General features: G+C 46.7%; 1 protein-coding gene across 1 annotated transcript; it reads right to left on the bottom strand.

Annotated features, from left to right (window-relative positions):
- Window positions 1-1,183: 1,183 nt before the first annotated feature.
- Window positions 1,184-58,006, bottom strand: TNKS1BP1 (tankyrase 1 binding protein 1). Its single transcript, XM_072130170.1, has 10 exons — window positions 57,916-58,006; window positions 48,626-48,697; window positions 46,571-46,988; window positions 44,805-45,567; window positions 32,612-33,030; window positions 27,940-30,721; window positions 17,189-17,330; window positions 12,335-12,474; window positions 6,257-6,366; window positions 1,184-6,074 (listed from the first exon to the last, which is right to left on the bottom strand). Exons 2-10 carry the CDS (start codon window positions 48,675-48,677, stop codon window positions 6,017-6,019), a joined length of 4,884 nt encoding a protein of 1,627 aa, XP_071986271.1. The 5' UTR covers window positions 48,678-48,697; window positions 57,916-58,006; the 3' UTR covers window positions 1,184-6,016.
- Window positions 58,007-72,089: the final 14,083 nt, after the last annotated feature.

Below are 72,089 nucleotides of genomic sequence, written 5' to 3' on the forward strand. Positions count from 1 at the left end.
TGTCAACTAACTTCTTTTTCCTTATGGACGAGCACGTTTCCTCCATGCTATCAATCTCACTACTTGTGCTCATCCCAAGCTCTAACTCATTTCTTTGACCTTTCTGTATCCACTGGTATTCTTCCATCTTCCTATAAACAGGCAACTGTCACACCCATCCTAAAGAAGAATCTCCACTCCACTGAGCTAGCTATCCCATTTTACGTCTTCCATCTAGAAGTATCTTCCTAACTTTGGTCCAACTTTCTTCTTGTCAAACTAAAATCTGGTTTACGACCCATTTTCTCCACTGAAACTGCCCTGAAGTCTGCAATGCCCTTTGTTCAGCCATCACTACTCTGTTCACACCTCTACCCTGGGACATCTGAGTCCCATGGCTTCCAATACCACTCTTATGTAGAAGATACACAGATCTATATTTCCGGTCCAGAAATCTCCTCTTCCAGGGTCTGTTAACCATATCCTCCTTCTTCTCTTCCAGTTTTATACAAACCATACATCATATGCACATCCAGATGTACAGCATATATACGTTACATACTTTACTATATGTATAGCATAATACATACAGGCGGTCCCCTACTTAAGGAAACCCGACTTACAGACGACCCATAGTTACAGACAGACCCCTCTGCCCCCTGTGACCTCTGGTGACCTCTCTGGATGTTACTATAGTCCCAGACTGCAATAATCAGCTGTAAGGTGTCTGCAATGAAGCTTTATGGATAATCATTGGTCCCATCACAGCAAAAAAATTTGAAACTCCTATTGTCACTGGGACAAAAGAAAAAAATTTGTCTAGAACTACAATTATAAAATATACAGTTTTGACTTAGATACAAATTCAACTTAGGAACAAACCTATGGACCCTATCTTGTATGTAACCCGGGGACTGCCTGTATATAGTGTGACAGGCCAACTGACGGGCCCCCTGAACCTGTGGGCCTCATTTCAGATATTTAGAGGCAGATTCACCTACAACACACTCCTTAAAATTTCAGTAACTTGTATTAGTAGTCACCAAGTTACAAGTGTATTTTTGTTTTTTTAGGTTATTCCCCCACCCCTCTATTCACCATTCCCCTCCCATATGTCACACCTTAAAGTGTATCCTTCAAACCCTTCCTTACCCTTCCCTTCTGTATCGGTTTGTAAGAAGAAGGTATATAATATGAGACAATGTAAAGTATTGTATTGTTTATTTGCCGTTTTCATTGTGTACAAATCATTTTATCAGAAACCAATAAAAAAAAACTATGGATTAAAAGTTGTTACTGGAGCTCAGGAAAGATGGCCGCCCCCATAACAATGTACAATAGAGGTCAACGCATCACCGGAGCAATGGTTAGACAAAAACTTTGCTTTAAAACATCTTTATTTTATCATCGTGTCACATATAGACAGAACCCCAAAAGCAATAAAATCCCCCAAATAGACTTTGTGCGCCGTACAATACAATTTATCATCCAAAGTAACAATTATAAAGAAATTACAGTATAAAAGCGTCGCCTCCTCCTCTGTTGCATTTCTCGTGACAGCAGTAAAGTGTGACCGCTCCGTTAATGTGTATTAGAAGGTGGATGGTCGCGATGGGCTTCACCCTTTTCCTGTGCACAGATCTGGCCTCATCCTCCACACTCGGACACACCTATAAGCCCCTGGGCGGTGGAGTCTCCAATTCGCCTGGACTGTAAGGGTGGTGGCACACGTGACGTTTTGAACCCTTTTTTGGGCCGTTTTAAAGCAGTCCGTTAAAAAACTGCATGCGTTTTGAAAACGCATGCATTTTTTGAAAATGCATCCGTTTTTTGGACCTTTTTTGTCTGTTTTACAATTATCTTGATGAAGATAATTGGGAAAAACTGTCAAAAACTGATGCGTTTTCAAAAAAAACACATGCATTTTTTAACGGACTGCTTAAAAAACGGCCCAAAAACGGGATCAAAACACCACGTGTGCCACCACCCTTGGGTAAGTAGATCCATAGCCATTTGGCTTATATGAAAACCAGCTGGGTACCACAGGGAAGGCTGTATATGGTGAGGGGAGAGTTTTGGGTTAAGCTACAGAGGTCTGGGGGTCTTAGATACCTCCGATCAGCAGTATGAAGGGTTTCCCCATAGATGAAGGGACCACATGGCCATACAAGGATAGCTCATCCATGTGTTTCTATGAGAGGTTTCACGTGATGATCATCGCTATGATGTCACCCTCTATAGGAGCTCCCCCTGTACACAATGGGGCACATTTACTTACCCGTTCCCTGCACGATCCCCGAGGTGCAATGTCCGACAAGGATGAAGTCAGCCGCGATTCAACAAGATCGTGCGCCCGATATCCTGCATGTGTCGCTTCCCCCCGCTCAGGTCCGCCGGAGTTCACCATCTTATTCCCGGTGCATGTAAGTGCATTGGATGCAACACAATTTGAATTTTAAATCCCCCCCTTAGCCCGAATCCGTCGGATTGTCCAAAGGCCACGCCCCCTGATTTGTGTCGCATGAAAGTCGGCGCCAAAATCGGATTGCGTGCACCAAAAAACACCGTTAAATGCAGCGCAAAATGGAAATAGTCGGGAAACCCAACCGCGGTCTCTTAGTAAATGTGCCCCAATGTATCCATAGGATGAACAGAAGTGTCCAGCGCAGATCTCCTGGCAGTGGAGACCCCCAGCCATGAAGGGGGCATACAATCCAATCTGCAGAAATCATCCTGAATTAATAAATATTACTATATATAAAATATATGCGTTCATAGAGTTATGTCACCACTGAAAATGATGTGTCTATGAAGAGGAGAATATATACGGTAACCCCAGGAACACCTATAGATCAGCACAAGGCTCCAGGATCTGGGGTGTAAGTGCACAGGTCATATGCTGGTTATGTAACTTACCTAAATCTTGCTTTGTGTCCAGGGCAGAACCTCAACTATTGAACTAGGCGATCTATTGAACGTTGCTGCCTGAGGCAAGAGGCTCGATTCGCCTCAGGGGTGGCGCAGCCCTGCTCATGGGGTTGCCCTCCCATTGCCACTGTATGGATGCACATATACTACTTAAGCTGGTATGGTTTGATCCAAAACCAAATTGGAGAAAGACAGTGGTTTACTGATCAGCAATAAACTAAGCAGCAGCAGTCAATGCCAAGCAGCAGCTCCAAAAGCAATTGCAATCACATCAACATGGGCACATTTAGGGGAAAAGGAGTCAAATATGAAAAACCATATAAACCTACGGATGGGAGGCACAAACAGTGTTTTCCCTCACTAAAAACAGCGCCTCTCCTTGGCATGTGCTGTATCTGGTATTGCAACCTAGCCCCTCTAACCTGAACCAGATTTGGGGGTCTGCATCCTGTGCTAGTGCTTGAGAGGAGAATTATGACACCCAGGGAGTTGTACCAGGTATTGTCCCCTATATACAGCACATACAGATCAGTGAGAGGACAACCAGTCGGACCCTGGAGAAATGACCATTAGATAAAGTCCCATTACAAATTTCATGAGAAGATCTCAGAAATCCACCCGTGCAGTTTCATCAGGCAGTCAGATAGTATGAGTTTAGGTAACGAAAGATCCAATTGATAATCCCACAATGATCTACAAGCCAGGGGTGTACAAGGTAACATTAGGGGGAGCTAACAGCATACTTTATAAATTGGTATATATTCAATAATATATCCTCCTAGTGGTGGTGTATAATCTGTATGTAGTGAGCTCCCCCTAGTGGTGATGTATAATCTGTATGTAGTGATCTCCCCCTAGTGGTGATGTATAACCTGTATGTAGTGAGCTCCCCCTAGTGGTGGTGTATAATCTGTATGTAGTGATCTCTCCCTAGTGGTGGTGTATAATCTGTATGTAGTGAGCTCCCCCTAGTGGTGGTGTATAATCTGTATGTAGTGAGCTCCCCCTAGTGGTGATGTATAATCTGTATGTAGTGATCTCCCCCTAGTGGTGATGTATAACCTGTATGTAGTGAGCTCCCCCTAGTGGTGGTGTATAATCTGTATGTAGTGATCTCTCCCTAGTGGTGGTGTATAATCTGTATGTAGTGATCTCCCCCTAGTGGTGGTGTATAATCTGTATGTAGTGATCTCCCCCTAGTGGTGGTGTATAATCTATATATAGTGATCTCCTCCTAGTGGGGATGTATAATCTGTATGTAGTGATCTCCCCCTAGTGGTGGTGTATAATCTGTATGTAGTGATCTCCCCCTAGTGGTGGTGTATAATCTGTATGTAGTGATTTCCCCCTAGTGGTGCCTGTATAGTCTGTATGTAGTGAGCTCCCCCTAGTGGTGACTGTATAATCTGATAGTAGTGAGCTCCCCCTAGTGGTGCCTGTATAATCTGTATGTAGTGTGCTCCCCCTGGTGGTGGCTGTATAATTTGTATGTAGTGAGCTCCCCCTAGTCGTGGTGTATAATCTGTATGTAGTGAGCTCCCCCTAGTGGTAGCTGTATAATCTGTATGTAGTGATCTCCCCCTAGTGGTGGTGTATAATCTGTATGTAGTGATCTCCCCCTAGTGGTGGTGTATAATCTGTATATAGTGATCTCCCCTAGTGGTGATGTATAATCTGTATGTAGTGATCTCCCCTAGTGGTGTTGTATAATCTGTATGTAGTGATCTCCCCTAGTGGTGTTGTATAATCTGTATGTAGTGATCTCCCCCTAGTGGTGGTGTATAATCTGTATGTAGTGATCTCCTCCTAGTGGTGGTGTATAATCTGTATGTAGTGAGCTCCCCCTAGTGGTGGTGTATAATCTGTATGTAGTGATCTCCCCCTAGTGGTGTTGTATAATCTGTATGTAGTGATCTCCCCCTAGTGGTGGTGTATAATCTGTATGTAGTGATCTCCCCCTAGTGGTAGTGTATAATCAGTATGTAGTGAGCTCCCCCTAGTGGTGGTGTATAATCTGTATGTAGTCAGCTCCCCCTAGTGGTGGTGTATAATCTGTATGTAGTGAGCTCCGCCTAGTGGTGGTGTATAATCTGTATGTAGTGAGCTCCTCCTAGTGGTGGTGTATAACCTGTATGTAGTGATCTCCCCCTAGTGGTGGTGTATAATCTGTATGTAGTGACCTCCCCCTAGTGGTGGTGTATAATCTGTATGTAGTGAGCTCCCCCTAGTGGTGGTGTATAATCTGTATGTAGTGAGCTCCCCCTAGTGGTGGTGTATAATCTGTATGTAGTGAGCTCCTCCTAGTGGTGGTGTATAATCTGTATGTAGTGAGCTCCCCCTAGTGGTGGTGTATAATGTGTATGTAGTGAGCTCCCCCTAGTGGTGGTGTATAATGTGTATGTAGTGATCTCCCCCTAGTGGTGGTGAATTATATGTATGTAGTGAACTCCCCCTAGTGGTGGTGTATAATCTGTATGTAGTGATCTCCCCCTAGTGGTGGTGTATAATCTGTATGTAGTGATCTCCCCCTAGTGGTGGTGAATTATATGTATGTAGTGAACTCCCCCTAGTGGTGGTGAATTATATGTATGTAGTGATCTCCCCCTAGTGGTGGTGTATAATCTGTATGTAGTGATCTCCCCCTAGTGGTGGTGAATTATATGTATGTAGTGAACTCCCCCTAGTGGTGGTGAATTATATGTATGTAGTGAACTCCCCCTAGTGGTGGTGAATTATATGTATGTAGTGAACTCCCCCTAGTGGTGGTGAATTATATGTATGTAGTGAACTCCCCCTAGTGGTGGTGAATTATATGTATGTAGTGAGCTCCCCCACCCTAGATCTCCCAATAGAGGTGACTAAATAATTAGTTCATTAAAAATGGATATGTGCTTTAAGCATAGAAAGTCTCAGAAACTACCAAAATATTCTAAATGATCCCAATAATGGTTACATAAGTATCTGCCCTCATCCAAATAGAGCCCATGGGAGCGCAGGTGGAATGTCCATGTGGCCGGTGTCCTGCAGGCACATCCTGACACGTAAACCCTCCATGTGATGAATGGATAGCACCCGCTGGGTGCTCAAGGACCTTGGCCTCTGTTCCCTTTCACTTTGGACTCTTTTTCTTCTTTTTCTTCAGCGCTTGCAGCCAGTTGAGGGAATGACTGAGATGGACGAGAAAAATATGGTAAAAGGATGAAAATGGAGAAGATTCAGATTATACAGACAGCAGAGGAGGTCAGAGCCAGTGAAGGGTTAATGAAAGTACGAGCAGCCACAATATCTGATATAACAAGCCAAGTATCCCGAGCACCCATTCCCCCTGATCCCACCCTTTCTGCGATACCTTGAAGAATCGGCTTTGTCTTTCCCGGGAGATGTTGGGTCTTGGCTTTCTTTGGATTCGGTTTTAGTAGTTTCATCTTCAGAGGTTTTATTTCGGGATTTCAATCGACCCTGTGATATAATCATATGAATTGTCATTATCGAGTCTTTTTTCTTTTTTTTTTTTGCCATTATAGACCCACAACTTTTCTACTTTTCTGTTGACATTCTTATAAAAGAGCTTGTATTTTGTCAGACAAAATGTATTTTTCAATGCACAACTACATATGTTCTTTCATAACTTTTCCCATGGAAGGAGCAGACTTTTTAAAGGGAACCTGTCACCAGGGACCTCATTTTCACTAAAGACAGGTAACAGAAACCTGGAGTGCACATCTGCGCCTCTCCGCCTTTTCTAAACATTTGTATTACAATATAATTGTGTGTTATAACTTACCTTGCAGCCTAACAGAATCCTCTGTGTAGTTCCAGGGGTTGGGCTTTGGTTTGGCTGCATTTTATTAAACAACATGTGACTTGTATGTGCTGCAGACTCCTCAGCTCTCAGCCCACACCTTTGTGCTCCTGTACAGCTCCTCCCTCCTGCTCCTTCACAGAGGTCACAGCCTGGTGAGCTGACATCAGTGGGGGAGGGAGGAGCTGTACAGGAGCACAAAGGTGGGGGCTGAGAGCTGAGGAGTCTGCAGCACATACAAGTCACATGTTGTTTTTTGAAAAGCATCCAAACCAAAGCCCAAACCCCTGGGACTACACAGAGGATTCTGTCAGGGTGCAAGGTAAGTTATAACACACAATTATATTGTAATGCAAATGCTTAGAGAGAGCAGAAAGGCAGATGTGCACTGCAGGTGTCATGGGCTTCTGTAACCTGTCTTTAGTGAAAATGAGGTCCCTGGTGACACGATCCCTTTAAAGGGATCACCCTCCCACAGTATAAAAGATGAAAAAGCATGAACTATACTTAATTCTAAAATAAAATGTCAAAAAACGGTAGTGGCAGCGGCGGGCTGCAAAAGTATCCAATGGGGCTTGACCCCTGGAGATGAGTGGGTGAGGGGTGTCACATCATGTTTAGTTGTATTTGTTTATGTTTGAGTTTATTTAGTCTTTTTGTGCTTTGTCTCCCTAATGCACCAACTCCCCCCCCACCCCCAAAAAAAACCATAAAACCAAACCAAAAGTTTGCTGTTTGAGGAGCCCAAAAAACTATTCCAATGCCCTTTCCTTCCCTTTTCCATGCCTTTACTACCCCTATGTCTTCTGACTTAATGTTTATGTTGTTGACTTGTTGTTTATGTTGGGTTTTCCCATAAGTTTGGCCCTATCCAGAGGATACTAACATGCTGATCGATGGGGGTCTCAGTGATGAGACCCCTACAGATCACAAGAACGGGGGATCTGTTGTACCCCAGTTGGAACCCTTGTTGCTCCCCAGGCTGCCCCATTCATCTCTATGCGGCTGATGGAGAATGTCGAGCGCCATACATGGGCAACCACCTGCCCTGCTCATCTCAGGGAGCGACAAGGGGTCAGTCTGGGGTACATCGGACCCGATCGGACCCTTGGTTTGGTGATCTGTGGGGGTCTCGTCACTGAGACTCCCACGATCAGCAAGTTAGGCCTTATCCAGTGGAGAGGGCCTGACTTTTTTTGTGGGAAAACCCCTTTAAAGTCTGTGAGGGCTTGTTTTTTGTGTAACAAATTGCACTTCGTAGTGATGACATTTCATGTTCCATACCGTGTACTGGGAAGCGGGAAAAAAATTCCAAAGGTAGTGAAATTGGTGAAACAACAGATTTGCGCCATTTTCTGGGCTCAGTTTTTACGACTTTTACTGTTTCCCCTAAATGAAATCTCCCCTTTATTTTTTGGGTCGTATGATCATAGTGATACCACATTTTTATTGTGTTTTTATACAAACATTTTAATCTTTTGCACAAAAAAAAAGTTTTTTGGCCACCTTCTGGTGCCAATAACTTTTCATACCTTGGTGAGGTGTCATTTTTTGCGGGATGAGCTGATGTTTTCTTTGCTACTAACATTTTGCAGATTGTAAAACCTTTTTAATCACTTTAATTTTTATTTGTTGCAAAATGGCGAAAAGGTGGCATTTCAAACATTTTGAGCGTGAGAGAATGGATGTAGCAGAGCTCTATTTGTGACTGTAGCAAGAGCTGTGTAAGTGAATGGATGTAGCAGAGTTGTGTGTCAGTTAATGGATGTAGCAGGACTGTGTGTGAGTGAATGGATGTAGCGGAGCTGTGTGTGAGTGGGTGCATGTAGCATAGATATATATGTGTGTGTAAGTAAATGGATGTAGGATGGCTGAGTGAGTGGATGTAGCTAGAGATTTGTGTGAGTGAATGGATGTAGCACAGCTGTGTGTGAATGAATTGATGTAGTAGAGCTGTGTGTGAGTAAATGGATGCAGGAGGGTTGAATGAGTGAATGTAGCTAGAGCCTTGTGTGAGTGAATGGATGTAGCAGAGCTGTGTGTGCATAAGTGGTTGTAGCAGAATGTGTGTTTGTGAGTAAATAGATGTAGCAGGGCTGAGTGAGTGAATGTAGAAGAGTTGTGTGTGAGTGAATGGATGTAGCAGGGCTGAGTGTGTGAATGTAGCAAGATCTGTGTGTGAGTGAATGAATAAATATAACAGACTGAGTGTCACCACACACGACGCCTCTCCAATAAGACTAGACATATTCCTATACAGGAGGCCCCCTTACTGATTATGGCGACGATCCTCCGGTTCCCCTTCCTAGAGGAAACTCATTTTGCAATCTTTCTGTCACTAAGGAGACGTGAACATACAACATGTTTTGAATTTCTTTATTGCACAATACAATGTGGCAAACTATTTTTAAATATTGATTAATGAAAGATTCCCTCTTTCCCTACTACACCCTGCCCCCTACTGTTTAATCACTATCATAGCGGGTGGTGCACACAGCGAGTGGCCATAGAATAGACTAACCTTATTCTGAAACTAGTTTATTATAAGGTGCAACTTATACTCTGAAAAATACAGTACCGTATTTTTTGGACTATATGTATATATAATCCTTTGATTTTCTCAGAAATCAAAGGTGCGCCTTATAGTCCAGCGCGCCTTATACATGAACCGTACTTACAGACAACCGCTGCCTTGAACTGTGCACAGGTCTGCCACCTGCTGGTCATTCATCCTAATAATCAGGTGCCCCTTATAATCCGGTGCACCTTATATATGAACCTAGACATTTTAGCAGGCATTTATTGATGGTGCGCCTTATATATGAACCGTACTTACAGACAACAGCTGCCTTGTACTGTGCACAGGTCTGCCACCTGCTGGTCATTCATCCTTATAATCAGGTGCACCTTATAATCCGGTGCACCTTATATATGATCCATGCTTACAGACAACAGCTGCCTTGTACTGTGCACAGGTCTGCCACCTGCTGGTCATTCATCCTTATAATCAGGTGTGCCTTATAGTCCAGTGCGCCTTATATATGAACCGTACTTACAGACAACAGCTGCCTTGTACTGTGCACAGGACTGCCACCTGCTGGTCATCCTTATGGTCCGGTGTGCCTTACATATGAACCTAGATGTTTTAGCAGGCATTTATTGATGGTGCGCCTTATAATTCAGTGCGCCTTATAGTTCGAAAAATACAGTATGTGTTTTTTCAGCTGATTTATTTTGTAGAAGATGAAATTAATAGACATGGTTTTTTTTTTTATTTGATGCCATACGCTATGTGGTACAAATGATATTTTACCTCTATTTATGTATCACAATAAAAGGTAAAATCTACCATCATAATCCACCGGCAGCACCCGTGATCGGTGGTTTTTAACCCATTTTGACTTGGACCGTCGCACCCTGTGACATCATCGGGGAGCGGCAATCTGTTACCATGACAGCTTTGTTTTAGCCCATCTATTACAATGTGCGATTTGCGCATTGTAATAGATGATATGTAAAATCCTAATATACTGACATACTGTGGTATATGGTAAAATCAATCAGACCCCCTAGGGTTAAAGTACCCTAGGGGGTCTTAAAATTGTGAAAATTAAAAAAAATTTAATAAAAAAAAATTAAATCACCCCCATTTCCCTAAATCTGATATAAATATAAATAAACAGTAAAAATCATAAACATCTTAGGTATTGTCATGTCCCAAAATGTTCGATCTATCAAAATATGATAACGATTATTCCAGATTTTTAACCCCATAATGGAAAATAGACCCCAAAGTTGAAAATGATACTTTTTCACCATTTTGCAACATTGATCAAAAGGCCGTACAGTCCCCAAAGTGGCAGCACTGAAAACATCATCTCATCTCGCAAAAAATGACACTACACAAAGCCCTGTACACGGAAGTATGAATAAGCTATTAGCGCCAGAAGACGGCAACATGAAGAATTTCTTCTTTGTGCAGGAGGTTTTAATTTATGTAAATGTATGAAAACATTATTAAACCGATATAGATTTAGTATCCGTGATCAAACCTATCCATAGAATAAAGTAGACCTGTCATTTGGGGCGCACAGTGAAAGTCGTAAAAACCAAGCCCACAAGAAAATGGCGCTAATGCATTTTTTCACCATTTTCACTGTATTTGGAATTTTTTTCCCGCTTCCCAGTACACGCCAAGGAATATTAACCTTTAAAAACCTATAACTTTTTAATTTTTGCACATAAAGAGCTGTGTGGCGGCTTTTTTTCTGCGTAACAAATCACACTTCATATTGATGGTATTGAATATTCTATGCCGTGTACTGGGAGGCAGGAAAAAAATTCCAAATGCAGTGATATTGGTGAAAAAACGCATTTGCGCCATTTTCTTGTGGGCTTGGCTTTTACGGCTTTTCCTGTGCGCCCCAAATGACAGGTCTACTTTATTCTTTGGGTCGGTATAATCACGGGGATAACAAATTTGTATAGGTTTTATAATGTTTTCATACATTTACAAAAATTAAAACCTCCTGTACAAAAATGTACAAATAACTTTTTCATACTTCGTTGCACAGAGCTGTGGGTGGTGTAATTTTTTGCAACTTTTGATTACGTTTTCAATGATATTATTTTTAGGGCTGTACGACCTTTTAATCACTTTTTATTAATTTTTATTAATTTATTTTTTCAAAATGGCTAAAAAGTGCAATTTTCGAATTTGGGCGCTATTTTCCATTACAAGGTTAAATGTCGTGAAATATTTGTTTTTATATTTTGATAGATCGGGCATTTTTGGATGCGGCGATACCTGATGTGTTTATGATTTTTACTGTTTATTTATATTTATATCAGTTCTAGGGAAAGGGGGGGTGATTTGAAGTTTTAGGTTTTTTATTATAATTTTTTTTTTTTACTTTTTTTAAATTTTTCTTTTCACTATTTTTCAGACTCCCAAAGGTACATTAACCCTAGGTTGTCTGATCGATCCTGCAGTATATGGGGATTTTCCTCCTCATTCATTACAATGGGATGATAGCACATTGTAATGAAAGGGTTAAAACTAGGCAGCCTCGGGTCTTCAATGGGGTCTCTCGGGTCTCTCCATACATCGAGACCCGACGTGCGACGTGAATACGGCGGGCGGGCGGGAAACCCGGCTAAATACCCTCACTATGAAGTGCAATTTTTTTACGCAAAAAACAAGCCCTCATAAAGCACTGTACATGGAAAAATAAAGTTATAGATTTTTGAAGGTGGGGAGTGAAAAATGGAAACGCAAAAACAAAAAAGATCATTAAGGGCATGTGTTACATCCATTTTTTATATCACAACCTTCTTAGAGTCATTACTTTGGGCTTGTTTTTTGTGGTGGGGGTGGGAGGGATTGATTGTCAGAATGCCAATTTTATTGACTTTATTTTAAGGAATTCATTTTTTATACTTTGTTTCTTTTTTATTGTTTTGTGATGCCATCTGGTCATTCTGGCCAATCATGTAGTGCTGTGCTATCCGCATTGATTATATATGAGGGATTCTTAACCGATTGCTTGCTGGTTTGGAGATGCAAGTAAACATCTAATGCAGCGAGTATAATGCTTGGAAGATCTCCTCCTCATGTAGCCTTACCTTTAGTTTAGATGGGGAGATTATGCCAGAAAATATTCCCCCTTTCTTAGTTGGGGTTTTTGCAGATGACGGAGAACTTTCGGGTGTACAGTCGCCTTTTCCCTCATCTTCTGAGTCTTTTTCTGGGAGATTTTTTGGCTCTGGAAATTTATGTGAAACAATTCAAAAATTTAGTCCCTGATGTGGAGGCAATACATAAAATAATACATACAAGACAAGTCCTTTGCCGGCCTTTCTGTGAAATCCCATATTTTCTGAGCTGTTCTGTGAAGTCTGTGTCTATTATGGATAGATTAACCCCTTAAGGACGCAGCCATTTTACAGCTTAAGGCTCAGTCTCATTTTTTAGATTCTGACCTGCGTCTCTTTATATGGTTATAACTTTTGAACTCTGTTACTTATCAAAGCGATTCTGAGATTGTTTTTTCCCCACATGTTGTACTTCATTTTAGTGGTAAATTTTGGCAGATAAGTTTTGCGTTTATTTACAAAAAAAAAGAAAAAAATGATGAATTTTTAGAAAAATTTGCCATTTTCGAAATTCAAAATCACCGCGTTTTCAGGCAGATCGATTTACCACCTAAATAACTTGCAGAATAACATTTCCCATTTGTCTACTTTACATTTTCATAATTTTTGAAATGTCTGGATAATTTATTTTGATGTCACGCGGCTTACAAATAGAATAGCGATTTTCCGTATTTTCAGAATTGACTATTTTGGGGATAAATACTGTTTGAAATCAAATTTTACATATTTAGCAACAAAAAACCCCTATATAACCAACCCATTTTCAAATCTGCACCCCACAAACTATCAGAAACAGCATTTACAAAGATTGTTAACCCCTTGAGATCTTCATAGTAATTGAATCAAAATGGCGGTGAAATTTAGAATGGTCAAATTGTGCCGGTTATACGTTCATTTAGCCCTAAAATTTACACATTTCCAAAAGATAAAAAGAGAAAACTCACCATAAAATTTGTTCTCCTGAGTGCAGCGACCCCCCACACGTGGCCGTTACTTGTGTTATGGGGGCACAGCGAGGCGCAGAAGGGAAGGAGGGCGCTGCAGCTGCCAGGATTTTAGTTTTCTCGTTGCCCCTTTTGAAGGCTATAAAATTTTCGCTTTTCCGTTATTTGGGCCATGTGATGGCATTTTTTTTGCGGGACGAGATGCTTTTTCCAGTGTTACCATTTTGGGGTTGGTATCACCTATTGTTGAAAATTTAGGAACTTTTTTTGAGGTCATGAGTAGAAAAGCATCAATTCTGTACTGGATTTTTTACTCTTTTTTTTTTTTCGTGTTCACCGTATAGCCTAATAATCATGTTATCTTTATTCTATGGGTCGATACGATTACGGGGATACCAGACATGAATATTTTTTCTTATGTTTTACTAAATTTGCCAAATAAAACCCTAATGTGGGGAAAAATCTATCATTTTTGCATCGCCGTCTTCCAAGTGGCAGAACATTGTTAGGTTTTTGGCTACAGAGCTGGTTGATGGCTTGTTTTTTGCGGGACATGTTGTTCTTTGCAACAGTATCATTCTGGAGTACATATGTTTTGTTGATCACTTTTTATTGCATTTTTGGTGGGATATAATAGGTAAAAATCATAATTTTTGGCGAGTTTTTGACGTTTTTTTTTTACGGCGTTCATCATATGGGTTCAATAGTTATTTAGTTTTATTCTATGGATTGTTATGGACGCGGTGATACTATATATGTGGGGTTTGTGTTATGATTTAGACTTTTTTGAGGGTTATATGTCTCTTTATATGTTTTGGGGCTTATGGGCATTTTTAGTGATTTATAAAGTAATTTTTTATTGAAAAACATTTTTTTTTACATTTTTTACATGATCCACCATGGGATATGAACAAGCAATCATCTGATTGCTTGTTCTTGATAATACTCTGCAATACTAATGTATTGCAGGGTATTAGCAGTGCCAGCCTATGCAGATGCATAGGCTGACACTTTGCCTTTAAGATGGCGTCTGTGACGTCAATCCCTCCAGGCTTCTCTGGGGTCCTGATCAGACCCCAGAGGAGCCAAAACAACGATGGCCCCCCCCCCCTCCCGAAAACGGTGCGCGGGGGGGGGGGGCGATCGTGGGGTAAAGACCCCCAGAAGGCATGTTAAATGCCATGGTCGCGTTGACCGCGGCATTTAACGGGTTAAACACCCGTGATCGGAGCCCACTCCGACTGCGGGTGTTAACCGGGGATGTCAACGGTAGATTACCGTTGAAATCCCGCGGCTAACGATGCCGGTTCGGCTGCTATGCAGCGCTGAACCGGCATCGTCTCTGCGCAGTAGCTGTACTGCGCTGAGCGCTATTCGCGGGACTCAGCGCAGTACAGCTACGGCGCAGAGCGCTAAGGGATTAAAGACCCTTGGTGCTGGATCTCCTTGCCAGAGATTAACTTTCTTGTAGGTCATTCAATACTACTGTGTTTTCAGATGGATGATTTACTTGTGACCTGACTCGTATCACTTCACTATTCTCTTATATTTTGAAACTCATTGGGGCAGATTTACTTACCCGGCCCATTCGCAATCCAGCGGCGCGTTCTCTGCGCTTGATTCGGGTCCGGCCGGGATTCATTAAGGTAGTTCCTCTGCCGTCCACCAGGTGGCGCTGCTGTGCTGAAGAGCATCGGAACGCGCTGGAGTTCACTGAGCCGGGATGAGTGAAGGTAAGTGCAAGCTCCGCGACAGATTTTTGTTTTAAATGCGGCGGTTTTTCCGAATCCGTCAGGTTCTCGTTCGGCCACGCCCCCCGTCACGTGCATGCCAACACCGATGCGCCACAATCCGATCGTGTGCGCCAAAATCCCGGGGTAATTCAGGGGAAATCGGCCCAAATCGGAAATATTCGGGTAACACGTCGGGAAAACGCAAATCGGGCCCTTAGTAAATGACCCCCATTAGATTTTTATGTCGTGACTCAATGGGGCTCATTTACTAAGGGGCGCACGCTGCACTTTTGTCGGACTCTTCACCTTTGGCGGGGCTAAAACGGCTTGCTCATATATCTAAGTAGTGGGTGCGCTGGGATTTTGGTGCATGTGACCCTTTTGTGGCGCAGGTGCGCTGGCTTCCATGCGACACAAACCGGGGGGGGGGCGGGCCATCGGACGATCTGACTGATTCGGACTGAGTGTGGGATTTAACTTTAAAATTATGTCGCAAACCCAAGCACTTACATGCACCACTAAAAAGATGGTGAACTTCGTTGGACCTGAGCGGGGAAGCGACACATGCAGGATATCGGGCGCACAATGCATTATCGGGTGCATTATACACGGACAATGCACTTTGTCCCCAATAACTTCAACTTGCAGCTAATTTGTTATACTTATCTCTACTTACCTGCTCCATCTATTAGGTGAAAGAGATGCTCTTCCCTAGCAGGACAGTGGGTTCCACCCCATTGGTGGGGCAGTTAATCTCATGCGGGAAGGGCTCTAGGCTGCAAGAACTTTGAAGGGGGATTGCCTAGTGTGACATTGTGGGCCAAGTGTATTTTTGACATCAGGGGCGTAACAGGGAGAGGCAGGGCCCATAGCAGACTTCTGAGTGGGGCCCCCCTTCCCACTTAAAAAATATACATATTTATTTATACACACATGCGAATTACAAACACACACATATACATATATATACATATATATATACTTATAGACATACAGGGGCAGATTTACTTACCCGGCCCATTCGCGATCCAGCGGCGCATTCTCTGCTCTGGATTCGGGTCCGGCCGGGATTCATGAAGGCAGTTCCTCCGCCGCCCACCAGGTGGCGATGCTGCGCTGAAAATCATCTCCACGCGCCGGAATGCACCACCTCGGACCAGGTGAAGGTAAGCGCTCCCCAAGCGACACTTTTTCGGTTTTCAAATGCGGCGGTTTTTCCGAATACGTCGGGTTTTCGTTCTGCCACATGTCGTGCATGCCGGCGCCGATGCGCCACAATCCGATCGCGTGCGACACAATCCCGGGGCAATTCAGGTACAATCGGCGCAAATCGGAAATATTCGGGTAACACGTCGGGAAAACGCGATTCGGGCCCTTAGTAAATGACCCCCACAGTTCTTCAATCATACACACATTTATACACTCATGCACACACATATACACACACATGCAGTGCATATACAAATATACATACATACACATAGTGTACAGTATACACATACAGTGTCAGAATCCTGGTGTACTTTTATTACTGATTGGCTCTTTCTGTCTCTTCTTGTGCTGCCCTTTTGCTCCTCACCACTAAACTTATATACACATCACATAAAGAGCATTAACATCACATATATGTTATATATGAAATGTACAATGTACAGAGTAATATGTATATAAACGTCCATTCTTCTAGCGTGTCTGGTCAGATAATGGGGCCCCCTAACACAGGGGGCCCCATAGCAGCTGCTATGTCTGCTACCGCTGTAGTTACGCCCCTGTTTGACAGTCTCATTACACTTTCCTAGAGTCATCACCCTCTTAGACGAAGACTAACAGAAAACTAAAAGTGTTGTATCCCAGGTGGACTGGCCATGCAGGAGACTAACTGATTACCCCAGTGGGCTTTGGCTCTGCCATAGTAATAGGCCCCAGCTGAAAACAACCCCACTGGAGGTGACTTTGGAGCCAGTTACTTGTCACCAAGAACAATATCTTATGAATCAGGTGAAAAGAAGACATGAGAGCATGGGACATATCATGCATGGATGGGGGACCCCTAGGGTGATACTGCCTAGAGGGTTGTGGAAATACCAACTGGCATGTGATTTTATTTCTTATTTGTTGAATTTCTTTGTGTTCTACAGTTTTCATACCTGTGGAGTCCCGGAACATCCAGTATTCAGGATCGGCCTCCTCTTGGGACGTGCAGGCTACTGTTGCAGGAGTTCTGTGAGATCTTTTTTTGCCCAGCGATGCCCTGCATCTCATTAGTGATGTATCTAGAACATTGGTGCCCTGGATGGGGAAGAGCAAACAATGTCATGAAAGGACCAAAACTACAGGTAATGAGGGGAGGACACAGGAGCCATTACTACAGGTAACGAGGGGAGGACACAGGAGCCATTACTACAGGTAATGAGAGGAGGACACAGGAGCCATTACTACAGGTAATGAGGGGAGGACACAGGAGCCATTACTACAGGTAATGAGAGGAGGACACAGGAGCCATTACTACAGGTAATGAGGGGAGGACACAGGAGCCATTACTACAGGTAACGAGAGGAGGACACAGGAGCCATTACTACAGGTAATGAGAGGAGGACACAGGAGCCATTACTACAGGTAATGAGAGGAGGACACAGGAGCCGTTACTACAGGTAATGAGAGGAGGACACAGGAGCCAATACTACAGGTAATGAGGGGAGGACACAGGAGCCATTACTACAGGTAATGAGGGGAGGACACAGGAGCCAATACTACAGGTAATGAGGGGAGGACACAGGAGCCATTACTACAGGTAATGAGAGGAGGACACAGGAGCCAATACTACAGGTAATGAGAGGAGGACAGAGGAGCCATTACTACAGGTAATGAGGGGAGGACACAGGAGCCATTACTACAGGTAATGAGAGGAGGACACAGGAGCCATTACTACCGGTAATGAGGGGAGGACAGAGGAGCCATTACTACAGGTAATGAGAGGAGGACAGAGGAGCCATTACTACAGGTAATGAGAGGAGGACACAGGAGCCATTACTACAGGTAATGAGGGGAGGACACAGGAGCCATTACTACAGGTAATGAGAGGAGGACAGAGGAGCCATTACTACAGGTAATGAGAGGAGGACACAGGAGCCATTACTACAGGTAATGAGAGGAGGACAGAGGAGCCATTACTACAGGTAAGGAGAGGAGGACACAGGAGCCATTACTACAGGTAATGAGGGGAGGACACAGGAGCCATTACTACAGGTAATGAGAGGAGGACACAGGAGCCATTACTACAGGTAATGAGAGGAGGACACAGAAGCCATTACTACGGGTAATGAGGGGAGGACACAGGAGCCATTACTACAGGTAATGAGAGGAGGACACAGGAGCCATTACTACAGGTAATGAGGGGAGGACACAGGAGCCATTACTACAGGTAATGAGGGGAGGACAGAGGAGCCATTACTACAGGTAATGAGGGGAGGACAGAGGAGCCATTACTACAGGTAATGAGGGGAGGACACAGGAGCCATTACTACAGGTAATGAGAGGAGGACAGAGGAGCCATTACTACAGGTAATGAGGGGAGGACACAGGAGCCATTACTACAGGTAATGAGAGGAGGACACAGAAGCCATTACTACAGGTAATGAGAGGAGGACAGAGGAGCCATTACTACAGGTAATGAGGGGAGGACACAGGAGCCATTACTACAGGTAATGAGAGGAGGACACAGAAGCCATTACTACAGGTAATGAGGGGAGGACACAGGAGCCATTACTACAGGTAATGAGAGGAGGACACAGGAGCCATTACTACAGGTAACGAGGGGAGGACACAGGAGCCATTACTACAGGTAACGAGGGGAGGACACAGGAGCCATTACTACAGGTAACGAGGGGAGGACACAGGAGCCATTACTACAGGTAACGAGGGGAGGACACAGGAGCCATTACTACAGGTAATGAGGGGAGGACACAGGAGCCATTACTACAGGTAACGAGGGGAGGACACAGGAGCCATTACTACAGGTAATGAGAGGAGGACACAGGAGCCATTACTACAGTTAATGAGGGGAGGACACAGGAGCCATTACTACAGGTAATGAGAGGAGGACACAGGAGCCATTACTACAGGTAATGAGAGGAGGACACAGGAGCCATTACTACAGGTAATGAGAGGAGGACACAGGAGCCATTACTACAGGTAATGAGAGGAGGACACAGGAGCCATTACTACAGGTAATGAGGGGAGGACACAGGAGCCATTACTACAGGTAATGAGAGGAGGACACAGGAGCCATTACTACAGGTAATGAGAGGAGGACAGAGGAGCCATTACTACAGGTAATGAGAGGAGGACACAGGAGCCATTACTACAGGTAATGAGAGGAGGACACAGGAGCCATTACTACAGGTAATGAGAGGACACAGAAGCCATTACTACAGGTAATGAGAGGAGGGCAGAGGAGCCATTACTACAGGTAATGAGGGGAGGACAGAGGAGCATTACTACAGGTAATGAGAGGAGGACACAGGAGCCATTACTACAGGTAATGAGGGGAGGACAGAGGAGCCATTACTACAGGTAATGAGGGGAGGACACAGGAGCCATTACTACAGGTAATGAGAGGAGGACAGAGGAGCCATTACTACAGGTAATGAGAGGAGGACAGAGGAGCCATTACTACAGGTAATGAGAGGAGGACAGAGGAGCCATTACTACAGGTAATGAGAGGAGGACACAGGAGCCATTACTACAGGTAATGAGAGGAGGACAGAGGAGCCATTACTACAGGTAATGAGGGGAGGACAGAGGAGCCATTACTACAGGTAATGAGGGGAGGACACAGGAGCCATTACTACAGGTAATGAGGGGAGGACAGAGGAGCCATTACTACAGGTAATGAGAGGAGGACACAGAAGCCATTACTACAGGTAATGAGGGGAGGACACAGGAGCCATTACTACAGGTAATGAGAGGAGGGCAGAGGAGCCATTACTACAGGTAACGAGGGGAGGACACAGGAGCCATTACTACAGGTAATGAGGGGAGGACACAGGAGCCATTACTACAGGTAATGAGGGGAGGACAGAGGAGCCATTACTACAGGTAATGAGGGGAGGACAGAGGAGCCATTACTACAGGTAATGAGGGGAGGACACAGGAGCCATTACTACAGGTAATGAGAGGAGGACACAGGAGCCATTACTACAGGTAATGAGAGGAGGACACAGGAGCCATTACTACAGGTAATGAGAGGAGGACAGAGGAGCCATTACTACAGGTAATGAGAGGAGGACAGAGGAGCCATTACTACAGGTAATGAGAGGAGGACACAGGAGCCACTACTACAGGTAATGAGAGGAGTGCACAGGAGCCATTACTACAGGTAATGAGAGGAGGACACAGGAGCCATTACTACAGGTAATGAGGGGAGGACACAGGAGCCATTACTACAGGTAATGAGGGGAGGACACAGGAGCCATTACTACAGGTAATGAGAGGAGGACACAGGAGCCATTACTACAGGTAATGAGAGGAGGACAGAGGAGCCATTACTACAGGTAATGAGAGGAGGACAGAGGAGCCATTACTACAGGTAATGAGGGGAGGACAGAGGAGCCATTACTACAGGTAATGAGGGGAGGACACAGGAGCCGTTACTACAGGTAATGAGGGGAGGACACAGGAGCCATTACTACAGGTAATGAGAGGAGGACAGAGGAGCCATTACTACAGGTAATGAGAGGAGGACACAGGAGCCATTACTACAGGTAATGAGAGGAGGACACAGGAGCCATTACTACAGGTAATGAGAGGAGGACAGAGGAGCCATTACTACAGGTAATGAGAGGAGGACACAGGAGTCATTACTACAGGTAATGAGGGGAGGACAGAGGAGCCATTACTACAGGTAATGAGGGGAGGACACAGGAGCCATTACTACAGGTAATGAGAGGAGGACAGAGGAGCCATTACTACAGGTAATGAGAGGAGGACACAGGAGCCATTACTACAGGTAATGAGAGGAGGACAGAGGAGCCATTACTACAGGTAATGAGAGGAGGACAGAGGAGCCATTACTACAGGTAATGAGAGGAGGACACAGGAGCCATTACTACAGGTAATGAGAGGAGGACACAGGAGCCATTACTACAGGTAATGAGAGGAGGACACAGGAGCCATTACTACAGGTAATGAGGGGAGGACACAGGAGCCATTACTACAGGTAATGAGGGGAGGACAGAGGAGCCATTACTACAGGTAATGAGAGGAGGACAGAGGAGCCATTACTACAGGTAATGAGGGGAGGACACAGGAGCCATTACTACAGGTAATGAGAGGAGGACAGAGGAGCCATTACTACAGGTAATGAGGGGAGGACAGAGGAGCCATTACTACAGGTAATGAGAGGAGGACACAGGAGTCATTACTACAGGTAATGAGAGGAGGACACAGGAGCCATTACTACAGGTAATGAGAGGAGGACACAGGAGCCATTACTACAGGTAATGAGAGGAGGACAGAGGAGCCATTACTACAGGTAATGAGAGGAGGACAGAGGAGCCATTACTACAGGTAATGAGAGGAGGACAGAGGAGCCATTACTACAGGTAATGAGAGGAGGACAGAGGAGCCATTACTACAGGTAATGGGAGGACACAGGAGCCATTACTACAGGTAATGAGAGGAGGACACAGGAGCCATTACTACAGGTAATGAGAGGAGGACACAGGAGCCGTTACTACAGGTAATGAGGGGAGGACACAGGAGCCATTACTACAGGTAATGAGGGGAGGACACAGGAGCCATTACTACAGGTAACGAGAGGAGGACACAGGAGCCATTACTACAGGTAATGAGAGGAGGACAGAGGAGCCATTACTACAGGTAATGAGGGGAGGACACAGGAGCCATTACTACAGGTAATAAGAGGAGGACAGAGGAGCCATTACTACAGGTAATGAGAGGAGGACAGAGGAGCCATTACTACAGGTAATAAGAGGAGGACAGAGGAGCCATTACTACAGGTAATGAGAGGAGGACAGAGGAGCCATTACTACAGGTAATGAGAGGAGGACAGAGGAGCCATTACTACAGGTAATGAGAGGAGGACAGAGGAGCCATTACTACAGGTAATGAGAGGAGGACAGAGGAGCCATTACTACAGGTAATGAGAGGAGGACACAGGAGCCATTACTACAGGTAATGAGAGGAGGACAGAGGAGCCATTACTACAGGTAATGAGGGGAGGACAGAGGAGCCATTACTACAGGTAATGAGGGGAGGACACAGGAGCCATTACTACAGGTAATGAGGGGAGGACAGAGGAGCCATTACTACAGGTAATGAGGGGAGGACAGAGGAGCCATTACTACAGGTAATGAGGGGAGGACAGAGGAGCCATTACTACAGGTAATGAGGGGAGGACACAGGAGCCATTACTACAGGTAATGAGAGGAGGACACAGGAGCCATTACTACAGGTAATGAGAGGAGGACAGAGGAGCCATTACTACAGGTAATGAGAGGAGGACAGAGGAGCCATTACTACAGGTAATGAGAGGAGGACAGAGGAGCCATTACTACAGGTAATGAGAGGAGGACACAGGAGCCACTACTACAGGTAATGAGAGGAGTGCACAGGAGCCATTACTACAGGTAATGAGAGGAGGACACAGGAGCCATTACTACAGGTAATGAGGGGAGGACACAGGAGCCATTACTACAGGTAATGAGGGGAGGACACAGGAGCCATTACTACAGGTAATGAGAGGAGGACACAGGAGCCATTACTACAGGTAATGAGAGGAGGACAGAGGAGCCATTACTACAGGTAATGAGAGGAGGACAGAGGAGCCATTACTACAGGTAATGAGGGGAGGACAGAGGAGCCATTACTACAGGTAATGAGGGGAGGACACAGGAGCCGTTACTACAGGTAATGAGGGGAGGACACAGGAGCCATTACTTCAGGTAATGAGAGGAGGACAGAGGAGCCATTACTACAGGTAATGAGAGGAGGACACAGGAGCCATTACTACAGGTAATGAGAGGAGGACACAGGAGCCATTACTACAGGTAATGAGAGGAGGACAGAGGAGCCATTACTACAGGTAATGAGAGGAGGACACAGGAGTCATTACTACAGGTAATGAGGGGAGGACAGAGGAGCCATTACTACAGGTAATGAGGGGAGGACACAGGAGCCATTACTACAGGTAATGAGAGGAGGACAGAGGAGCCATTACTACAGGTAATGAGAGGAGGACACAGGAGCCATTACTACAGGTAATGAGAGGAGGACAGAGGAGCCATTACTACAGGTAATGAGAGGAGGACAGAGGAGCCATTACTACAGGTAATGAGAGGAGGACACAGGAGCCATTACTACAGGTAATGAGAGGAGGACACAGGAGCCATTACTACAGGTAATGAGAGGAGGACACAGGAGCCATTACTACAGGTAATGAGGGGAGGACACAGGAGCCATTACTACAGGTAATGAGGGGAGGACAGAGGAGCCATTACTACAGGTAATGAGAGGAGGACAGAGGAGCCATTACTACAGGTAATGAGGGGAGGACACAGGAGCCATTACTACAGGTAATGAGAGGAGGACAGAGGAGCCATTACTACAGGTAATGAGGGGAGGACAGAGGAGCCATTACTACAGGTAATGAGAGGAGGACACAGGAGTCATTACTACAGGTAATGAGAGGAGGACACAGGAGCCATTACTACAGGTAATGAGAGGAGGACACAGGAGCCATTACTACAGGTAATGAGAGGAGGACAGAGGAGCCATTACTACAGGTAATGAGAGGAGGACAGAGGAGCCATTACTACAGGTAATGAGAGGAGGACAGAGGAGCCATTACTACAGGTAATGAGAGGAGGACAGAGGAGCCATTACTATAGGTAATGAGGGGAGGACACAGGAGCCATTACTACAGGTAACGAGAGGAGGACACAGGAGCCATTACTACAGGTAATGAGAGGAGGACAGAGGAGCCATTACTACAGGTAATGAGGGGAGGACACAGGAGCCATTACTACAGGTAATAAGAGGAGGACAGAGGAGCCATTACTACAGGTAATGAGAGGAGGACAGAGGAGCCATTACTACAGGTAATAAGAGGAGGACAGAGGAGCCATTACTACAGGTAATGAGAGGAGGACACAGGAGCCATTACTACAGGTAATGAGAGGAGGACACAGGAGCCATTACTACAGGTAATAAGAGGAGGACAGAGGAGCCATTACTACAGGTAATGAGGGGAGGACACAGGAGCCGTTACTACAGGTAATGAGAGGAGGACAGAGGAGCCGTTACTACAGGTAATGAGAGGAGGACAGAGGAGCCATTACTACAGGTAATGAGAGGAGGACAGAGGAGCCATTACTACAGGTAATGAGAGGAGGACACAGGAGCCATTACTACAGGTAATGAGAGGAGGACACAGGAGCCATTACTACAGGTAATTAGAGGAGGACACAGGAGCCATTACTACAGGTAATGAGGGGAGGACACAGGAACCATTACTACAGGTAATGAGAGGAGGACACAGGAGCCATTACTACAGGTAATGAGAGGAGGGCAGAGGAGCCATTACTACAGGTAATGAGAGGAGGACACAGGAGCCATTACTACAGGTAATGAGAGGAGGACACAGGAGCCATTACTACAGGTAATGAGGGGAGGACACAGGAGCCATTACTACAGGTAATGAGAGGAGGACAGAGGAGCCATTACTACAGGTAACGAGAGGAGGACACAGGAGCCATTACTACAGGTAATGAGAGGAGGACACAGGAGCCATTACTACAGGTAATGAGAGGAGGACACAGGAGCCATTACTACAGGTAATGAGGGGAGGACACAGGAGACAATACTACAGGTAATGAGGGGAGGACAGAGGAGCCATTACTACAGGTAATGAGAGGAGGACAGAGGAGCCATTACTACAGGTAATGAGGGGAGGACACAGGAGCCATTACTACAGGTAATCATTTACTAAGGGCCCAATTCGCGTTTTTCCAACAAGTTATCCGAATGTTTCCGATTTGTGCCGATTTTCCCTGAATTGCCTCGGGATTGTGGCGAACGCGATCGGATTGTGGCGCATTGGCATCGGCATGCACGCGACGGAAATCGGGGGCGTGGCCGTAAAAAAACCGACGGATTCGGAAAAACCAACGCATTAAAAAAAAAAAAAAAGTGCCACTTGACACACGCTTACCTGCACCCAGCGGAGGACGGTGAACTTCATTACAACCTGACAAACTTCAGCGCAGCAGCGACACCTAGTGGACATCGGGGGAACTGCGTTAGTGAATCCCGGCCGGACCCGAATCCTCCGCAGAGAACGCGCCGCTGGATCGCGAATGGACCGGGTAAGTAAATCTGCCCCTGTATGTTATATCTGTGGCTAGTAGAGTAAGTCTCTGCATCCTGCTTGCTGTCAGAAAGTTTCTGTGAGTGTCTGTGTATGAGCTTCTCTTGGAGGGGGAGAGGCAGACAGAATCTGTCCTGCCCGACCATAACAATCTGAAGATTTACAGTCGGATCCCATGGCAACCAAAATAGTGTACACCAGGACTGACAGAAACTGTTTGGAATTATATCTGTGAAATGCTGTATTTTTGTTAATAACAGTGAATTAGAGAATGTGTTATTTTGTTATCCTGAGAACATTCTTGTCTTCCTGGGAATACCCCTTTAAACCCCTTGATTCTTGAATCTGACTGCAGAAAATCTTATAAAATCTTCATGGAAATTTACAGTATAAAATCCACACCATGGCAGCACAAGTCTGGTTAGTTTTTTTCTGTGGAAAATAGGTATATAACCAGTACCTTAGTGATCCTTTCCTAACATGTACATGGTTTCCCACCCCAGTCGATAGGTGACAACCTGCTGCATTGGTCTACACACTTTGGTTGAAAGGGGATCTTGGAAAACATTCCAGGTTGTCTATCCCGGGGATGCATCAGGTGCCTTAGCTGCTGTTATTGTTGGCCGGCACCTTCCTGGATTAGGGTGCTGTTTACACAGGAGATCAGTGCAATGTCCAGTCAAGTCAGTGCTCGCTGTTACTAACCATCATGAGCCAGAACGTGACATGGACGACACCTGCAATTTTTTTTTGTTCCTCATGAATGGAAAAGCTTCCATGAATACTGAGGCTTATATACAATAACACACAGTATTGATAAAGGGGAATTCCCGGTTAAATCCCTACAGGGTGTGTGCTAATAATTAGCCAAAAGCGGTATTGTCCTGTAGCTGTACCTATATTATGATCTACACCCCATTACTGACTCTACAATGGTCGGGTATATGCCAAAAAATACAGCACGGAGCCCGTGACTATATCGGAGGACATAGGTAACTTTACTCAGTTTGTACAATATCAGATTACAATATTTCCTGATTGTCAGTATTTGCCCTGTATTCATGCACATGGCTGTATTATGGCTCTAAACAACTGCTATTGGGCAGATTTACCCGTTCCTGTCGCGATCCCGCGGTGCGTTGTCCGACGAGGATTCGGGTCTGCCGCGATTCACTAAGGTCGTGCGTCCAATGTGTTGCTTCCGTGCAGAGATCCGCCGGAGTTCACCTTCTTTTTCCTGGTGCATGAAAGTGCTGATTAGTGCTTGTGACACAATTTAGCTTTTAAATTCCGCGGTTTGTCCGAATCCGTTGGGTTGTCCGACGGCACATCCCCCAATTTGTGTCGCATGCAAGCTGGCGCAGATGCGCCACAAACTGATTGCGTGTGCCAAAAACCCAGGTCAATTCAGCACAAAACGGAAATATTCGGGAAACCCGACAGAATCACGGTCCGTGGACCCTTAGTAAATGAGCCCCTATGAGTCAGAATAGGGACCCAATGAAGTGTATAAGTCCTTGATTCAGGCACCGTAACTGTGGTATTCATATATCTGTTATCCATGGCCTCCTTCTTCTAACATCAATTTTTAAGGGCTCCTGGGGGGGAGGGTGCTACCAGAGCCGCCCCATGCTGCAGGTTCACAGGCTGTAACACTGTGCAGGATCACTTCCACCTGCCACTGTGTGAGATTACATCAAGCAGAAAGAGGGGAAAATGCTAAGGGAGCAGGGGGAGGGGGACACAGTGTAACAGCCTGTGAAGCCGGAGCACTGGTACTGGTAACACACCCAGAGCTTCTCTGGCTCATAAGCATAATTATTAAAGTTGATATTAGAAGGAGGGTACTACGGAACAAAAGATATGGGCTTCTGAGCATTCCATCTGTAAACTCGACTCATCTTTTGTGAAAATAGGATGAGAAGAGTCATATTTGCCTGCTTTATTCTCAGGGATGAGGAAGCAGAGGGGGTGGGGGTGGCAGTGTAGCAGCCAGTGAAGCTACAGCACTGAGGGGCTCCTGTCACTCCCACCAGAGCCCTGTGAGTTCATTAGCATAATTTTAGAAGGAAGGAGGACATGGATAACAAAACAGATATAAGAAGATACCACAAGTCCCGGTGCCTGGATCTATGTCCTATTGGAGCAATGTCCCTGGTTTATCAGGATGGATTTTGATGGTAGATTTCCTTAAAATTTTAGAAAAGGAAATCTCCATAATCTTGTTTCTTACTGTGCCCTCCATGGTGGTGCCTGGGGTATTATAGAAGTGTCTGTGTGGATTCTGTGATCTTAGAGATCAGCACTCACATGCACCGGGAAGAAGAAGGTGAACTCCGGTGGATCTGAGCGGGGAAGCGACACATGCAGGATATCGGGCGCACGCTCGTAGTGAATCGCGGCAGCTCCAAACCCAGGTCGGACAACGCACGGCAGGGATCGCGACGGGACGGGTAAGTAAATGTGCCCCATTGATCCGCTACCTAAACAATAGAGCAAAAGACAATGTACCTGTAGAAAATCAAAATTAACTTCTTCCTCTGTGTCAGATGCCATCTCGCCAGGACTTTCTCCAAGTGTTTCATCTGATAACTTCTCATGTGAGCGGCTTGCGGCATACCCCGAGTCTTCTGGTTCAGAATGCCCATTTACTTGTTTCTCTGTGTACGTTTGTTTGTCAGATGTGTCCTCTGCCTGGCCATCCGGAGTCTCCTCTATGTGCGACTCATGGGATGGAGAATGCCCGTCTGTCATTTCAAGATGTGTTTGTTCTCGTAGATCATCTTTATGATCTGTCTGGAAAGTGGAGGTTTCCAAAGTCTTTGGTTCTTGCTGTGTAAGTTTAAGGTTCTGCTCTTCTTCCTTATGGAAGTTCAGAGTTACTAAATTGTCATGTTGGTCATATTCTCCTGGAGATCTCTCCTTAAATTGCTGCTGCAAGTATTTATCAGGTGAGGTCTCAGATAGATCTTGCTCTGCTGAAGTGACATGTCCACTGTCTGCTACATGGAGGTCCATGTACCCTTCTCCTTCTGTAGACTCTCTCCTATTGTTATTTCCTTCAAACATCTTAGTTCTCCCCTCTGGAGTCTCCTCATCTTCTTCCTTAGACCTTTCTGAATGGTATTTCATCAAGTGAAAATCTTCTGAGCCCTGAGCTTTAGGAGCCAAGTTTAGGTGTGCAGATGTGAAAGCGAGCTCAGCTGACTCAGCTATTTGCTTGTGGTCTGGCTCTTCTGATGGTACTAGTTGGCAATTTGGCTTCTTGCGTGATTCCTCAGATTGTGCATGTTGGTAATGTGCCTCTTGTGATTGTGCTTGTTCGTAATGTGATTTGTTTGATTGTTGCTCAAACTTCATAGATCTTTCCTCTGCTTCTTCACCCACTTCTGGTTCCTTTAGTTGTGTTTCCTTAAACTGGCTACGATCCTCATCTAACCGTACATTGTGGTATTCCGGCACCTTTGGTAATCTGCCTCCCTCATATGAAGGATGGGCTTCCTTTAATATTGCAGATTTATGATTGTTGTCTTCTGATAAGATGTTTTGGTAATCTAGCTCCTCGGAAAGTGCATATGTGTCATTTGACTTCTTTGATGATACATTTTCATAATCTAGTTCCTCGGAAGGTGGATTTGTGTCAATTGGTTCCTTTGATGGTACATGTCGGTAATCTAGCTCCTCGGAAAGTTCATATGCTTGAACCGGTTTCTTTGACGGTACATTTTCATAATCGACTTCCTCAAAAAGTGGATTTGTATCGATTGGTTCTTTTGATGGTACATTTTGGTAATCTAGCTCCTCAGGAGTTGAATTTGTGGCAATTGGCTTCTTTGATGGTACATTGTGGTAATCTAGCTCCTCAGAAGGTGCATATTTCTGAATTGGTTCCTTGGATGGTACATTTTGGTAATCTAGTTCCTCAGTAGGTGCATATTTCTGAATTGGTTCCTTGGATGGTACATTTTGGTAATCTAGTTCCTCAGTAGGTGCATATTTCTGAATTGGTTCCTTGGATGGTACATTTTGGTAATCTAGCTCCTCAGTAGGTGCATATTTCTGAATTGGTTCCTTGGATGGTACATTTTGGTAATCTAGCTCCTCAGTAAGTGCATATTTCTGAATTGGTTCCTTGGATGGTACATTTTGGTAATCTAGCTCCTCAGTAGGTGCATATTTCTGAATTGGTTCCTTGGATGGTACATTTTGGTAATCTAGCTCCTCAGTAGGTGCATATTTCTGAATTGGTTCCTTTGATGGTACATTTTGGTAATCTAGTTCCTCAGTAGGTGCATATTTCTGAATTGGTTCCTTTGATGGTACATTTTGGTAATCTAGTTCCTCAGTAGGTGCATATTTCTGAATTGGTTCCTTTGATGGCACATTTTGGTAATCTAGCACCTCAGAAGGTTCAAACGTTTGAACTGGCACCTTACATGGTGTATTTTGGTAATCTAGTTCCTCAGAAGGTTCACACGTGTGAAATGGTTTCTTTGATGCTACAATTTCATAATCTAGTTCCTTAGAAGGTGCATATGTATGAATTGGTTCCTTTGATGGTACATTTTCGTATTCTAGCTCCTCACAAGGTTCATACGTTTGAACTGGCACCTTAGATGGTGTATTTTGGTAATCTAGTTCCTCAGAAGGTTCATATGTATGAATTGGTTCCTTTGATGGTATATTTTGGTAATCTAGCTCCTCAGAAGGTGCAGACGTTGGAACTGGCACCTTAGGCAGTATATTTTGGTAAGCTACTTCCCCAGTTGGTTCATACGCCTGATCATGATCACTAGATAGTTCATTTTTGTAAACTAGTTCCTTAGATGGTGCATACGTATTCACTAATTGATCTGACTCCGCATGTTTATGGAGTAAATCATAATCGACTGACTCTTTGACTCCAGGTTTTTCTCCGTCCTTTACATTTTCTGAGTCAGTATGATAGCACTGTATTCCACCTTTATGGTCACTTTTATCCGTCAGCTCTGTTGATTGAATAACCCTGGAAATAGGTCCCTCAAAATCTTTACATTTAGAACCTTTTGGTTGATGGTCTTTCATCTGACTGAAGGTTTCCTGTGGCTGAGCCAGGGCATCAGATGGAAAAATAACCTCGGAATGTGAATATATTTCCTGTGAAGGAGTTTTGTCATCTGATTCAATTCTCTGTGGTGTCTTATATCTATCTGTATTCTCATGAAACTCGGAGTAATCCTCTGTGGATCTGTAATGATGGATGTAAGGTGTCCCGGTGTCATGAGTGGAATCCACATCGCGTCCTTCTCCAGATCTGTAAGAGATGTAAAATCAACAGTCAGTAAATATCTCTGCTCGGGCTACAAAACGATTTAATAAATCTCATACGGTTCATACGTTTACATGAACGGTTACTGGGGGTCATTTACTAAGGGCCCGAATTGCACATTTTCGTCGGGTTACCCGAATTTTTCCGATTTGGCCAAATTGCCCCGGATTTTTGGTGCATGCGATCGGATTGTGGCGCATTGGCGCCGGCATGCACGCAACGGAAATCGGGGGCGGTATTTTAAAAATAAAATGTGTCGCTCAACACGTACTTATCTGCACCCAGCCTAGCTTGGTGGACTCCAGTGAACTCCGATGGACTTCAGCGCAGCAGCGACACCTGGTGGACATCGGGTGCACTAGCTTAGTGAATCGCCGGAAGACACGAATCAGCGTCGGAGAACCCACCACTGGATCGCGAATGGACCGGGTAAGTAAATGTGCCCCTATATGTTTACTACAATGTTGGTAAAGAAAATTTGGATGATATTCTGTTTATTTGTAGAGGGGGGGGTTCCAACAGAGCCATTTTGTGTGATAAGGACATGGCCTTAGATTATAGATCTAGCACCAGTGGCCTTGCTTAAGGATAGATGTCAAGTTGAGAAAACTGATCATTACATCTAATCACAGGCCCTCGTTAAGTACCAATGAGGCCCATGGTTGGCTTCAGTGGTCATAAATGGAACCTCATCTGGTTGAAAGCCATTTCTCTTACTCTATAATTTGCCCCTAAAAGTCATATCTACATTAAAGGGTGACTTTTGATTGGTCAAGCACATGATGTGCAGCCCTTGGATGGGCTAGGGGGCTGCACATCAGGTGTTCTTTCAGGTCTCATAGGTCTCTATTATCTAGAACAGTGATTTTCAACCTTTTTTGAGCCGCGGCACACTTTTTATACTTAGAAAATCCTGGGGCACACCACCAACCAAAATAGCACAAAATGACACTAAAACAGTCATAAAAGGCCTCCCTTTACTAATAAAAAACCCCTAGCGGCCTCCCTTTACTAATAAAAAGACCCTAGCGGCCTCCCTTTACTAATAAAAAACCCCTAGCGGCCTCCCTTTACTAATAAAAAGACCCTAGCAGCCTCCCTTTACTAATTAAGAGCCCCTAGCGGCCTCCCTTTACTAATTAAGAGCCCCTAGCGGCCTCCCTTTACTAATTAAAAGACCCTAGCGGCCTCCCTTTACTAATTAAAAGACCCTAGCGGCCCCCCTTTACTAATTAAGAGCCCCTAGAGGCCTCTCTTTACTAATTAAAAGGCTCTAGAGGTCCCCCTTTGCTAATTAAAATGCCCTAGAGGCCCCCCTTTACTAATTAAAAGGCCCTAGAGGCCCCCCTTTACTAATTAAAAGGCCCTAGAGGCCCTCCTTTACTAATTAAAAGGCCCTAGATGCCCCCCTTTACTAATTAAAAGGCCCTAGATGCCCCCCTTTACTAATAAAAAAAGACCCTAGCTGCCTTCCCTATACAAATAATAACCTTATATACTTACCCTTGATGTCTTTTTCCGCGTACCTTCACTCCTAATGGCGATCCTCCCACCTTCTGTAGCTCCTGCACCGCGCGCCTCTGGTCACGTGACTTACGCCACCTGACGTCAGGTCGCGTCAGTTATGTGACATGGGCCGCACGGTGCAGGAGCTACAGAAGATGGGCGGATCGCCGACGCGGGGCTTGTAGGAAAGTATGGGGGCCAAAACACGGGGGCGCGGTGGCAGCGCTACACAGGGGGCACCATAGTTCGGGGGAACTTTCCCCGCGGCACACTCAACCATGTGTCGCGGCACACTAGTGTGCCACAGCACACAGGTTGAAAATCACTGATCTAGAACATGGCTCACGTTGTTTCTGGAGAACAGGTTACCTTAGTTGTGGAGGGGAATCTGCAGGTTTCTGAGTATAATGAGGCATATACTCCACGTTCCTCACCGAAGGATCTATTTCTGGCCTTCTGTCCACCTCCAAATCTTTATCAGTATGTCCAGTGTCAGGTATGCCTCGTTTCCCAGGATGAGGAGTAGAATCGACTCTTTCCTCAGTAAGTTCCATTTCTTTGCTACAGACACTTGATCTGTAAACATCGGAATGACCAGTATGTACATCTTCCAGAAGAGGTGAATCACGAGGGTCACTTCTATCAGCTTTTATGATCCCTTCATCTGTGGTCACTGTGTAGTTGGGTATTTGTGTCCTCACGTAACCCGTTGGTTCATGTTTTCCAGTAGACTCTTTCTCATCCACAGAACCTTCGTCTGTCATTTGCTGTCCATGTAACGCTGGTTTCTGTAACAATTTCACAAAGACATCATTAGTTTATCCAGACCTACAGATTATACTCATTTACAATTATGTCCTACATCTTTTGGCTCAGCAGGCATCAGCCTTTATAACAAAAGTTATGTAGACCAAGCCCAATCAATGTCCTCATGATTCTGCTGGGGGAAAAAAAAAAGTAATTTTACAATTACAGTCATTGGCTCTCACATCTGCATGCTATAACATTAGTTTACATTCTCCATTTGAGGAAATCAACCAGGGTAAAAAAACACTATAGATACTCACTCCTGTTCCTCTTGATGATGATCCCTGGCGCTGTCCTCCGCTAGTCTCGCTGCACCTAGCAAAGAGACTTCTCATTAGCAGCATGGAGCGCGGGACAAGATGTCCGGCACTCCGGGCTGATAATTGTGCACGCCCCCGCCCCTCCCTATCCTATGTTGGGAGCATAAGAGAGGGAGGTGACGTCATGAGAGAGGCAGAGAGGGAGGTGCGGGAGCGTGCATAATTATCAGCCCGGAGTGCCGGACATTTGTCCCTGTGCTCTGTGCTGCTAATTATAAGTTTCTTTTCTAGGTAACTCTGGCATGTCCAGACTAGCGAAGGACAGTGCTGGGATCAACATGTGTATGTGTATACATTGTATAGTGTGTATATGTGCTCTATATGTGTGCACATGAGTTTATAATAGCGTGATGGTAACTCGCATGTGTCAGTATACAAATATGTAAGTGGGAAGAGTTCCACATTCAAAAGCCTTCTAAGGGGCCCTGCCTAGTAACGCCCCTGGGGGACATATACAAATAAAATACTACATTACAGACTACAAACAGTCATATGGAACAATAAGAATCACAAACCGACAATCTTGATGTCATCTGAAAGATGAGATTCTTATCCTTAATATGAAGCCAAAAGCAATGCACTAGGTTCTAGCATCTAATGTACACTCCCCAGGGGAGTAACTAGGTGAGGCAGGGCCCCATAGCAGACTTCTGAATGGGGCCCCCCTTCCCACTTAAAAAATATACATTGTGAGAAAGTAAGAGGTATTGTGTGGGAAAACCGCTATCTGTCTTACAGGCAGATGAAATGCTGGTGGTAAAAGCCCTGGGTTTGTCTGCAGTAACCCAAGGGTTAATGCAGACATGATAAGCAGGAATAGTCTGTTTTGTCTGTGTTGGCCTAGCTAACACAGACACATTGGTAATGTCCGTACTGGGCCTGCTTATTATGGAGTAGGGGTAGGCTGGTAGTGGGACTCCTACTCCACCCGGGCTTCTGTCCTAGGCTTTTGTATAGCCCACAGGTGCAGGTCACAGGCCTCGTTAGGGTCTGATTTAGTCTGCAGGCCAGAAGCAGTAGGAGAGGCCCTACCTGGAGAGCTGAAAGCGAGATTGCATTCTGACAGCAAAGGTAACTGAGGGTCTCCTGTCTTGCTGCTGGCCAAGAGCGTGTGCCAGGCAGGCTGGTACCCGGATAGCTAGGGTCCTCCAAATGTATTAGACAGCGCCTAACCGGGCAGGAATTACTTTTATAATGTTTTTGCATGTGCCCAAGCCAAGGCTGAATTTGTGTTCTGTTTTGCAAGCGTGAATAAACACTTAAGTTGGACTTTTAAACCTGCGTGTGTCACTGCTTCCTGCACTGCTACCAGTCAACTACCAGAGCAATTCCCCACAACATATTTGTATACTCACACATGCGAGTTACAATCACACATTTATACACTTATCACATGTATAGAACATACATACACATAAAGTGTCATATACAAATGTAAAGCATATATACACACATACACGGTATACACATACAGCATATACACATCACATATACAGCATATTTACATCACATATAAGTTATATACATAATGGGGCACATTTACTACATTCAGATCTTTAGGAGTAGAGATATACTTCCACAATGTCAGAATAGTGTTCTAAGTAAATGACCATGTGCATCCCCCATGCTTAGAAAACCCCGGAATCGTTTGTGAGTATATGAAATTAAAATAACTTCTTTGGTTTTAGAAAACTTTTTCAGAAAAGTTTTTAATATGACATAAATGGTCAGTGGAACCTAAAGGTGAACAGCGTGGTTGTCGGAACATCTCCTAACCTACACGCGGATCACCCTGCATGGTGGATGAACATGGTCATTTAGTTAGAACACTATTCCGACATTGTGGAAATTAAAGGTATATCTCTATTCCTAAAGATCTGAGTCAGAGACCTCCAGGTAATGTTCCTCTTCTTTTTCTATGTGCGATTCTCTGCCGGAAAAAAAAACTTTTGAGGAACGCAGAAGCGGAGGGAAATACGGATCGGATTGTGGCGAATTGGCGCCGGCTTTCATACGACACAAATCGGGGGGCATGACCGCCGGAAAACCGACTGATTCGGACAAACCGAGGAATTTAAAAATCCAATTGTGTCGCAAGATCAGCACCGGGAAGAAGAAGGTGAACTCCGGGGGTCCTCAGTGGGGGAAGCGACACATGCAGGAAATTGTACACACGATATTAGTGCATCGCAGGAGCTCCGAATCCTTGTCGGACATTCTGGATCGTCGGTGTCAATGGGACGGGTAAGTAAATGTGCCCCACTCTATCTTTTCCCCGTGTACGGTGTGGATCGGTGCCACACATGTGAGGCACTGTACCGTCGCTGGGCCGCCATTGCCATTTATGGGGACGTATATATGCCACATATACATCCCCAAAGACGGGCGTGTGAATGAGCCCTTAGTCTGTATATTAAAAGTGTATTTGCCTCCATTTAATGAATCCTATCATCAAGCTATAAAATAAATAATTTGATGGAGGACAAGCCCTTACTAAATTCTGCACCCAGTTAGATTTCTGTGGCTGGATGGAGAGGGCTCCTGGCTCCCATGTCACCTTCAAGTTCATAGAATCTTTAAGGCTGGGTCACCCCTTTAAGTCCCCATTATTACCTGTTCAGCTATTATGTCTTAATATATTGGCGCCATCTACCGTCTAAAGAGACTCTGAGCACAAGTATTTGATGCTGTGCTGCTCCTAAGGGTTAAATGGTCTTATTTATCTTATGTCTGAAACTATTGTAACTTTCCTGAGCTGTGGCAGGCTGTGATTGGTTGGCAACTATGAACTATCCAGACTGTGCAGAAGTTTATAAGTACAAGCTCAGCCTGGGGTTCTGGCTCTCTGTTCTGAAATAGTGCTGTGAACTACACACTGATTTCTGTTGTGCTGTTACTGCAGCAGAGCTGACCTGACACACCAGAGATTATTTGCCAACATGGTCACCCCCTGGACCAGGAAGGGCTAGTCCTCAGAGGGAGGAGTTTGTCATCATGCTGTTACTTGCTGCAGTCAGAGTTTTTTCAAAACCTCTGCTTGCTTTGCGTGTCCCTGGCATGCCACTACTATCACAGGCCTCACAACTACCTTCTGCCGGGGATATTTCACCCAGGAGGGTGCCCAGGAGGGAAGCCTCCCCTCTTCTTGCGTCACCTTGCCAGGCATGATGGCTCGTTTACACTATGGGGCAGATTTACTTACCCGGTCCCATCGCGATCCCACGGTGTGGGCGTGATTCACTAAGATCGAGTTCCTGCATGTGTCGCTGCTGCGCCGAGGTCCGCCGGAGTTCACCTTCTTCTTCCAGGTGCATGTGAGTGCTTATCTTGTGACACAAATCCATTTTTAAATTCCGCAGTCTGTCCGAATCCGTCGGGGTGTCCGACAGCCCGCCCCACGATTTCTGTCGCGTTTAAGCCGGCGCTAATGCGCCAAAATCCGTTCGCGTGCGCCAAAATCCTGGGGCAATTCGCCGCAAAACGGAAATCATCAGGAAACCCGACGAAAATGTGTCCGACGGGCCCTTAGTAAATGAGCCCCTATGTGTTGAGTCATGTTTTTTGATGTGTTTTTGGCACTTTCCAAAGGCTTCAACCTTGACCACATGATGAGATCACATTGCGTTTTAGCACATGCAGTGGAAACGCAATGTAACCTTAGCATGTGATCAAGGCTGAAGCCTCTGGAATGAGTAAAAAACACATTAAAAAAGTAACATGTGAATGCGCCCTGAAAGGGAAGAATGAGGCCTACATTAGGACAGAGGCTACTGTGACACGTGCCTTCAAGCCAGCTACTCCACTGTTATGAACCTGCTGCCCCCATACACTGTTGGCCCCTGGTGCGGAGGTTGCAGGAGCTAGCCATTTGGATTGTTTCAAGTGCTCCTTATGGTCTTCATTTCTTACCATCAAGAGCCCCCAGATAAACCACCTCGATCCTGGGAGACTACTACATACAAGCGAGCTGGGCCATAGAGGTGAACTCCATTTATCCTACACCCCCTCAATAGTGGGAGAGAGAAAGAAATCATGACTAGCAGTCCCAGAAAAGATCATTGCTCATTCTCCCTGCAATCTCAAAGGAATCATACCACACCATTGCCAACCACGTTCAACCCCTTGTTGTTTTTGGGTTCTTCAGATATTTTAGGTATTTGATGCACTACATCTGGACCCCTCCATATAATGTCATCATGGCTTAATGCACTGAAATGTGATGGTTTATACTATAGGGGAACCTATCAGCAGCCCCTGGCCTACAAATCTTCCACCAGTTAAGCAGCTTCTTCTTCATGTACCTTTCATGACCCAGCATGGTGGTATCCTCAAAATGAACTTTGAAGTGAGATGTCACTTCGGTCCTGAGCACTTCACCTCCTTGACTTGACTGATGGCTGCATTATGTTAACAATGTAATTGCCCCCCTTCGCCCATGAGGTCGTTGAGGGGCAGCAATCCATGGCCATGACAGCCAGGAGTCACCAGGTAGACTTTTATAGATAAGTAGGTAAATACTACAATACTGTAGCCCCATCTACCATGATATTGTAGGCTAGCAATTTCTTCCGACCAAGAGACACCACCATTCAAGGGCCCCTCCCTCTGTAGGCCCCTACACCTCCATCTTAAAGCCTTTAATTCTTTGCTTATCTCTTTCATATGAGAGAATAAACTCCTGGGTTTGGAACCTTCAATGGACGTGGAGTCCAGAACAACTGTGCAGGGTGAACCTTCCAACCAGGCCTCACCATTTCTAGCTGGAAATATAATTTTACTAGGGTAAAGGGAATTTTCCGGCACTTTTTATATGGCTCGGTCACAATTTGAATGACAACAACACTTCTTTTAAGGTAAGATGAAGAATAACTGATGACTTCTCTCCAGCCACTGTTCCCACCACTTTTCCCCATGAGATCCTGCAGACTTGTGGATTGATTCCAGATTTTGCACCCTAGGTGATACATGACTCACTAGTAATATTTCTGGTCCATCCAGTTGGGAGTGAAGGTATTTCATATCTGTACACAGAAGTTATGAGGCATCTTGTAAAGTCAGGTGACAAGGAACCACCAGGGCCCTTATGAAGAACGTCTAACTTTAGATTTGCTACTCTAGATAGAGATCTACTATATCAGCGAGTAAAGGGTTCAAGTTCTCACTTATCCCAGAAACAACAAGGAAAACTGGTTTTCTGTCCACCTTGCGCACACAATCTCATCGCCTTGGCTGTCGGTGCGTGATAGTGGTGTCTGCACTTAAGGTTTACAAGAAAGACTTCACAGAGGCCAGAAGATCTTATTTCTGACCTTCGTACTGATCTCCGAGCAGGAAGCTAGAAACACATTTTACGTCCACTGGAACAGAAGTATGAAATCAACATATATAACCAAACCAGAGATTTCCATCTATAGTCTGCTGTTTCGGAATTCGTGCCTCTCGTCAGTGCAGTCGAGGGCTACTCAATGTTGGATGAGATCCCATACACTGCTTTATCTCCTCAGCAGGAATCGTGGTCACCCAACCATCTAGTAACCCTACTCTGTATTGATGAGGTCCAAGCTGGGCTGGCACCATCACTGGGTTTACCTGGGCATGTGCCGGGAACCCAGAGCTGCTGGGGTGGCCCACATAAGGCTGTACATACGGAATCCATAAGGGGGGCTTTATGTAAAATAACTATGAGTAGGTTGTTTGGGATGATAAACTAGGAAATATTTTACAGAACAGAAGGTTTTAGTTTCTGAATTTTTAATGCCGCCACTGTATGTTGACTGCAAAAGGGCCACTGAGGAGCTGTCGCCCAGGGGCCTACTGAAACCTGGAGCCAACCCTGGGTCCAAAAATCCCAAAACTATTGTCCAAAGCTACAACTAATTCTAAAAAGTGTTATCAACTTGCATTAAGATTCCGACCAATGCCTTTGGAGAGCTACACATGCTGATCTATCCCATTAGTAAAGGTTTGGATAATCAGACCTCACATTCATTGGCTTTTGGGGCACCAAGCTAATCAATGCAGGGTACAGATGTCAGACCCCAGCGATTGCAAATCGAAGATTTACTGAGGTTCGGTTATCAGTATGAAAAACTACGCAAGAACCAAAAACCCTGTATTTTGACCAAGTCAATATTAATATGTGAAATACAAACTGCAGCAATTTTCGTAGTGGGTTGTGCCTTTGCAGGGCTTGTAGGGAAGTTGCATGAGCCCCGTTATGATCATCCTTGTACTAGAGGCAGATATGTTTACTCTGGGCCGATGGTTGCCCCAAAACAGTCTGAAATATCAAATGCTAAAGCCTAATACCCAGGGCCATGTCCACCATGTAGGTATTGCAGGGGTGGACAACCATAATAGTCATATCAATGGTGGAGACTTTTGGCCAGAGATGTAACTTAAAGGGCCACTATAAGTTCAAAATAATAATTCCAGCCTCTGTTAAACATGCATTAAATTGGGCTACGTGTTTGCGGATAGTTATTTTTTAAATAATTTTTTACAACATGGCACTGGATAGATGGATTGGCACTGGATAGATGGATAACGATGACCGCCCCGCACTGCAAAAGGACTGCAGCTCCCGCAGAGTGCAGCAATTGGCTGAATCCATAGCACCAGAATGTGGAGCGACAAATTTACAATAGAAAAGATGTGGGTGCTCACAGAATTGTCCAATGAACGAACACCCGAACCGCAGGAGGCCACTACATGCATGCGCGACAGGAGTCAGACTCCCAGTCGTTATTGAGGTGACTGGGGGGGGGGGTTAGAAAAAAGTTGGCAAGTGGTAATAAATGATTTTATTATGTCTAAAATGGTCATGAATTTTAAACATTAAATTAAGATGTTCTTTGGTTATTGATGGAAAAGCTCATTAGGGGCAATATTTGTGACCGCACAACCCCTTTAAAGGGGTTTTCTCATCTGAGATATAGATACATTTCATTCGACTGGATGTTATTACCGTAAAAATAATTTCCCATAAATGTTGCCATGTTGTACCTTAGAAACAAGAAAGCTGTCCTTGGATACAACCAGCCACGCACCCTGACACAGGTTGGCATTCATATTCTATTAAGGCTCCCCACCCCCTGGATTCAGTGTTCATTACCACAGACCTGCAGTAACTTCCAGACACTTCATATGAAAATACTATGGCGCCAGTTTTCTGTAGGACAAGAACGTGCAAGTTCATGTATTTATGTGTCTGCGACAGTTTTGTGTTGCGGCTGCTCTGTGTCCGTCAAGACAGAAAAATGTGCACCTAATGGGGCTGTTATCGCTTAGTCGGAGTTTGTGACACATTCAAATCACCGACACAACAGAATTGTGTCACACGCTCTATGTAAAAGGTGCACCAAAAAAGATGCTGCACGCTTCCCGTGCAATGCAGGGGGCGCCAGATTCATGAACACGTGCGCCAGTATTTAATAATCAGCCGCACCCTGCACAGGACGGAGGACACTGTACAATCTGGGCCTATTTGTTTCTTTGTGCAATCCCTCCAACAGTGCCGGTCGTATCCAAGGACAACAATCTTCTGATTGTTTTGAATAACATGGCCAGGTGAGAATTACAGAGGGTACAATTGCACTCAGGAACTTGGGGTCCCATAAGGTGTCTCCCCATACAAACAGAACAGTATAAACGATATAGAGTATCCACTGGGGACCTGCAGCTAAAGCTTCACCTTCGGTTGGGGCCCAGATTTTGTGACTGACCTGTAACGCACAGAATCCATATAAAATACATAAAGATGTGTGTCTGTAGTAAGTTATCACACAATCTCTGTAATGCATTCCTATGTAACCAAGTCACCGCTGTGTAAAGTTAATAAATGAACATACGTCAGATAAGAATGTATGGAAAATGATAAGTTCCCTCGTATCGCTGCCCCTTGTATCCGCTGAATCTGGTGAGAATGTGACCAAATAGGGAAATGTGCAGCCGCCATACAGTCCGGGTCAGCATTATTGTCAGTGTAAACATCACGTGCCTATAGTCTATATATATATATTATGTGAGAGGAAATGACAGATTACGTGTATTAGGGTGATGCCACACGTGGCGTTTTGAACCCGTTTTTGGTCCGTTTTTAAGCAGTCCGTTTGACAGGTTTTACCAATTATCAATAAACTGGTCAAAAACTGATGCGTTTTCAAAAAAATGCATGCGTTTTTGGAGGGACTGCTTAAAAAGGGACCAAAAACGAGTTCAAAACGCCACGTGTGGCATCACCCTTACAGCGACCACAATGTGAATTGGGTCACACTGGACGCTGTCTCCCATGTGTTGGTCTCTGGGATGGCCTGGTTCAGGACTCTAATTGCTGGAGCAGAGACAGAAGTGTGATCACCGCTCCAGACCAAAGCTTCCACATTCTACACCAGGTGTGCAATCCCTTTAAGAAGGGTGCGGAGCAGTCATTAGGGGCTCTCTACCTGGAGACACAGAAGTTGTACTGTGTGAGGGCCACACTGTCAGCTTGAATCTTGCAGTCTATGAGAGCTTTGTCATTGCCGACCCCCCCACGATTGAGCTGAACCCCTACAATATATAGAAATAATGGGGCTCATTTACTAAGGGTCCGTGGTCCGCACTATCGTCGGAATACCCAGCGATTTCCAATGTGCCCCGTATTTGGAAAGGGTTTTTAGTGCACGCGATCGGATTTTGGCGCATCAGCGCTGGCTTTCACGCGACACAAATCAGGGGGGCAGGGCCATCCGGCAGATTCGGGCTAAGCGCGGGATTTAACAAAGCAATTTGTGTCACAAGCAAATCGAGGGAGGAAGACGGTGAACTCCGGCGGACCTCAGCGGGGAAGCGACACATGCAGGAACTCGGGCACACGATCTTAGTGAATATGGATTCCGGCGGACAACGCACCTCGGGGATCACGCAGGGACCAGGTTAGTAAATGTGCCCCAATATTTTTAGTCTGTGTAATATGGCACAGACCACAATGCGGGAACATGATAATGGATCCCAATATATAACATGGTTTCCATCTACCATAGAAAATAGCCATAAGGTCCTATGTCCCATATAGCTCCTTTCCCTCACTCCTAGCCAACTACTGAGGTATGGGATGAGATATATGGCGTCGTAATCCTCAGTGGGAGGGCGAAAATAACTAGGAAGAGGAGGGGCATACTTGTGGATATGCAAAGTATACATACCTTGTCCCGCCTACTGTGCATTATTTTTGCCCCCCTCCCACTTAGTATTATGCCACCATATATACCCCGAGTCCATGGATTCACTTTACCGGATAAAGAGGTGGTGACTATTCTGAAACGTGTTGTATACTGTGTGAATAAAGCCTCAAAAAATCCAACACACAGCTCCATCTGTTAACTTGGGAACAATGTGGTATTCTTTGGATCGTTTTGAGCTAAATCACACAAAAAGTTTTGTAAAAAGTGGGGAAATGGTAAAAGAGAGTCACAACAATTATGTGCCGCTAACAACTAGGAGTGAGAGGATCCACACTGACAACTAGGAGCGAGAGGATCCACGCTGACAACTAGGAGTGAGAGGATCCACACTGACAACTAGGAGCGAGAGGATCCACGCTGACAACTAGGAGTGAGAGGATCCACACCGACAACTAGGAGTGAGAGGATCCACACTGACAACTAGGAGTGAGAGGATCCACACTGACAACTAGGAGCGAGAGGATCTACGCTGACAACTAGGAGTGAGAGGATCCACACCGACAACTAGGAGCGAGAGGATCCACGCTGACAACTAGGAGTGAGAGGATCCACGCTGACAACTAGGAGTGAGAGGATCCACACTGACAACTAGGAGTGAGAGGATCCACGCTGACAACTAGGAGTGAGAGGATCCACGCTGACAACTAGGAGTGAGAGGATCCACACTGACAACTAGGAGTGAGAGGATCCACACTGACAACTAGGAGTGAGAGGATCCACACTGACAACTAGGAGTGAGAGGATCCACACTGACAACTAGGACTGAGAGGATCCACACCGACAACTAGGAGCGAGAGGATCCACGCTGACAACTAGGAGTGAGAGGATCCACGCTGACAACTAGGAGTGAGAGGATCCACACTGACAACTAGGAGTGAGAGGATCCACACTGACAACTAGGAGTGAGAGGATCCACACTGACAACTAGGAGTGAGAGGATCCACACTGACAACTAGGACTGAGAGGATCCACACTGACAACTAGGACTGAGAGGATCCACACTGACAACTAGGAGTGACAGGATCCGCACTGACAACTAGGAGTGAGAGGATCCACACTGACAACTAGGAGCGAGAGGATCCACACTGACAACTAGGAGCGAGAGGATCCACACTGACAACTAAGAGTGAGAGGATCCACACTGACAACTAGGAGAAGAGGATCCACACTGACAACTAGGAGTGAGAGGATCCACACTGACAACTAGGAGGGAGAGGATCCACACTGACAACTAGGAGTGAGAGGATCTGCGCTGACAACTAGGAGTGAGAGGATCCACACTGACAACTAGGAGTGAGAGGATCCACACTGACAACTAGGAGTGAGAGGATCCACACTGACAACTAGGAGTGAGAGGATCCACACTGACAACTAGGAGTGAGAGGATCCACACTGACAACTAGGAGTGAGAGGATCCACACTGACAACTAGGAGTGAGAGGATCCACACTGACAACTAGGAGGAAGAGGATCCACACTGACAACAAGGAGCGAGAGGAGCCACACTGACAACTAGGAGGAAGAGGATCCACACTGACAACAAGGAGCGAGAGGATCCATGCCAACAACACATAAGATACAAGATTTTGGTCTCTTTCATCATTGTTTAGGTGTTTGGGGGCTGTCGATGTCTCTGTATCCTGCATTATGTATATTTTTGCTGCTGAGCAGTCCAGCCCTTTAGAAGACAATTGGACGGCTGAACTGCATGATATTATCCTTGTAGATGAGGGACAGGAGCCCCATCCTCCTGCAGTTGTATACTCCACTACTCTAGAAGCCGCTGTAGCTGAGCCATCCTCTCTACCACCAGGGGGTGCAGGGGCGAATTTTCGTGGAGTCACGTTTAAACTTTCTTACTATATCCTGTTGAGAGACTTGGCTGCCGTTCATATATATTCCATTATTACACGATAAACATGACTTGCAGACATTGACCTCACCATGGTGACATCCTGCATTTCCTCAGAGGGGTAGAACAATGTAAAGGGTAAGAACCTTGTAATGTACCCCTGCCCTGTCTTATGTCCCTTCTGTGGTACAGGCAGAAGAAGAAAAGCTACAAACCACATTGTGACCTGTATATCTCAGAGGTTCAGTGTTCACCTTAGACCTGTACATTACAACAATTAACTGCAAATCAGCTTGAGCTTAATATATGGAACCACATGGAACATATTTATAGAGCACAGTATGGCAGAAGACATCTTACCTCCTCATTGGCATCGCCTCCATGCAGTCTTCTCATATCTCCATCTATCTTGTATCCTTTGGTGTCTTGCTGCTCAGGTTCAGACACAGTACAGTCCACTGGTCTTTGTCCTTCAGCTTGATGGTCAGTTTTTGGCCTAGTGATTTGTCCCGGTGGCTTTTTTCGTTCTTTGGGCTTTGGTGGTGAAAGTTCTGAAGCATCACGTGTGTCCTTTGGCTCGTAGGTTGAATTTATGTGTTGTGTATATTTGTTCTGTATAACATCTCCAGAATTTGGTTCTATAGGTGCTTCCAAATGTCCTTTGTCATTATGGGGTAAAATGTGTCCCAGCTCTGACTCTACATGAAGAACCTGGTTGTCGTAAACTACTGCACTTTTCACATTTCCGTGCTGAATTTGACTTTTTTGTAGGGATTCCCTTTTTTGGACACTTGGGACATTCTTCTCAGATCTCGTTCCAGCAGACGACACTGTGACATCGTCTTTAGGGTCATATTGTTTTTGTAATTCTGGAATCTCCACTAGGTCACTAGAGGAAACTGCAGGAACTATAGATAGATCTTCAGATACTCTTGAAGGCAAACTTTCCGACTTTTCCCTATAGTCTATGACTTTGAGAGCAGCGGCTTCTTCTTCTGTAGTGATCCTGCTAGGGCTTTTTGTATCCAAAACTGGACTTTCTACAACTGCAGTTGTTTCTTTAATTTGTGGATCCGTATCTGTACATTCTACGCTGGGACAAGGTTTCTGGGACGCAGCCTCGCTAACATAAGCCAAAATAAACAGAGGTATTAAGCAAGACGAAGAGAGAATGCAAAAACATGGGCAACATTGTCATTGACATTTATAGGAGGTGAAAATTGTTTAAAGGGATTTCTAGAATTAATGAAAAGAGACCTGCTACATTTGTCAAAAACTGAGCCGCTCCCTTTTATGGTTGTGCAACATTGACATAGCCCATGGACAATCTTTTTCTCTTACCACTGGAAACCCAAAGTATTTCGCTTATATGGAGGCTTTAGTAAACTAGTTGTAATTTCGGTAACTGTGTGAACATCAATTCCAAACAATATAGATGAGGGACCTAGTGCTACCCGCTGGATCACAATACCATCAGTGTATGGAGCTCAGCTTATGCTCCGCACTTGGCAGGGCACTTTTATCCAACTATGAGTTAAGAGGTTTAAAGCAAAGATAGACTTTTATTGCTGGATTTTTATTGTTGGATACTGTTGGTTTTGAGCAGAATCGACAAGGTGTTGAAAGTCGTAAAATTCATTGTTGACCTTGGTGGAAAATGACCCATGCCCACATCCCCGTTGCTTACTTGACTGTAGATGTCAAGGAGATGATGGAATTGGTCAATTTTAACCTCAACAATTACTAGAATGGCGTAATGGAGGCATAAGTCAGTGGTCAATGATAAGTCAGAGAAGATACAAAGTGTTACTTGTTAGTGATTAGCGGGTCACATAGCTTAGGCATTTACTGATTGGACATTAGTTGGATAAGCCACCTATATTTGCCCAAAACCCCTATAAGGCTAAAAAGGCTAAAAGCATCCAATCGTCTAATGTGTATGGGGCTCTATCACAATTTTGTATCCCTTGTATCCAGGGACAACACCTGCATGGTGCACCATAGAAAGTCTATGTGGGGGTCAGGAGAAACCAGTCACAGCCCATAGCTTCTAACGTGTATGGCCGACCTAAAACTTTGATGATAATATATAAACAAATCAAAAACAATAATGAAAGCAATCTCACCTCTCATGGTGATCCCTTGACTGGCTCATTCTTTGTTCTCCCCATCCTCGAGTTGTGAACATAAAAGGACTCTTTCCTTTCCACACCGGCCCAGTCTGCAGAGGCTTCACAGATAATGGTTGGACAGCAGCCTTGGTTGGCAGATCTGGACTCTTGTTCTCAAAGGGTGACAATGGGTTATGCTCCTGATTTCCTTCTTCTCCGACAGAGGAAGACCACCTTTTCAAAGAAGTCCGTCTGGTGCCGTAGGGTTGTGGTCCCGTGAGTTGGCTGATTTTGAGGGCAGATGGTATGTCCAAAGTTGGAGAGCATGGTCCACATGTTGGCGAAGGACTTTTATTCTCAGAACCAGGAATTTCCTTAGGGCGTGGAGGAACCAGTGGCTTGGGTCTTATGGGAGGTTTCACATGTTTTATACCTGATTGTGAGTAGGAAATATGAATCAGTGCATACAATAGCCAACTCAAATAGTCAAGGGTTCTATGTTTGCTCAGTTACTTATTGAAGAGATCATCACGTCAAGGGTAGGGTCACATCTTCCCTGTTCCAGTAACAAAAACAATGCTGATTCTATTATATAATGGTCGATACGGATGGGAACTTAGCCTATGGTCATTTTTATACAACCCTGTTAAGTCCATGAAACAAACAGGGACCTAGGCACAAACTAATCTATAATGCAAGTCCTATCCACAGGACAAACTCTCTGATACTCTGAGCATTCCTACAGTGAGGTCAGTAATTGTGTGGGCAAGCACCAACTCTGAAACAAGATAGTCATCGATGCTCAAGTGCTGGTGATGGCATCCCCTTTAATGCATTTTACAAACTGTGCTCACCTTGGATATGACACCCTTTTTCAGAACTTGACTGACCTAATGGGGCACATTTACTTACCTGGTCCCTGCGCAATCCCCAATACGGAATGTCCTGACGAGGGTGAAGTCTGTGCCCGATATCCTGCATCTGTCGCTTCCCTAATCAGGTCCGTTGGAGTTGACCTTCTTCTTCCCGGTGGGGCTTATTTGCTAAGGGTCCCGCGGCCGCATTTTCATCGGGTTTCCCGACTTTAAGGGCATAGCGTCAGGTTGGCCCGTCGGATGATCCGACAGGTACGGACAACACGCAGAATTTAACATTTAAAATTGTGTCACAAGCCAAGCACTTACATGCACCGGGAAGAAGAAGGTGAACTCCGGTGGACCTGAGCGGGGAAGTGACACATGCAGGATATCGGGCACACGCTGGTAGTGAATCATGGCAGAGTTCATCCTCGTCGGACATTCCGGATCGGGGATCGGCAGGGACCAGGTAAGTATATGTGCCCCAATATCACAATGTGGACAATGTGGCCACAACCTACATGGGATCGGAAGATCAAGTGATCCACCCAGGACTGTGCAGGGAACCGGACCCAGCATCAAAGACACATATTGGACAACTCTCAGTAAATGTTTAGGGAGCAAAGAGGTTTGACAAAAAAAAAATACTTCCCAAACATCCAGAATTGGTAAATATGTCTATAATGCCGGGTCTCACTAGTATGATTGGGCTGTTGTATATTAGTGTATATGGTAGAATTATATGGTGGTGTTATGCTATTACAGGTATTATGTGACATGACGAGAAGGCCATATTTAGGTATAACAGAAAAAATATTAACATGTCTTTCTTATTTGGTTACACAAATTTTGAAACGTACAGTTTGCAAGACAAATTGTTTAAAATACAGTGGACAATGTGATGGTCCCGGGGTCAGGCGCTTCTCCAATCCTTGCTGCCTGGTTATAACACAACACTGAGGCCGCACAGGGGACAAATCTACAGCCAAAACGTCTAGTTTTTGGCTTCAGATTGCCTTAACGAGTCACATGAAATACAAGTTGGATGACTGAATGTTTGGATGGGTGCAGATCCGTTGTGTAACCTAAAAGGCAGCTGTTTGGGCCTCTCTGTGCTGTCGTTTTGCACACATGTTGTACAGACAGTATTGGGCGTTTTCTGTTCTTGTGCGTTAACATGGCTATTGTGTAGTTTCTCATGTGGATTTCGTACCTCTCGGGGGCTCCGTCTTCTCCAGGATCTGCTGTGAGTTGGACTCTGACATGATGATGCGGGGAAACGTCCCTGGAGCCAAGAAAGGGAAAACAAACTGTAAAAACCAAATCAAGTCAAGAACAAAACATTTGCCTCCTAGCTGTAGCCGCAATCCAAAAAGGGACCCCAAAGCAAAGATGTGCTGTGACTATGGGGACTCTCTATGGCAGCAGTAATACTGGTCTGGTTATAGTGCAGGTCCTTTGGAGACCTACTCAGGTCCTTGGCATAAAGTAACAAGATGAGACAAGATGAGACAAGATGTATCCCCTCTCTCCGAGGGCCAATGTTAAAGGGTCTACCCTGGTGGTGTGGGGTAAGGAACCTGTGAGGTGACGGTGTCTTTTTCATGTATTTTATATGGAAACCCCTTTAAGCAGTGACGTAAACACTTAACTTTTCCAGATACAGCAATATTCTCGTTCTTGTTTGTGTCTGGAATGGAAGCTTCCCTTTTCAAGTAAATCTGACTCATCTGCCATTACAGACTGGCTACATTATAAGAGCTGCTAATACTTCTAATACTCCAACCAGGGTTAAATTATAGGGAGAGCATCCGGCGATTGAGCCCCGGGGCCCCCACCGGTGAACAGGAAGAGGGGGCCCCAACAATTGTGCATGTTGGGGAGGTGTATGTAGAGGTTCTGCAGCAGCTGAGGTGTGTATGTAGAGGTTCTGCATCAGCTGAGGGGTGTGTACGTAGAGGTTCTGCAGCAGCTGAGGTGTGTACGTAGAGGTTGTGCAGCAGCTGAGGTGTGTACGTAGAGGTTGTGCAGCAGCTGAGGTGTGTGTACGTAGAGGTTCTGCAGCAGCTGAGGTGTGTGTACGTAGAGGTTCTGCAGCAGCTGAGGTGTGTACGTAGAGGTTCTGCAGCAGCTGAGGTGTGTACGTAGAGGTTCTGCAGCAGCTGAGGTGTGTACGTAAAGGTTCTGCAGCAACTGAGGTGTGTAAGTAGAGGTTCTGCAACAGCTGAGGTGTGTAAGTAGAGGTTCTGCAGCAGCTGAGGTGTGTAAGTAGAGGTTCTGCAGCTGTTGAGAGGTGTGTATGTAGAGGTTCTGCAGCAGCTGAGAGGTGTGTATGTAGAGGTTCTGCAGCAGCTGAGGGGTGTGTATGTAGAGGTTCTTTAGCAGCTGAGGGGTGTGTATGTAGAGGTTCTTTAGCAGCTGAGGTGTGTACGTAGAGGTTCTGCAGCAGCTGAGGTGTGTACGTAAAGGTTCTGCAGCAGCTGAGGTGTGTACGTAAAGGTTCTGCAGCAGCTGAGGTGTGTAAGTAGAGGTTCTGCAGCAGCTGAGGTGTGTAAGTAGAGGTTCTGTAGCAGCTGAGGTGTGTAAGTAGAGGTTCTGCAGCTGTTGAGAGGTGTGTAAGTAGAGGTTCTGCAGCAGCTGAGAGGTGTGTATGTAGAGGTTCTGCAGCAGCTGAGGGGTGTGTATGTAGAGGTTCTGCAGCAGCTGAGGGGTGTGTATGTAGAGGTTCTGCAGCAGCTGAGGTGTGTATGTAGAGGTTCTGCAGCAGCTGAGAGGTGTGTATGTAGAGGTTCTGCAGCAGCTGAGAGGTGTGTATGTAGAGGTTCTACAGCAGCTGAGGGGTGTGTATGTAGAGGTTCTGCAGCAGCTGAGGGGTGTGTATGTAGAGGTTCTGCAGCAGCTGAGGGGTGTGTATGTAGAGGTTCTGCAGCAGCTGAGGGGTGTGTATGTAGAGGTTCTGCAGCAGCTGATGGGTGTGTATGTAGAGGTTCTGCAGCAGCTGAGAGGTGTGTATGTAGAGGTTCTGCAGCAGCTGAGGGGTGTGTACGTAGAGATTCTGCAGCAGCTGAGGGGTGTGTATGTAGAGGTTCTGCAGCAGCTGAGGGGTGTGTATGTAGATGTTCTGCAGCAGCTGAGGGGTGTGTATGTAGACGTTCTGCAGCAGCTGAGGGGTGTGTATGTAGATGTTCTGCAGCAGCTGAGGGGTGTGTATGTAGACGTTCTGCAGCAGCTGAGGGGTGTGTATGTAGACGTTCTGCAGCAGCTGAGGGGTGTGTATGTAGACGTTCTGCAGCAGCTGAGGGAGGTGTATGTAGAGGTTCTGCAGCAGCTGAGGTGTGTGTATGTAGATGTTCTGCAGCAGCTGAGGGGTGTGTATGTAGATGTTCTGCAGCAGCTGAGGGGTGTGTATGTAGATGTTCTGCAGCAGCTGAGGGGTGTGTATGTAGAGGTTCTGCAGCAGCTGAGGGGTGTGTATGTAGACGTTCTGCAGCAGCTGAGGGATGTGTATGTAGACGTTCTGCATTAGTTGAGGTGTGTATGCAGTGGTTCTGCGGCAACTGAGGGGTGTGTAAGTAGAGGTTCTGCAGCAGCTGAGAGGTGTGTATGTAGAGGTTCTGCAGCAGCTGAGGGCTGTGTACGTAGAGGTTCTGCAGCAGCTGAGTAAGTAAAGCCATTCTGTCAGGCCGTCATACGATGCTATAGCGGTGTAACCGGCAAGGAGCGACAAGTCAGTACAGTTTCATCTGCGGTGTCAGACTTGATGATCCGGTTGCAGTAACATTCGGGTTGGATTCTGTTGCATAAAGAAGGTTTCACAATAACAATAATTACAGTAGAATATTCTCATGGTATAATCTGAGTCTCTGCGAGCGGCTGCCCTCAGGCGGCTCTCAAACATGTTAGGCAATTCTTCCTTGTATAGTTATTCATTCCTAACAAAGTTCTATCCAGATAACAAACCACCTCCCCGGAGCAGCTCTGCAGATACTGCCCCCAGAGGGCAAGCTAAGCATTACACTATTCCTATTGCAAACAATGGGGCAGATTTACTAAGGGTCCAAACACCGCATTTTCGTCGGGTTTCCCGACTTTTTCCTTTTTGCCCTGAATTGCCCCGGGTTTTTGGTGCACGCGATGGGATTCTGGCACATCGGCGCTGGCTTGCATGAGACAAATCGGAGGGCGTGGACGTCGGACAACCCGACTGATTCGGACAAACCGCGGAATTTAAAAACCAAATTGTGTCGCAAAACACCGGGAAGAAGAAGGTGAACTCCGGCGGACCTCAGCGGGAGAAGCGACACATGCAGGAAATTGGACGCACGATCTTAGTGAATCGCGGCAGACTTCATCTTTGTCAGACATTCCGGATCGGCGGCGTCAACAGGACGGGTAAGTAAATGTGCCCCAATGGCTTGGAAGCTTAGGTGCCCCCCACCCTACACACATTCTAGTAGCTCTAATTCTGCATCTGCATTGTCCATGAACGAAGCCCCTTCTGCGGTCTGACTAATGATTGATAAAGTCGTAGGGGTGTTATCAATGATCAGTCTTTGATGTATCACGTGATCCTGTCTGTTTGCCTGACACTGATTGTTACAGATCTCACTTCTGTCGATTGATATGACCGAGCTCTCCGTGATGTCAGTGATATCCCAGGATTTCCTTTTCACTATCTTATGGATTACAGACCCATTGTAAAACGTACCTACCTAGAGAAGCTAATTAGTATGTCTATAACATTGGGGCACATTTACTTACCCGTCCCGTCGCGATCCCCGCTGTGCGTTGTCCAACGAGGATTCGGGTCTGCCGCGATTCACTAAGATTGTGCGTTCTGCATTTCCTGTATGTGTCGCTTCCCCCCGCTGAGGTCCGCCAGAGTTCACCTTCTTCTTCCCGGTGCATGTGACTGCTGATCGTGCGACACAATTTTTAAATTTCGTGTTTCGTCTGAATCAGTCGGGTTGTCTGATGTCCACGGCCCCAGATTTGTGTCACATGCAAGCCGGTGCGATGCGACACAATACGATTGTGTGTGCCAAAAACCCCTGTGCAATTCAGGGCAAAACGAGAAAAAAAACACGAAAACCAACGAAAATGCGGCGTTCGGACCCTTAGTAAATGTGCCCCATTGACTTACAATAATTCTAATGATCCCCCTTCTGCAGGTAACATTTGCCCCCAAGTAGGGTCATTTTCAAACAGAATTTTTTTTAATTCCATTAATTCTATATTTGCTATTCACCATAAAGAAGGGAGAAAACCACTGAAAAATAAATATATATTGACGTTTATTAAAGTGTTTGCGCCAGTTTCGTGTCGCAGCTGCGCTGTGTCCAACAAGACAGAAAAAATGTGCCCCAAAAGGGGCAGTTACTGCTTAGTCGGTGCCCACTTCCCGAGCAGTGCAAGGGGGCACCAGATTGTGGGGTGCACCAGACTGGGGCTGACGTTATTAGATGCAAAAGGGTTTAAAATTTGGGTACTGTTACACTTTAATAGGGTTGGTGATCTGTGCCTGTGTGTTCTCCCCCCTCCCCTGTTACCTCATGACGTCCTCCCCTCCTACAGGACGTGGGGGTGTATATGGCCGATCACTCAATGTTATCTCCCTCTTTGCGGTGACACTCAAGCTGTCCCTCCCTCCCTATGTTATAAAGATGTTATGTTTTTTTGTAATATTTTTCCTTTGTACTTTAAAGTTAACCAGCTGTAGCTCCTGGCGGGGCCCGGGATGGTAAATAACTGCTCTCAGCTATAACAAAATAAAATGGGTTAACATAAAATATTTGATTATCTCATTCTGTCTCTGTCTGTCCCTGACTGTCTCTGTCTGTCTCTGACTATCCCTGTCTGTCACTGACTGTTTCTGATTTTCTCTGACTGTCTCTGTCTCTGACTGTCTCTGTCTGTCCCTGGCTGAGTCTGTCTGACTGTCTCTGACTCCGGTTTTCTTTGACTGTCTCTGACCAATTCTGTCTCCGACTGTCTCTGTCTGTCCCTGACTGTCTCTGTCTGTCCCTGACTATCTCTGTCTGTCAGTGACTGTCTCTGACTCCGATTTTCTCCGTCTGTCTCTGTCTCTAAATGTCCATTTCTGACTGTGACTGTCTTCGACTGTCTCTGTATTTTTCTCTCACTTTCTCTGCCTCTGACTGTCACTTTGTCTGTGTGGAAATCTATCAGAAGTGTCTGAGAGCAGAACTGTTCTAGTTGCCCATGGCTACCAATCAGAGCTCAAGTTTCATTTTCCCACATCTGTCTATAAAATGAAAGTATGGGGTGAAAATTTGCCGTAAAACCTAGTCTATGATGTCACAGAGAGCGAAAATTTCGTGATTGTAAATGCAACGGTGCAGATTCCTTTAGCAGACATACATAAATACACACATATACATACATAAACACATACATACACACACACACTCACTCAGCTTTACAGATTAGATTTCAAGTCACAGCAGACGGAATGGTGGAAGATTTGAGAATGTGGTTGCTCGGTTGGCCGACTTGCCAGCTTGGAGTCCAGCTGGCATACAGCTTCCAGTGCTCAGAAATGTGTGATTTTATACCAAGTGCCTGATTTTGGATATTACAGGATAATATATAAAAAATAAAGCTGTGACCTAATATTCCACACTTCCGCAAGAAGAGTATGTCATATTTTGGAAGTAATTTATACTGTTATAGTTTAGTGATATTTTTGTTAAAGGTAATTTATTAAAGTGCCTTTACAGGTGGTTCACATTAGATGTTCTGTTGCATTCCCCCCAGGTGCCAGAAATCCTCAATCTTGTGCCCCCTACACATTACACAGGCGCACTGCACACAGGGGTGTATATTATCTGTACACAGTTACTTGTCTATATTGGGGTACATTTACATGGCTGTGTGCTCGCCCGGACCATATCCCAGGTGAGCACAAAGCCAGAAAGAGGAGGGGGGAGGGGCAGCGCTCTTCACCCCTCCTCACTCCATAGGCAGATAAGATCTATGGGGCCATGATCTGGTCGCAAATCATGCAACCAGATGACGGCCCCCATAACAGCCGTGTGAATGAGCCAGGATTGTACCGTGCCCATCAGCGGTCATCGTGCCCCTCATCACCCACATGTCGTGGAGTTAAATCCCAAATTCTTGCACTGCGCAAGGATTTGTCATCATTTCACTGCTTGTACACCAGAAATCTGTGCAGGAGCAGTGATAAATCTCGCCTGGTACCCCATATTCTAGTCTGTGCTTGTGAGAAAAAAATCTGCACATAAAAAATGCTGCTATGATTGGAACAGTGACTGGGACATGTTATATCTACTATGTATGCTACACACAGTATTTTATGGTAACAAAGGCAGCCATTGGGGCTCATTTACTAAGGATCCACGGTCCGCAGAATAACCGACGATTTCTGATGTGCGCCGCATTTAGAAGGGCTTTTTGTCGCGCGCGATCGGATTTTGGCGCATCAGCGTCGGCTTTCAAGTGACACAAATTGGGGGGCGGGACGACGGACGATCCGACGGATTCAGACAACGCGCTGGATTTAATATGTCAAATTGTGTCGCAAGACATGCACTCACATTCACCGGGAAGAAGAAGGTGAACTCCGGCGGACCTGAGCAGGGAAGCAACGCAGGACTTCATCTTCGTCGCACCGTCTGGATCTATGATTGCGACAGAACTGGGTAGGTAAATGTGCCCCATTGGGACCTGTCCCGTTGTGTCCGCTGATCCGGTATGTCCGATAAGGATTCGGAGCTGCCGCAATTCATTTACAACGTGACCCCGATTTCCTGCATGTGTCGCTTTCCTGCTCAGGTCCGCCGGAGTTCACCTTCTTCCTCCCGGTGCATGTGAGTGCTGATCTTGCAACACAATTTGAATCGTAAATTCTGCAGTTTGTCCGAATCAGTCGGGTTGTCCGACGGCCACGCCCCCCGATTTGTGTCGCATGCAAGCCGGCGCCGATGCACCACAATCCGATCGTGTGCGACAAAAACCAGGGGCAATTCAGCGCAAAAACAGAAAAATTCGGGAAACCCGGCGGAAATTCGTCCGACGGACCCTTAGTAAATGTGCCCCATTGTCTTACAGCTACTGTCATAGGTGCACAATGGTAGGTAGTGTCTTGTGTCTGGGTATCTCTTAAATCAATGACCTACAGAAATGTGTCTTCTTCTTGATAAAATTATAGGCAAGAACAACAAACATGATAAATTCCAGCTGTATATGAGCACCGGTCACGCAGTCCTGCACTATAACCAGCGATGGTCTTAGGGACAGAGGTAACGTTCGTACTTTCACTGCATGTTCAGAATTAGGGGCACATTTGGGAATTCCTGGCCATACTATGGCATCATAAGGAGGGGGCTCCTAGGCACAAGCAATCACCCCCCTCATTAATATAAATCACTGCACTGCTCTCTATGTTACATGCCATTCTTAATTGTCTTAGTTTCTGGGAAAGATGGATGACAACCAATATGGCTGGCAGAGGACTCTGGGAAAGATGGGTGATTAATGTCCTCGAGCGTCTGTCACAAAGAATTTCCTGTCTAAAAAAAAGTCCTCATCCCTTTAACATGTATACAGCGAAACATCGGTGACTATGAGAATAACATGACGTCTCTGGCGAAAGGAGGAAGAGAAAACATCTGGAAAAAATCTGCTTCCTAGCTACGATCATCTCTCTGCAATTAAAGGGATACAATGTCTAATATATATGTATATCATTAGGGTCTGGACTCACAGCTTGACCCTACAACCAGTATTAGCACCATTAACCCATTATTTCATGGATACATATGTGGGGCTCCATGTTTGACTTGGGTCTGACTCTGACCCTTGTGTATGTGTGTCCAGGGGTGACCCCTGGTTTGGGTCTGGACGCCTGTGTACGTGTGTTTGGGTCTGGACGCCTGTGTACGTGTGTTTGGGTCTGACCCCTTGTTTATGTATGTTTGGGGGTTGGCCCCCTGTGCACGTGTGTTTGGGTCTGGCCCCCTGTGCACGTGTGTTTGGGGGTTGGCCCCCTGTGCACGTGTGTTTGGGGGTTGGCCCCCTGTGCACGTGTGTTTGGGGGTTGGCCCCCTGTGCACGTGTGTTTGGGTCTGGCCCCCTGTGCACGTGTGTTTGGGTCTGGCCCCCTGTGCACGTGTGTTTGGGTCTGGCCCCTTGCGTATGTGAGTGGGGTTGGCCCCCTGTGTATGTCAGTGGGGTTGGCCCCTTGTGTATGTCAGTGGGGTTGGCCCCTTGTGTATGTGAGTGGGGTTGGCCCCTTGTGTATGTGAGTGGGGTTGGCCCCTTGTGTATGTCAGTGGGGTTGGCCCCCTGTGTATGTCAGTGGGGTTGGCCCCTTGTGTATGTCAGTGGGGTTGGCCCCTTGTGTATGTCAGTGGGGTTGGCCCCTTGTGTATGTGAGTGGGGTTGGCCCCTTGTGTATGTGAGTGGGGTTGGCCCCTTGTGTATGTGAGTGGGGTTGGCCCCTTGTGTATGTGAGTGGGGTTGGCCCCTTGTGTATGTGAGTGGGGTTGGCCCCTTGTGTATGTGAGTGGGGTTGGCCCCTTGTGTATGTGAGTGGGGTTGGCCCCTTGTGTATGTGAGTGGGGTTGGCCCCTTGTGTATGTGAGTGGGGTTGGCCCCCTGCGTATGTGAGTGGGGTTGGCCCCCTGCGTATGTGAGTGGGGTTGGCCCCCTGCGTATGTGAGTGGGGTTGGCCCCTTGTGTATGTGAGTGGGGTTGGCCCCTTGTGTACGTGAGTGGGATTGGCCCCTTGTGTATGTGAGTGGGTCTGGTTTTGTCTCCCTGTTTCCTGATCTGTGCCTGATAAAATGTTCCAAAGTACAAAGAAATCCTCAAGGGAAATGGGAGGCCAAGCCAAGAATTGAGCAATCACTATTAGATGCCAAGCCGAAACTGACAGGCTCCCAGACACACCCGGGCTCTCACCTGCACCACCAGCATATACCCCATTCACATGGTTAAAGATTAGGAGTAGTGCCATAGCCCTGTATCTTAATGCCCAGGCTTGTAGGTGTCCCTCCCGGCACATAGTGCACTTACCTAACCCTATACTATAGCCTAGACATCAATAATATCAAAATACTATAATATTTACACCTCATATAGTAACAATGACAAGTACATATATGAGACAGCCGTGTCCATGGACCAACCACGTCCATATGAAACAACGTATCAAGCTGCTGAACCAGATCATACGGACCGTATAAAACACGGATGAAGCTGGAAGAACGTGTAATACAATATCATACAATGTATCAAGCTCAAGCGCAGCATAATGCCAGGAATTAAGCCCAAACACCATGTTATACAATGTATCCAGCTGAAGAATCACAACAAACAATGTAACAAGCTGACAGTCACATAGAAAGACATGCAGAGCCCTCCAGATACAGGCACTCCTGCAGTGCCCCCCTACATGTCCACATATGCAGGAGGGTGCCCATGCACAGCGCAAACTGCCTGCCCTCCATATGGTACCTGCATCTGTGTCTGTCCCTCTGACTTGGGAGTCTGCAACTGTTTTTACAAGCAACACACAGCACAAGAATGAAAGTCAGGGAGGCATTCCTCTGCACTTACTCAGAGCAGGCCCAGCCCATGCCCTTAAATATTCACTCACACTCATGAATATGCACTCAGCGCTTGCATAATAATTGCTGATCCCAGACGCCGCTTGCAATGCAGAAAACGAAATATTATGGACAAAAAAGGCAGCGCCTCAGACAGAGGGAGGAGAAAGGCAGGAGCCCAATGGAAGGACCTCAGGCTGCATTCACACACGCAGGTTATGGTGAAGGTGCGGAGCACAATACAAAGAAAAGCAGAAAGGATCTAAACTGTAGGGAAAGCTGCAGGGGCTGTAATATGCAGAGATGTACTTTATCTGTAAGGCTGTACATTTCTTACAAGCCGCCATCACTTTCACTGTCAAAAAACTCACATGAAAAAAAATGCTGAACATCATTATGCTAATAGTCCCCAAATACTGTCTAACAGCTTGAGGAGTGGAGCGCTCCCTATAGCAGCAGCCTAGCTCTGTAGTCAGGACCTCCCCTATAACAGCAGTCTGGTTGTGTAGTCAGGACCTCCCCTATAACAGCAGTCTGGTTGTGTAGTCTGGACCTCCCCTATAGCAGCAGTCTGGTTGTGTAGTCTGGACCTCCCCTATAACAGCAGTCTGGTTGTGTAGTCTGGACCTCCCCTATACAGCAGTCTGGCTCTGTAGTCTGCACCTCCCCTATAACAGCAGTCTGGTTGTGAAGTCTGGACCTTCCCTATAACAGCAGTCTAGTTGTGTAGTCTGGACCTCCCCCTATAACAGCAGTTGGGTTGTGAAGTCTGGACCTCCCCTATAACAGCAGTCTGGTTGTGTAGTCAGGACCTCCCCTATAACAGCAGTCTGGTTGTGTAGTCAGGACCTCCACTATAACAGCAGTCTGGTTGTGTAGTCTGGACCTCCCCTATAACAGCAGTCTGGTTGTGTAGTCAGGACCTCCCCTATAACAGCAGTCTGGTTGTGAAGTCTGGACCTTCCCTATAACAGCAGTCTAGTTGTGTAGTCTGGACCTCCCCCTATAACAGCAGTCTGGTTGTGAAGTCTGGACCTCCCCTATAACAGGAGTCTGGTTGTGTAGTCTGGACCTCCCCTATAACAGCAGTCTGGTTGTGTAGTCTGGACCTCCCCTATAACATTAGTCTGGTTGTGTAGTCTGGACCTCCCCCTATAACAGCAGTCTGGTTGTGTAGTCCGGACCTCCCCTATAACAGCAGTCTGGTTGTATATTCCAGACCTCCCCCTATAACAGCAGTCTGGTTGTGTAGTCAGGACCTCCACTATAACAGCAGTCTGGCTGTGTAGTCTGGACCTCCCCTATAACAGCAGTCTGGTTGTGTAGTCTGGACCTCCCCTATAACATTAGTCTGGTTGTGTAGTCTGGACCTCCCCCTATAACAGCAGTCTGGTTGTGTAGTCCGGACCTCCCCTATAACAGCAGTCTGGTTGTATATTCCAGACCTCCCCCTATAACAGCAGTCTGGTTGTGTAGTCAGGACCTCCACTATAACAGCAGTCTGGCTGTGTAGTCTGGACCTCCCCTATAACAGCAGTCTGGTTGTATATTCCAGACCTCCCCCTATAACAGCAGTCTGGTTGTGTAGTCAGGACCTCCTCTATAACAGCAGTCTGGTTGTGTAGTCTGGACCTCCCCTATAACAGCAGTCTGGTTGTGTAGTCTGGACCACCCCTATAACAGCAGTCTGGTGGTGAAGTCTGGACCTCCCCTATAACAGCAGTCTGGTTGTGTAGTCAGGACCTCCCCTATAACAGCAGTCTGGTTGTGTAGTCTGGACCACCCCTATAACAGCAGTCTGGTTGTGTAGTCAGGACCTCCCCTATAACAGCAGTCTGGTTGTGTAGTCTGGACCACCCCTATAACAGCAGTCTGGTTGTGTAGTCTGGACCACCCCTATAACAGCAGTCTGGTTGTGTAGTCTGGACCTCCCCTATAACAGCAGTCTGGTTGTGTAGTCTGGACCTCCCCTATAACAGCAGTCTGGTTGTATAGTCTGGACCTCCCCCTATAACAGAAGTCTGGCTGTGTAGTCTTGACCTCCCCTATAACAGCAGTCTGGTTGTGTAGTCTGAACCACCACATATAACAGCAGTCTGGCTGTGTAGTCAGGACCTCCCCCTATAACAGCAGTCTCGTTGTGTAGTCTGGACCTCCCCCTATAACAGCAGTCTGATTGTATAGCTGTCTGGTTGTATAGTCCATAGTATAGAAGTATTCCATATTCAACATCCCCACCAGGGCTGACAGAATGTGAGGACAGGAGAAGCTAGCAGCACGCCGGCGATCTAACTCACCTGTCCTCGCTCCTGATCAGGCACCAGCAGTCAGGCGAGCACGTCCCGGCCTCCTAGGGCGCAGGCGCGCCGGCTCCTGAAAATTTAAAGGGCTTGCGCACTATTGATTGGTGCTGGCCATTCGCAAAATTCCTGATAAGCCATCCTCTCCCTGCACACCCCGCCGGATATTACTACCTCACAGCCGTAGAGAAAGCTTTCCTGATGCCTTGTGCTAGTATTCTGAATTCCTGTTGTCACCCCGGTTCTGTTATAGACTTCGATCCCATGCTGCCTGTCCTGCCCTTCCTCTACGTCCCCGACTCTGATCCTGTGCTGCCTGTCTTGAACTTCTGCCTGTACCCGACCACGATCTTTCCTTATGACTTTGTACTACGCCTTGGCCACGACCGCGGACAAAGCCTCGCCTGTGGAGCGACATGGTTGTACCACGCTGCAGCAAGTCCAACCTGCTTTGCGGTGGGCTCTGGTGAAAACCGGGTGCTACTTAGACTCGGCTCCCAGGTGTCGGCTTACGTCATTGTCCACTTGGGTCCAGTGGGTCCACTACCCCTGGTGCCTGACAGTAAGATCCGGCCATGGATTCCGCCAAGGTTCTGCTACCTGACCTGGCTAATCTTACCACCATCATGGTCCAGCAGTACCAGCAGAATGCCATCCAAGGCCAGCAACTTGGACAAGTCACCGCTATGTTGCAGCAATTGATGGCTACTCAGCAGTTACCACAGTTCCTTGACCATCTGCAGAACCCAAGCTGAGACTCTCCATGCCATCTAAGTATGATGGGGACCCCAAGTGTTGCAGGTGTCCTGCACCTTGAATTTATGCCAACACCGTTTGTCATAAAACAGTCTACGGTGGCTTTCATCCTCAGCCTCCTCTCCGGGAAGGCCCTTGCATGGGCTACTCCCCTCTAGGACAGGGAAGACCCGGTCACAGCTGATGTTACCTCCTTCTTCGCTGAGTTCCAATCCATCTTTGAGGAACCTGCTTGGGCATCTTCTGCTGAGACCGCATTGCTGAACCTGCGTCAAAAGGACTCTTCTGTCGGTGACTACGCGATTCGGTTCCGTACCCTGGCTAACCTGGAATGAAGCAGCTCTGTTTGAAACTTTAAAAAGGGTCTTTCCGGCAAGTTAAAGACGCACTAGCTGCCATCTTCCTTTGAGTGGTCTGTGACATCCGGTTTATGGAGCACTCTGAGGAGCAAATTCTGCTTTCTAAAGGCCACTTCAGCCACCTGTAGTGTCCTTCCTTCAGACCTGTTCACTCCGTCCTCAGTGTCCGGAAAACTTCATGGGAGAAGCATCCCTAGGTGAAAACAAAGCTTCTCCACGTCTTAACAAACCTGTCTTACTCAGCTCCGGGACGGGTAATTGGATTCCAGATTTGTCCTATTGAGACCAACCAACAACTACAGGGCACAAATGGAAGATCTCGCCATGACAGAGAGCTGAGCTTTATATATCTATAGATTTACTGTTGTTTCCTACATTCAATTTTGTTGGGTACAACCAACACAAGTGACCAAGACCTGGAGGGAGTAATTTCTTCATGATGCCAGTGGCTCAGTTTTGTACGTAAAATATGTGGTTTCTGTGTGTGTGACGTTGCGCTTATTAGCATTTTTGACATCACATTGACTCATGGGCTTAGGGGGCACAGGAGCATGGCACAAGACTTGCTCACAACCCTGACAGGCTGAGAGACTTGTTTCACTAGCCGCAGTGCAACAGACCTCCGTCATTATGATAGGAAAGCCAGAAGATCCTTGTTAGATATAAGGGCCATCCACAAGAGGATTATATCGGGCCAGAAACCAGCCCAAGTAATGTATAACATTTGCAACATCACCAAACGGGGCCTAGCCTTTTTTTTTGGCCCTGGAGGCAGCCGCGGCCCAGAATACCGGAGTGGCTGGCGGTTGCGGCCTAGGGCACGCTGATGTCACGGTGCTTGGTATGAGGAGCGGAGGGCTGTCCTACAACCTGGCAGGTCTCCAGGTGGTGTGTGCAAGACATATGGAGGTGGAGGCTGATGTACTGGTTCTCCCTGGGGCAACCCCTGAGTGTCTGTAAGATAAGTCCCTGGGTAATGGATGGGGAAGCCTGTGGTGGAACAGCCGTATCGAGGGATCAGACGGAGGCAACGTTGTGCAAATCAACTTACAGTCTTTATTCAACAACAGGCAACAGCCAAATGGTAACAGCAGATTCAGCAAGCAGGAAGAGTTATGGAGAGCTGGTCCACGGGAAAGTTACTCTCAGCCTGGTAGTAACTTCAGGATGGGATTGTATCAATGGGGTTTAGTCTCCTGACTTGCCCTAAGGCATCAGGCAGCGGAGTGAGGTACCTCTTTCTCCTGGTACTGGGTCGGGGTGGCAGCTGGGCAGGAACTGCACACTAGACCTGCTTCACTATCTACTCGCTCTGTAGACTCACATGTGCTCCAAGATGGAGTCTCTCACTCTCCTCATGACCATGTGCTCCAGCCTACCAGGGTTTTATATACTCCCTTGGTCAGGTGGTAGCACTCTCCAATCAGCTTCCAGCTTATCACAAGAAACCTCATTGGACAATAGCATTAGGTATTGTTAACTCTTGCCTTACAAGGCAGCGGCTACAGCTGCCATTACAAAGTTCTCCAGTACTTAGAGACCTCCTAGAGAGGTGATCAGTCTCCCAAATTGGTGTTGCACATTAGTCTGACAATGTGCTCAAATGTAATCGCCTTAACTAGACAGGTACATTAGACAAAAATACAGGTGATGGTACAATATGTGTCAGCAAGTAAAACTAGTTACCAGTTAGGTCTTGGGGCTGCACACCTATTGGTAAGTGCGTGGAGGGTGAGTGAGCGGCTTCAGGCTTCCTCCAACACGATGTTCTGTGTGACCTTCCCCAGAAGAGAAAATCTCTTGTGCCCACCGCTGCGAGCATCCCAGTTTCCTTTGTGTGGGGTAGGTCCAAAACTCCTTAACAGAATGCCAGCTCACCTCCAGGTGTAAGACTCCCGCTTCATGTGCACATGTTTGTGAAGTGAGTCTCTTGGACTAGAGTCCGTGGACTCCCTGGACCACCACGGGAGATGATGGTGATAGCCGCAACCCGGGACCGGAATCTAAGTGGTCCTGCCATCCCGAGGTCCTGCCATCCCGAGGTTCTGCCATCCCGAGGTCTTGCCATTCCGAGGTCCTGCCATCCCGACGTTCTGCCATCCCGACGTTCTGCCATCCCGGGGTCCTGCCATCCTGATGTCCTGCCATCCTGAGGTCCTGCCTTCTCGAGGTCCTGCCATCCCTGTGTCTGGTTCCCTTTGTCCCTACCTTGGCTGCTACCGTGGGCCTAGTCGCACCCGTGGAACGACCTGGTGGCTCCCCACTGCAGCAAGACCATCCCTCTTTGCGAAGACCAGGGTCCACTTAGATTCCGGTCCCGGGTTGCGGCTAGTACCATCATCCCCCGCGGTGGTCCAGGGTGTCCACAGACTCTAGTCCCAAGAGACTCTACCACACCACCGTGTGTGACTACCGTATAGGAGGACATGGATGGAAGACGTCACTATTGTGTATAGGTCAGAGGGGTCTCCACAGTAAGGACCTGCCTGGTATATGTCATGACCCCTGGGCCTTGGGATTGCTGGAAGCATTGAACGGGACCTGTTGCTATCAGTATGTGGGCTGCTAATAATTTTGGGTGTAGCCCTATAGATAATAGAGCACCCACACCCGTACAGACAATGGAACCAGTGTTCACTAATGACTCAATGTATCGCAAGACTCTAATCAGAACACGGGATGCGGAGGTCACAAGGTCACAAGAATCTTATTACACTGATTGGATTCTACGTTATTATCACCAAAACGTGGAAAAAATGGAAATGCAGAACCCAAGTATGTCCCAAGCTAGGCTGCTATAACATAGGTACTCCAGACTACACAGCCAGACTGCTATAACATAGGGAATCCACACTATACAGCCAGGCTGCTATAACATAGGGACTCCAGACTACACAGCCAGACTGCTATAACATAGGGAATCCACACTATACAGCCAGGCTGCTATAACATAGGGACTCCAGACTACACAGCCAGGCTGCTATAACATAGGGACTCCAGACTACACAGCCAGGCTGCTATAACATAGGGACTCCAGACTACACAGCCAGGCTGCTATAACATAGGGACTCCAGACTACACAGCCAGACTGCTATAACATAGGTACTCCAGACTACACAGCCAGACTGCTATAACATAGGGACTCCAGACTACACAGCCAGGCCGCTATAACATAGGGACTCCAGACTACACAGCCAGGCCGCTATAACATAGGGAATCCAGACTACACAGCCAGGCTGCTATAACATAGGGACTCCAGACTACACAGCCAGGCTGCTATAACATAGGGACCCCAGACTACACAGCCAGGCTGCTATAACATAGGTACTCCAGACTACACAGCCAGGCTGCTATAACATAGGAACTCCAGACTACACAGCCAGACTGCTATAACATAGGGACTCCAGACTACACAGCCAGGCTGCTATAACATAGGGAATCCAGACTACACAGCCAGGCTGCTATAACATAGGAACTCCAGACTACACAGCCAGGCTGCTATAACATAGGTACTCCAGACTACACAGCCAGACTGCTATAACATAGGGACTCCAGACTACACAGCCAGGCCGCTATAACATAGGGACTCCAGACTACACAGCCAGGCCGCTATAACATAGGGAATCCAGACTACACAGCCAGGCTGCTATAACATAGGGACTCCAGACTACACAGCCAGGCTGCTATAACATAGGGACCCCAGACTACACAGCCAGGCTGCTATAACATAGGTACTCCAGACTACACAGCCAGGCTGCTATAACATAGGAACTCCAGACTACACAGCCAGACTGCTATAACATAGGGACTCCAGACTACACAGCCAGGCTGCTATAACATAGGGAATCCAGACTACACAGCCAGGCTGCTATAACATAGGAACTCCAGACTACACAGCCAGGCTGCTATAACATAGGAACTCCAGACTACACAGCCAGGCTGCTATAACATAGGGAATCCAGACTACACAGCCAGACTGCTATAACATAGGGACCCCAGACTACACAGCCAGGCTGCTATAACATAGGGACCCCAGACTACACAGCCAGGCTGCTATAACATAGGGACCCCAGACTACACAGCCAGGCTGCTATAACATAGGGAATCTACACTACACAGCCAGGCTGCTATAACATAGGGACCCCAGACTACACAGCCAGACTGCAATAACATAGGGAATCTACACTACACAGCCAGGCTGCTATAACATAGGGACTCCAGACTACACAGCCAGGCTGCTATAACATAGGGACTCCAGACTACACAGCCAGACTGCTATAACATAGGGAATCTACACTACACAGCCAGGCTCCTATAACATAGGGACCCCAGACTACACAGCCAGGCTGCTATAACATAGGGACTCCAGACTACACAGCCAGGCTGCTATAACATAGGGACTCCAGACTACACAGCCAGGCTGCTATAACATAGGGACCCCAGACTACACAGCCAGGCTGCTATAACATAGGGGCTCCAGACTACACAGCCAGGCTGCTATAACATAGGGACCCCAGACTACACAGCCAGGCTGCTATAACATAGGGACCCCAGAATACACAGTCAGGCTGCTATAACATAGGGAATCCAGACTACACAGCCAGGCTGCTATAACATAGGGACCCCAGACTACACAGCCAGGCTGCTATAACATAGGGACCCCAGACTACACAGCCAGGCTGCTATAACATAGGTACTCCAGACTACACAGCCAGGCTGCTATAACATAGGGAATCCAGACTACACAGCAAGGCTGCTATAACATAGGGAATCCAGACTACACAGCCAGGCTGCTATAACATAGGGACCCCAGACTACACAGCCATTCTGCTATAACATAGGGACCCCAAACTACACGGCCAGGCTGCTATAACATAGGGACCCCAGACTACACAGCCAGACTGCTATACCATAGGGACCCCAGACTACACAGCCACGCTGCTATAACATAGGTACTCCAGACTACACAGCCAGGCTGCTATAACATAGGGACCCCAGACTACACAGCCAGGCTGCTATAACATAGGGACCCCAGACTACACAGCCAGGCTGCTATAACATAGGGACCCCAGAATACACAGTCAGGCTGCTATAACATAGGGAATCCAGACTACACAGCCAGGCTGCTATAACATAGGGACCCCAGACTACACAGCCAGGCTGCTATAACATAGGGACCCCAGACTACACAGCCAGACTGCTATAACATAGGTACTCCAGACTACACAGCCAGGCTGCTATAACATAGGTACTCCAGACTACACAGCCAGGCTGCTATAACATAGGGAATCCAGACTACACAGCCAGGCTGCTATAACATAGGGACCCCAGACTACACAGCAAGGCTGCTATAACATAGGGACCCCAGACTACACAGCCAGACTGCTATACCATAGGGACCCCAGACTACACAGCCACGCTGCTATAACATAGGTACTCCAGACTACACAGCCAGGCTGCTATAACATAGGGACCCCAAACTACACAGCCAGGCTGCTATAACATAGGGACCCCAGACTACACAGCCAGGCTGCTATAACATAGGGACTCCAGACTACACAGCCAGGCTGCTATAACATAGGGACCCCAGACTACACAGCCAGGCTGCTATAACATAGGGACCCCAAACTACACAGCCAGGCTGCTATAACATAGGGACCCCAGACTACACAGCCATTCTGCTATAACATAGGGACCCCAAACTACACAGCCAGGCTGCTATAACATAGGGACCCCAGACTACACAGCCAGACTGCTATACCATAGGGACCCCAGACTACACAGCCACGCTGCTATAACATAGGTACTCCAGACTACACAGCCAGGCTGCAATAACATAGGGACCCCAAACTACACAGCCAGGCTGCTATAACATAGGGACCCCAGACTACACAGCCAGGCTGCTATAACATAGGGACTCCAGACTACACAGCCAGGCTGCTATAACATAGGGACTCCAGACTACACAGCCAGGCTGCTATAACATAGGGACCCCAGACTACACAGCCAGGCTGCTATAACATAGGGACCCCAGACTACACAGCCAGGCTGCTATAACATAGGTACTCCAGACTACACAGCCAGGCTGCTATAACATAGGGAATCCAGACTACACAGCCAGGCTGCTATAACATAGGGAATCCAGACTACACAGCCAGGATGCTATAACATAGGGACCCCAGACTACACAGCCAGGCTGCTATAACATAGGGACCCCAGACTACACAGCCATTCTGCTATAACATAGGGACCCCAAACTACACAGCCAGGCTGCTATAACATAGGGACCCCAGACTACACAGCCAGACTGCTATACCATAGGGAACCCAGACTACACAGCCACGCTGCTATAACATAGGTACCCAAGACTGCACAGCCAGGCTGCTATAACATAGGGACCCCAGACTACACAGCCAGACTGCTATAACATAGAGACCCCAGAATACACAGCCAGGCTGCTATAACATAGGGACCCCAGACTACACAGCCAGGCTGCTATAACATAGGGACCCCAGACTACACAGCCAGACTGCTATAACATAGGGACCCCAGACTACACAGCCACGCTGCTATAACATAGGAACTTCAGACTACACAGCCAGGCTGCTATAACATAGGGACCCCAGACTACACAGCCAGGCTGCTATAACATAGGGAATCCTGACTACACAGCCAGGCTGCTATAACATAGGGAATCCTGACTACACAGCCAGGCTGCTATAACATAGGGACCCCAGACTACACAGCCAGGCTGCTATAACATAGGGACTCCAGACTACACAGCCAGGCTGCTATAACATAGGGACCCCAGACTACACAGCCAGGCTGCTATAACATAGGGACCCCAGACTACACATCCAGGCTGCTATAACATAGGGACTCCAGACTACACAGCCAGGCTGCTATAACATAGGGACCCCAGACTACACAGCCAGGCTGCTATAACATAGGGACCCCAGACTACACAGCCAGGCTGCTATAACATAGGGACTCCAGACTACACAGCCAGGCTGCTATAACATAGGGACCCCAGACTACACAGCCAGACTGCTATAACATAGGGACTCCAGACTACACAGCCAGGCTGTTATAACATAGGGACCCCAGACTACACAGCCAGGCTGCTATAACATAGGGACCCCAGACTACACATCCACGCTGCTATAACATAGGGACCCCAGACTACACAGCCACGCTGCTATAACATAGGGACCCCAGACTACACAGCCAGGCTGCTATAACATAGGGACCCCAGACTACACAGCCACGCTGCTATAACATAGGTACTCCAGAATACACAGCCAGGCTGCTATAACATAGGGACTCCAGACTACACAGCCAGGCTGCTATAACATAGGGAATCCTGACTACACAGCCAGGCTGCTATAACATAGGGACCCCAGACTACACAGCCAGGCTGCTATAATATAGGGACTCCAGACTGCACAGCCAGGCTGCTATAACATAGGGAATCCACACTATACAGCCAGGCTGCTATAACATAGGGACCCCAGACTACACAGCCAGACTGCTATAACATAGGGACCCCAGACTACACAGCCAGGCTGCTATAACATAGGTACTTCAGACTACACAGCCAGGCTGCTATAACATAGGGACCCCAGACTACACAGCCAGGCTGCTATAACATAGGGAATCCTGACTACACAGCCAGGCTGCTATAACATAGGGAATCCTGACTACACAGCCAGGCTGCTATAACATAGGGACCCCAGACTACACAGCCAGGCTGCTATAACATAGGGACTCCAGACTACACAGCCAGGCTGCTATAACATAGGGACCCCAGACTACACAGCCAGGCTGCTATAACATAGGGACCCCAGACTACACATCCAGGCTGCTATAACATAGGGACTCCAGACTACACAGCCAGGCTGCTATAACATAGGGACCCCAGACTACACAGCCAGGCTGCTATAACATAGGGACCCCAGACTACACAGCCAGGCTGCTATAACATAGGGACTCCAGACTACACAGCCAGGCTGCTATAACATAGGGACCCCAGACTACACAGCCAGACTGCTATAACATAGGGACTCCAGACTACACAGCCCGGCTGCTATAACATAGGGACCCCAGAATACACAGCCAGGCTGCTATAACATAGGGACCCCAGACTACACATCCACGCTGCTATAACATAGGGACCCCAGACTACACAGCCACGCTGCTATAACATAGGGACCCCAGACTACACAGCCAGGCTGCTATAACATAGGGACCCCAGACTACACAGCCACGCTGCTATAACATAGGTACTCCAGAATACACAGCCAGGCTGCTATAACATAGGGACTCCAGACTACACAGCCAGGCTGCTATAACATAGGGAATCCTGACTACACAGCCAGGCTGCTATAACATAGGGACCCCAGACTACACAGCCAGGCTGCTATAACATAGGGACTCCAGACTACACAGCCAGGCTGTTATAACATAGGGACCCCAGACTACACAGCCAGGCTGCTATAACATAGGGACCCCAGACTACACATCCAGGCTGCTATAACATAGGGACTCCAGACTACACAGCCAGGCTGCTATAACATAGGGACCCCAGACTACACAGCCAGGCTGCTATAACATAGGGACCCCAGACTACACATCCACGCTGCTATAACATAGGGACCCCAGACTACACAGCCACGCTGCTATAACATAGGGACCCCAGACTACACAGCCAGGCTGCTATAACATAGGGACCCCAGACTACACAGCCACGCTGCTATAACATAGGTACTCCAGAATACACAGCCAGGCTGCTATAACATAGGGACTCCAGACTACACAGCCAGGCTGCTATAACATAGGGACCCCAGACTACACAGCCAGGCTGCTATAACATAGGGACCCCAGACTACACATCCAGGCTGCTATAACATAGGGACTCCAGACTACACAGCCAGGCTGCTATAACATAGGGACCCCAGACTACACAGCCAGGCTGCTATAACATAGGGACCCCAGACTACACAGCCAGGCTGCTATAACATAGGGACCCCAGACTACACAGCCAGGCTGCTATAACATAGGGACCCCAGACAACACAGCCACGCTGCTATAACATAGGGACCCCAGACTACACAGCCAGGCTGCTATAACATAGGGACCCCAGACTACACAGCCAGGCTGCTATAACATAGGGACCCCAGACTACACAGCCACGCTGCTATAACATAGGTACTCCAGACTACACAGCCAGGCTGCTATAACATAGGGACCCCAGACTACACAGCCAGGCTGCTATAACATAGGCACCCCAGACTACACAGCCACGCTGCTAAAACATAGGGACTCCAGACTACACAGCCAGGCTGCTATAACATAGGGACCCCAGACTACACAGCCAGGCTGCTATAACATAGGGACCCCAGACTACACAGCCAGGCTGCTATAACATAGGGAATCCAGACTACACAGCCAGGCTGCTATAACATAGGGAATACACACTATACAGCCAGGCTACTATAACATAGGGAATCCACACTATACAGCCAGGCTGCTATAACATAGGGAATCCAGACTACACAGCCAGGCTGCTATAACATAGGGAATCTACACTATACAGCTAGGCTGCTATAACATAGGGAATCCACACTATACAGCCAGGCTGCTATAACATAGGGAATCCACACTATACAGCCAGGCTGCTATAACATAGGGACCCCAGACTACACAGCCAGGCTGCTATAACATAGGGATCCCAGACTACACAGCCAGGCTGCTATAACATAGGGACTCCAGACTACACAGCCAGGCTGCTATAACATAGGGACCCCAGACTACACAGCCAGGCTGCTATAACATAGGGACCCAAGACTACACAGCCAGGCTGCTATAACATAGGGACCCCAGACTACACAGCCACGCTGCTATAACATAGGGACCCCAGACTACACAGCCACGCTGCTATAACATAGGGACCCCAGACTACACAGCCAGGCTGCTAAAACATAGGGACCCCAGACTACACAGCCACGCTGCTATAACATAGGGACTCCAGACTACACAGCTAGGCTGCTAAAACATAGGGAATCCTGACTACACAGCCAGGCTGCTATAACATAGGGAATCCTGACTACACAGCCAGGCTGCTATAACATAGGGACCCCAGACTACACAGCCACGCTGCTATAACATAGGTACTCCAGACTACACAGCCAGGCTGCTATAACATAGGGACTCCAGACTACACAGTTAGGCTGCTATAACATAGGGAATCCTGACTACACAGCCAGGCTGCTATAACATAGGGAATCCTGACTACACAGCCAGGCTGCTATAACATAGGGACTCCAGACTACACAGCAAGGCTGCTATAACATAGGGAATCCTGACTACACAGCCAGGCTGCTATAACATAGGGACCCCAGACTACACAGCCAGGCTGCTATAACATAGGGACTCCAGACTACACAGCCAGACTGCTATAACATAGGGACCCCAGACTACACAGCCAGGCTGCTATAACATAGGGACCCCAGACTACACATCCACGCTGCTATAACATAGGGACCCCAGACTACACAGCCACGCTGCTATAACATAGGTACTCCAGACTACACAGCCAGGCTGCTATAATATAGGGACCCCAGACTACACAGCCAGGCTGCTATAACATAGGGACCCCAGACTACACA

The sequence above is a fragment of the Engystomops pustulosus genome, chromosome 11, assembly GCF_040894005.1.
Source record: "Engystomops pustulosus chromosome 11, aEngPut4.maternal, whole genome shotgun sequence".
Lineage (NCBI taxonomy): Eukaryota > Metazoa > Chordata > Amphibia > Anura > Leptodactylidae > Engystomops > Engystomops pustulosus.

Excerpts from the sequence above, each read along its gene's own strand:
- TNKS1BP1 (XM_072130170.1), bottom strand. The coding sequence starts at position 48,677 with ATGTCAGAGTCCAACTCACAGCAGATCCTGGAGAAGACGGAGCCCCCG. Across the intron at positions 33,031-44,804 it reads GAGGCGATGCCAATGAGGAG|AAACCAGCGTTACATGGACA; the intron begins GTAAGATGTCTT and ends AAATTGTTACAG. Across the intron at positions 17,331-27,939 it reads TTAATTTTGATTTTCTACAG|GGCACCAATGTTCTAGATAC; the intron begins GTACATTGTCTT and ends TTCCCCATCCAG.